Here is a 70,761-nt window from a genome sequence, read left to right on the forward strand (position 1 = left end):
CCTTGTACCATGTCCTCTAGTCAAAGTAAATCTATAAAAACACAGACAAAGCACATAAGCAAATTATTAGGGGATAAAAGTCTTGGCACGGGAGTTGTTTTTAAACTGCTGTTTGCTTTTACAGACAGGGACATGAATGCTCCTTGGGGGACAAAACTCTTGTGTAGAGGCCTTTGGGTGAGGGACACTACCATAGGGCCCTGTGCCTGACCTTGAGCCCAGAGCAGCTATAGGGCAGGCGAGGTCAGAGCTGGGCTGGACTGATGGCAGAGGGCCTCGAGGCAGAGGCAGCAGTCCCCCGGGACTTGAGCACGGGGCCGCTCTCCTTGTCCAGCCCTGTCTTCCTTGAGAAGACAAACATGTTGCAACTGTGATAAAAGTCTCTTCCATATTTAGTGAATGGCAGCTCTAGTCCATGTTTTATCTCTGCAGCGCCCTGAGTCATGGCTATGTCACAACACCGATGAATCAACTTTTAATGAGCAGATCCTGCTGTGGCTCACTTTACGTACCCTGAATGTAGGTCCCTTTGCACCTGTAGCCCCTCCCCCTGGCACTTTCTCTGTGTGTGATAACCTCTTGTCTCAGCAGCTCTCAAGGGCCCCTGCGGGTAAGTGGCAGGTGTATCCCAAAGGCACGGACTCCTGCAGGGTGAATGACCCACATATGACATCTTGGTACACATTATTGATGCCGGAGGCATATTTTATGGCCTCTATCCAAGGTGGCCTGAAATGAAAATTTTCATTCTACAGAACAGGGTGAGTTACATCTTAAAGGCACTGCCCATTAGATGCCCTCACAGGCCTGACGACTCCAGGTGTTCCAAGGGAAATGACATTTTTTTCTCCTTGAAAGTGGGTGGGAGCCACACAGACCTTTACATCCTTACTTAGCAAATCAACAGTGCAAAGCAACAAGGATGTAAAACAGCGAAGTATCATTCTCAGCATCTCTTGGCTGAAGCGGCTGACTTGCCTTCTCCTGTGATGAAGCGTGAGAAGAGACTCACGTCTGCCTCCCAGCAGAATCCCTGTGCTCGCTTTGGGCCATTAGGCCACAGGTCCCTCTGCCCACCGGAGGGATGGGAGTCCTGTTGGGACTGTCTTTGAATCTGGGAAGTCCTGGCCCACTGCACTTGGCTCTGACTGGAACACATTCTGCATGAAAGCTGGGTGAATTGTCCAGATGATGATGAGGAAGGGTGCTGGCTGGGGTCCAAGTCACTGTCCTCCCTCCCACCCAGAGCCTTCATCCTCATGGATTCTCACTGCAGGAGGAAGGTCTGTGGAGGGCAGTTGGGTACTGTCTGTCTCTTCCCTCACTCCTGTGGCTGCTGGGCCTCCATCCTCAGAGAGGACCCAGGCTCCAGTTTCTTTTCCCTGCAGAGTCCTGTGCATTAATCAGCATTCTCTCCTCCTTTTGGAAGGCAGGCCCAAATGAAGACAGCGAATGAGGCTGGGTGAATGTCAGCCCCAGTGGTACCCAAGCTGCAAGTATCACCTTAGTGGGCAAAAGACCCTAAGCAAACACTTTCTGGGAGAGGGTCCTGGGTGGTTGGCATAGACCGTGAGTACAGTCACCTGGCCTCCTTGAGAGGGGCAGAGGCACAGAGCAGAGGGCAGGCTGTGGCCATGACAGCAAGATGCCACCCCTGGGCCTGAAGTCAGAGGAAGGGATCCCAGCAACCAGGAAGCAGGGGAGTGGGAAGCTGTGTGGAAATAAATCTCTCACTTGACTGTGGAGCGGAGAGAGATTTTAGAGTTCTGACCTCCAGGACTGTGTCCGAATAAAGTGCATGTTCTCATTGCTGCTGAGTTTTTGTTCTAGCAGACACAGGAGTGTCGCATACAGTGAATCAGCAACTGCTCAGACTCAGGGTTAGAGGTGTACATGGCTGTCACCAGGGTCTAGCCAGCAAGCTGGAAGTGGAAACACAGGATGCATTCATGACTCTCCTCCTCTCGGCTCCTTCCTGATGGGTAGGATGCAGACGAGTTCCCTGGAGTGCTACCAGCTATCTTGGTCCATGAGATGAGATTGGAAATTGAGTCTCTCCATGCTGGGTCAGGACAGATACAAAGCATTTGCGAGTGGATACTGTATGGGGTCAGCAGTGTGCCTGAAATGCTGTAAAGAAAAGGAAGAAGCCAGTTTGGTCAAATGCTACGTGGTCTTTCCTGTCTCCCCCGCCTAAGCATTGTTAACAGAAAGTAATAGTAATCACGACAAGTATTTTTGCTTTACTGTCTCCTTGTGGGGGGCCCGGGGATTAATGTTTGCCTCTCTTTTCAGCTAAGATCGCTCACCCAATACTGGTCATAATCGATGAGAGAGAAAAGAAGCCTAAGTAGATGAACTATAGCGGGTATTGGAGCAGCTCACTGCAAACACTTTCATAGTTTATACTCTAAGATTAAGTTGTAAAGATGGTTTACATTCTAAGATATTGTAAGTTAAATGTGTCTCTGGGACATGTGATTTGGAGTTTAGGATAAAGGGAAAGGAGCAGTTGTGGGGATGGTCCAGTACATCACACGCTCTGCCTTCAGAGGTCAGAGTAGACCATGCAGAGCTGCACATGAAACTTGCCTCTCAGTTCTCCGTGCTTTTCAGTGCTCTTGCTTGCTCTTTGATTTTTATGTTCACCCTTACTTGTTTGTTGTTGACTAGTTAAGGCAGGTGTTTTCCATGAGGACACGTCTGAGCCTCTGCACGGTCTCCACACGCACTGCCCTAGGTTTCAGGACTGTGCAAGTCCATCCTCGCTGCTGGGACTCCCCAGATGTGTGCTGCACAGCTGCCCCTGATTTTTGTGAAATTCCTGGCTGGTATCTTGAAAATATAATAGTAGTGGGAGTCGGAAAGTTTAGGTATCTTTCAGTCTTGTATCCTGTTTTGTTTAAGGGACAAAGCTTTTGATTACTTTTGTAAGTCGGCTTCCAATTGCTTTTTCGTTGAAAGGCCTACAGGGGCGGAGCTGTGAGCACTGGAGCTTGGCCCGGTGTCCTCCTTGTTTATCATGAAAGAGGACAAGAGCTGGCCTTTCAATGCTGGTGCTATAGAGACTTTCTGAGGCACTCGCTGGGAATAGGGCGCCTTTGATTACGGACAGTGTGTCATCCTGTGTCTAACAGAGCCTTGGCTCTTGTGCAAACAGACCTTGCAGCCTGGTTGCTCGCCTCCTGTTGTTAATGAGGTCAGGAAAAGACATGTCTTTTCCCCTTTTCTCAACAGCTTGGCAACCTTGCTTCCAGGTCCAGCCAAACACTAGAAGTGCAGAGTGAAGTTATTGAGAATAGCTATTAAAAAATGAAAAGATAAAACAGAAAGGCCAGTGTGTTTAACACTACACAATGGGCTGGCTGGAACTCCCGGCAAATTTGACACCTGAGCTTTTTTTTTTTAAATCAGAGCAGTTTCAACAGGTCTGCTGGCTGCCTTGTAGAGAGCTGATTATATCTTCATCACACCCGGAAGATTGTATTTCCAAGTTAGTAGAGCCATCAGAGAGTGCTGAAGACACCGCCTCAGAAATGCATGCCAGAGGGACAATGCTTTAAATGAAATTTGACATTTGAATTTGCAATGAAATTACACCTCAAAAGAGGATTAAATGTGATTTTCTGAGGTATTTTGCGTTTTTGAAAGAAATTTTAAATGTATCTTGAAGCACTGGGTAAAGTCTTTTGGTGAGTTTGTCACATGAGTCATTTATAAAGACATTTACAAACTTACTCTATTTTCTGATGCTATAACAAAATACCTGAGTTTGTACAACTCACAAAAAAATAGGCACGGAGTTCTTAGTTTTAGAGATTGGAAAGTTTAGAAGCAAGATGTCATCTATGGGGAGTCCTCATTACTGCATCTTAGCATGGCAGGAGCTTGTCACCTGGTAAGACTTGTCTAGCATGCCATTCTGTCTTTCTTCCTCTTTTTATAATGGCACTGAGGCCACCACGTCCCCCTGACCCCAGCCCAAAGACATCACTTCTGAACAGCCCTAAGATATGCACTTGGGGGTTAGGTTTCAAACACATGGATTTTTAGGGATATGTTCAGATCAACCCACCTGGAAAACTACAGTTATAAAAGCAGGAATTGGAATTTCAAAAGCAGAGTATTAAACATGAGCTTTCAAATATCAAAAAGCTAAGTAACACATAATGTTGAGTACTTCACACAGGCTGATGCTGTGTGGGTGGGCGGTCCAAGGTAACTGTGATGTTTGTTTGGTCTGTTGAGGTTTCCTCAGCTGCAGGGTGGGAAAGGAGCTCTCAGTCCTCAGGTCTGCTCACCACCCTCAGTCCCCTCCTGGAGCCACACCCCACATACCTGTCCATGTGGACATTTTGCATTTTGGGGTGACACATTTGTGAGACTCTCCCGGACCTAGAGATTCCTGGGTGACAGAGATCTGCTGCTTGAGTGTAACCGCCAGGCAGTGGTGGTGGGTGTCTAAGTAAACCACCTTACCAGGGCAGAAAGAGACCGAGTCGTTCTCATGTGATGTGGTTTTTTTAAGGCAGCAAAATCTGTATCATTCTTCAGTGCTCTGGAGCTCACGAGAGTCACACAGAAACTTAAATAATTGTTAATGTTACCAAAGTATCTATTATTGTATACAAACATTAATATAAGTTTAGGCTTTTGATAATGGGCCTAAGAGCTAGATGGGAAATTTCCTGGTGTGGGACTTTTTCCCATGAGACTTCCACAGTGTGGCTTTATGTCATTGTAAAAAACATTTTTCTATATCTATAAATGTAATTTAGATATACTAAAAGCTTTTATTTTCTTTGTCAGGGTCCTGAGGGCTTCCTTTCCATTTTCAATAGAGAGTGAGCCAATTATATATTCAAAGCAAACAGGTGCCATCTTTGCTGAAAAACTGGAAAAGTTGATGCTTTATGCTGTCTGAGATGGCAACACAGAAAACAGACAACATTTAATTAATTATTTGGTTTGAATAAATGAACAAAGAAATAGACCGTCACACTTAAGTGGGTTTTGAAAGCAGAAGTGTGAGAAGTTAAGGACAAAGAATTGTTTCAGTCAGAATAGCCAAAAGTTACCTCTGAAATACCCATTTTGACTGGAGCTTGGGTGGGGCAGGCCTTCCCAGCATGGAGACCCCAGCCTGTGTCTCCATGAGCTCCTCTTCTGTCTCCCAGAGCAGAAGGGAGACGCCCCTTCTGCTTTGAAGTGAGAGACTGAGTCATAGACCCAAGGCAGTGACAGGGAAAGGACACAAATGTCTCCTTGCTGTCAGTCAAGAGGCTGTCATCTCACATAGGCTTTCTCTTTGACATGGTGCCAGCCTGTGCCCAGCCCCAAAGCCTCTCTCCTCCAACCCTGTGTCCCATATCCAGCACTGAGGATTCTGGCATCTCCCACTGACTCCATTTCACAGGAGACAAAGTGGAGTCTGCAGGGAGAGACACCAGGAATGAGTGACTGTCATGAAACAGCTCCATTGAATGAAGGGTCATGGGACAAATGAGACCACAGAGCAATCTGGACCTTTACCTGATAGATAGCCCTGTCTTTGCCGTCTAAGTGGGGACTAAGGAGTGAAGACAGACTTGGCTTTACCACTAGATGGACTGTGACTCCAGCTACCTGGACACTTTCTCCCCTTCCCATAGACACACTGCTTTGTCCTGGCCACAGAAGATGGAAAACAATGTGGACCATCTTGTCTCTCACATGATTTTATATGTCATCAATAGCTGGTTCTCCACCTTGCTGTCCAGCTCCTGGATGGAGGGCTGACACAGCAGCCTGGTGAACAGAAATCCTGGACCCAAAACCAAAGACTTATTACCTTTCCCTGCCTGGGTGGCATCAGTCACCCAACCTGACATTGCCCACTGGGACCTAGCCCCAACCTCCACCACTCCCTCCAGCCAGATAGTTGTTTCCCTTTAGACTCATTGGCCCAGACTCTGAGCCATTCCAGATACGACTTCCCTGGTTCTTGTCTCTCCCTAAATTTTTGGTCAGCTTCCTATCAGCCCATCCTTTTCCCTCCTGCAGCCTTCTGCAGACTGTGAGCAGAAACGTCTGGCTGCCCAGAACCCATGATAGAGTCATCACTTACAGATGCATATCAAAGCCTTATCTGTGAGTAGCAAGTGACAACTCAGCTGCATCTGGAGGCAGATTATAAGTGAAAATCTGACACTTGTTTTAATCTGAGTGTGACCATACATTATGTCATTTACCACCACATCCATCTGTACTCTGTAGCACACCAAGCATTTATCTCGGTCATAGTTTTATTTAACTCCAAGCTAAATCTAGCCAATATTAGTAAAAAAAAAAAATCATCGGAGAGCTTGAATACGGGGAGAGACCCAAAGATGGAAGAGCAGAAGATGCCAGGGGTGCCAACAAAAAGAAAGCTGCATTTAAAAGAGAATACTGAGTCCTACTTAAATTATGGGTTCATGTGACAGGTTACCCACATTCTCCAAGTCCTCTTGCTGTAACACATGGTGGTCTGTTACTGAAGACATGAAATGCTCAGGTTGCTTTGCCACATAGAAACCAGGTACCTTGCAATGAATAATAAGCTTTTGGAGTTTTTTCAAACGAAAAGAGATGAGAACACACAGAACAGGGGCAGTTAGAGAAGGCTACTGCCTCACCAACAGTGTCTGCATGGAACGCACCATTCTGAGTGGCCAACTGCATAGCTAAAGCTAAGAAGTTGGCTGTTAGTGAAGAGTCGAAACTCCCTGCTGCTGAGGACATTTGAAATGAACTTTTAAGAGAGGGTACAGTTCAAAAAGTGACACATGTTCCTCATTCGGCTCTCACTATAGCTACACAAATTGATGAAATAGCAGAAGATATTGAGGCAGAATTGTTAGAGGGGATTAATGTGGTCTGCAAGTTTATCCAATGCTGAAAATAAGGCCAAAATATTTATTTTTATGAGATTTTTTTTCAGGAGAATTCATACAGCTATGTCATGTACACTTTTCTTAACAGCACAACTACAGAAATACTTGTCTTTAAAGGATCATGTATCAAGAGAACTGAACTGGTCATTTTGTATCCATGGACAGAGAAATTGGCATGACTAGATGCTTTTTTAGCTTCTCTGCTCCCAAAGAAGTCTCTTCTGAATGTGAGACTACACCTTCTGTCATCCTTAGAGAAATGATGTCTGGTCAAAAGATGTCACCTGAACTTCACAGCATTTTTCACCCCATGGTTGAAAATACAGCGACATTAATGTGCAGAACCTTATCTCACATCTGCAGCTCTGTGCGGAGTTGTGTGCCGAGCACCCACATCTCCTTTCATGCACAGAAATGAGATGAGTTTCTAAAGGTCGATCATTGGTCAGGTTTTGGCCATGCTAGAGATTTCTTTTAGAAAAACTGTCACTACCAGAAACACATTTCAGTGACACAGAAAGGCTTACAAAGCTTGCTTACTAGTGTGACATATTCAACCTGTCAAAGAACACAATCTGTTACTTCAAGAAAAATGGGCAACTGTCTTCAATATACAGTGGATACATTCAGAGCCATACTGGCACTATGCAGGCTATGGGTGAACACAGATTTTTAACAGCTATCTAGGAGTATCTGAGAATTGGACCCTGCCATCCAGAAACAGGGAAAGGATTCAAGCCAGCAGGCATGGATCTCAGGAAGACACTGCAGGTCTAGAAAGATCCTAAGGCTCAGTGAGGACTGTGAGAGCTTTCTGTCCCTGTGACAAAAATCCATGGTAAATCAACTTAGATGAGAAGACATTTCTTTTGGCTCAGGGTTTCTGAGGGTTTGGTCCATCTTTAGCTGACTCCAAGCAGACATGTCATAGCAGAAGGGTGAGGGAGATTCAAGCTGCCCATTTCATAGTGGCCCACACCAAAGGAACCAGCCCCTACCTTTCAGAAGCGTATCGGCTGCCATCAAGCCTCCAGCACTTGGCCTTTCAAATCCAAAGTACAACAGATTCCAAGTTCAACACAGAAAATCCAAAGTGGGCTTGCCCATGGAATCATGGGTATGCAACCAGTTGGTCCCTGGACTTGTTTGAAACTGAGGACTCACCTCCTTCTTGGTGAGGAGAAACTCACATAGGAAGAGGTATAGGATATGCGCCACCCCCAAGTCCAGAACGTTCTCAAAGCTGAGAGGAAATGTGATGAACACAGAGAGGTAGGAAGCAGATAGTATCTAAGACAGACCTGGAGCATTTCCAGAACTGAGCTGGATGCCAGGCTTTGGCAGAGGCACGTTTTTTCTCAAGAAAGAGGACTCCATGTGCTGCAAGGCCCCATGAGTGTGACACAGGTGTGTGTCACCACATTATTCACAGGTGTCAGCTCATGCTCAAGAAGCTGGCCACAGGCACCAGCTCTGAGCAAAACAACTAACAGCAGCGACAACCAACAGGGGTTGTGGATCTGAGACACACAAAAGGGGCAAGCTTAGCAACAATGTGAACATCACATTCCCCCAGGGCTTCTTCATACACACCCACGCCATTTAACTCCTAAAGACAGCAGATGGAATCATCTTACCCTTTTCTAACCACGGAGCTGTCATTCTTTCCTACATTATAAAGAGGAAATGGGGTAGCCACAAAACCAGCGGTGAGTTTGGGATGGTCTCCTTGTATGTGGGGGAGGCGCTCTGATAACATCACAGGTGAGGAAGTGGTGGAGCAGGAGCATGAACTCCAAGGTGCCGCAGGGCTCTGCTTCAGTGCACAGCCTCAGGTGCAGCCTTCTTGCCCCAGTCCTTCAGTGCCTGGTCTTTGGGACAGTCCTGCCAGAGCCGTCCCTCTCTGGGGAAGCATCTTGGTACTGAGTCCCCCACTGTGTGGTGACCTGGGAGAATGTGCACATGGCCTTGAGCTTTACACAAACAGATGCATGTGACTGACATTTGCACAATGATTTTGTAATTAGGCAGGAATCTGCACATGGAAACCGAGCAGAGGACACTGGGCCTCTGATCACAGTGACCCGCTCTCAGCTGCATGCTCCGCATGTGTGCACCTTTTGATTGCCTGAGCCACTGTTTAGACAAAAAAAGGCAGAAGAATTCCACATTCCAGCCTGCATGATGGATGTAAATACGATTCCCCAAATTGAGCAAGCCTAACCTTTCCCAAAGTACAGCCGCAGAGAAGGGTTTAGGAGAATCTCCTTGCTTCTCAATGTCATTGCAAGCCAGTGATAAGGCTGAGTCCTGCCAGATGTCCTAACCGCATGACTCATAAAGAGGTCTCAGGCCCTGCACTCTCAATCTGGAGCCTTTTGGAAAGTGCTTGGCAAAGCGTGAGGATTAGTCAGAGCTCTCTAGAGAATAGAACCGATGGAGTGTGTGTGTGTGTGTGTGTGTGTGTGTGTGTGTGTGTGTGTGTGCATGTGTGTGTGCGTGCCCATTTGAGCACAAGAAGGGATTTATAAAGCACAGAATTGCATGATTAAAGAGGCTGAGGTCTCCTGACCTGTAGGCCTAGGAGAGTTGAGGGCTTTATTCTTTTCCAATGTTCAGCAGACTGCCTACTTGAGAAAAGCCACTATCTCAGTTCCTGTCTGAGCACACAGCAGATCTGACATTTAAAGGCAGCTAGGTGGAGGGGCTCCTGCTTCCTCAGGCGACACTTGCCCTTCTGCCTTGCTCAGGTCACTGTCTGACTCACACAAGACCCAACACACTAAGGAAAGCCATCCGCCCCCTCAGCTCACTGATTCAAATATCAGTCTCATTGAAAACCCCAGACTCAGCCAGAAAAATGTCCCAGGGAACATCTGGATGTCCAGTGGCTCCATCAAGCTGACACAAAACAAACCAGGACACTTTGCATGGGAAAAGAGGGGAGAGCGAAGGAATCCTCTGCTCAGAGGAGCCTCTCTGTGGTCAGTACAGGGCCGTGTAAGTCCCGCTCATGTCTGCAGTGAATGTATTCCCCACGCAGTCCCCAGGAACCTCCGTGTGCCATGGGATTGCAGACAGGTGAACACTGTAGAAAGGTTCTCAGGAGAAGGAGCCCCTTTGGCTTAAACCTTCTGTCCTGCAAGTGCATCTTAGGTTTATTTTGCTGTGACTTCTGAATCTATTGAAAAGCTATTTCTGATCATAATATTATGAATTATTTTATCTTACATATTTAGAAATTAAAAGAAAAATCTCTGGGCCTTCCTAATTTATAATTGGAACACTAGAATGTCTTAAACTTCTGATAATACATAAAACCTTAGACATCAAGGTGTGGATACCATCCTGGAGAGAAAGTGTTTGTATCAACACCCTCTGGATTATCAGAGAGGTTCATGGTTCTAATTAGATTAACTGCTAGTGCCCACAGTCACCCCGACTCTCAGAGTCCATGGAGAGTTTTTCCACTAGATTGAAACAGGAGGTTTTGCTGTTTTTTGTCTGTGACTGTGACCCCAGAGCCAGAAGAGGACTGGCAGAGAACCAGGGGCAGTGTGTCCACATGGAGTCCTCACTCTGACCCTCACATCTGTCCTTCCAGGAATAGACACCCCAGGAGCCCAAGCCCTCAGAGAACCTGCAAGGCCAGGGGCCTGCTGCCGCTCCTCCATGTCCAGTCAGTCCCCTGTGACTGTGGGCTGAAGTGGTGAGGAAAAGAGCCATGGGGATGGTGACCTGGGCTGGGTGAATGTTGAGCCAGCCCCTCAGCACTGTTGACAGCTGAGCTGCTCCTCTCAGCATTGCCGTGACAGCAAGATGGCATTTAGCAAAGTGATACACTCGTGATTCAGTCACTTGTGGACACGGTTCAGCTGTGTTTTCAACCGGATGATGAGCAAAGGCAGTGGGGCCCTGGCCCCCATCCACGCGGCCAGTGGGAAACAGGAGGATTTCAGCCGGATCGGAAACTGGAAAGAAGCACTCAGCTCCTGACTTGGGAGTTCACAGCCGCGGAGGAATCCCGGAATAAGTAGCTGAAGTTAGAGAAGAACTTAAAATTTGGAGACCACTGTAGATGTGAGAGCAATGAAGTTGGAAGCAAGAGCTATGAGTCAGATCCTTGTTCAGGGAAGAGGGATCTGCACCCGCCAGTGGGCGGTTTCGCATCTCCAGCCCTGATCTGCTGCTGGCCGTCCCAGAAGCTTCCTCACCACTGTGCGTCAAAAATCCCTGAACGCATACAACAGTGCAGGTTAATTTGAAGAGTAAACAATAAAGTGTCTGTCTACACCATCTTCACTGGGCTTGCAGTGTCTTTCTGCATGCTTTGACATCCTCAACCTCACAACACTGCACATGGGTGAGGGATTATTCTTTCCTTAGTAGGTCCCCTGCCCATGCATGTTGCAGCTGGGCTAAGCCAGGCAGCACTGGACACTTCCCAAAGGCAGAATGTGCAGTGAAACCCCAGGTTCTGCACCCAAATCCTCAGTGTACAATGGACTAGAGAGATGAGCAGAAAAGAGTTCATGCTTTGCTTTTATTGGATGAGGTTATTTCTTATTTTCCTACTTGGAGGAAGAAACAAAAAAGAAAGAAAGAAAGAAAGAAAGAAAGAAAGAAAGAAAGAAAGAAAGAAAGAAAAAGAGAAGCATCAATCTTCCATCATGGCCAATCACAAATGCAAAAAGCCAGAAGAGTCTCTTTCACACCAAGGGCATTAAATGGCAGCAACCACTTTTCTTTCCTGAAGCAACCAAGAAAATAGACCATAGGAAACACACAGAAAAACTCAGGTGTTCTGAAAGGCATATTGAATGTTTAATTTTTTAAAAGTTTATTCAGTGCAAAACACATTAACATGAATCCCCCTCAATATTTACTGCTTGCTTCAAAAACATTATTCCAATGTTCTTGTCAATTTCTGAAGCAGTTCTGGAAATCTTCTTTCATTACCAGCCTCAGTGACCAAAATAGATTCAAACCATTTCTTTATCATGGTCATTTTACCTTCGGGGAGGGGCAGAAGTGACAGGTTGCCAGATCTAGTGAATAAGGTAGATGAGGAACACCACGGTGGTCTTAGAAGTGCGCCTTTCCATTTTGGTCGCCCTTGTATGTGACACAAGTGTTTGGACCCTGGATATCAGCAACAAAGGGTGCAGAGGCCCACAGAAGAGAAAGGGTGAGTTGATCTCCACAGCCGTCAGCCTGGAGCCAGGACCCAGCCTCCAGAGGGGATAGGACACCTGGTGCAGTGGTGCAGGCCAGGTCCTAGGGATGAGGCAGGAAGCATTCATAGGACTGAGCTCCAGGAGCCAAATAGGGGAACCACAGGGACCTTGGACAGTCCCCTCAAGTGCTCAGCCCATCTTCCTCAGGAAGTCCACATGCAGAAGCTGGAGCTGTGTGCACAACACACACTGCCCTCAATGTGGGCTTCAGACTGCTGACCAGATGTGGAGTGTAGTCATGGGGGATATCAGCCCTAAACTAGATTCTGTTCTCAGCCCAACTCCTGAATCTTAGAATCATGAAGGTGGGAGCCCAGATTCGCACTCACGTGGATTCTGGGTAGAATTCCAATCTCTTGACGCTGGACCAGGAAGCCAAGATGTATGTCACAGCTACTCCCGTAGTGTTTTCTGATCAGGTGCTACAGCTACAGTCTACTTTGTTTCTTGAAGGCCTTGTTCACCAGTTCTTGGAATCTGTCAAGGAAATAAAATGCCATTGCTGGAGTGGCAATACAGTGAGCAGCGGGCCTGGGTTTCTAAAGCCGAGTTCTCACACACCATTTGCCACTTGATGCGTAGTCCAGCTCCTCGCGCCTAATCAAGTCTCCTAAAGAAACAAGGGTTTGTACCTGGAGGCGTGAATCTCATTCACCAGCCAGGTGAAGCTTTCCATCAGCATACTGTTCAGTCTTTTCCTGTGAGCTGAGCAAAGCCCTCACCATCCACTCTTGTAGTCAAAGGTGCCCTGTCTTTCCTCTGATCTAGGCTAAACACACAGACCAGGCATAAGGTTGCACCCTATGGGACCTAGGTGCTCAGTTTTCTTACTGGAATACAAGAAGCAGCAGAGATCGCCCCACTGCCCCCCTCCCTGGTCTAGTGCTGGGTGTCTGAGACATCCAGAGACACACAGAGCTTTTCACCAAGATGGGCCCTTACTGTGAAGTTTGCAGTAATGTAGAGCAGGAGGGAAAGAAGCCCTGTGCTTCCTCCAGCTGACCTGGCACTGTCACCACTCTGCTTGGAGCATCAGGGAAGGTGCACCCATCAGATGCAGCTGTGGAGTCACTCCTCTGTGCATCCGTGACATTGTAGACTTGGGAAGGACGCAAGCCTACAGCCATAGCATGCTTTTGCATGCCCTGATCTCGACACTGCACTGGAGACCAGCAACTTGCTGCTGTCATGTGTCCTGGCTCGATGCACAGCCAGCTGTGCCTGGTGTGCTGCCCAGCCTGTGTCTGCATCCTGAGCTCCTTGATAGTCTGGCCACATCGTGGGGGTGAGGGGGGACACTATGCTGAGCTGCTGGAGGGATCAGAAACGCAGAAGACCAACACTGTGAGGAAACCCAATGGGGTTCTGTACTCTGAGGTGGCCTATCCAAGGCAGGATGCAGAAGGCTGGGGACAGTGCATCCAGAGCAAGTTCTGCGCCAGTCCTCTCGCGAGAGGTTCTGTCAGGTCTACTGCCTGGGGAAAATGAAGGCCTCACACTCTGGCTTGGTCTGTCCAGGGCTCCTGGCTCACCCTCCATAGTGCAGCACCATTTCTCTCAGCCCAGCAGGAGTGTGGTCACACTGGTGGTTCCTGCAGTCCCGGAGAGCAGCAAGCCCTGACCTCACTGTTCCTGGTCTTCATCCTCACCTGCTTCCTCAGGGGCCTTTTTCATGTTACCAGCCCCCGATACCCACCAGAACTGCCAGATGTCTGGGCCTGCTCTCCTCTGCCCCTGGTCAGGACAAAGCCAGTTCCTGTAACTCTCACCCAGAGGCACAGAGGCTCAAGGCTTACTCACTTGCCCAGCACAGACTAAGAGGAATCAGATGTCTGCAAGTGTGACTCACCTCTCGGCAGCTTCTGGGTGCACCGTGCCTGTTCTCTGACTGCCAGGACCCTCAGACTGTCCCCAAGTTGGCTATGGGCACAGGAAGGTTCCTTGTCACTTGCCTCTCTCTCGTGGCAAGCGAGAGAGGGCAAGATCATCCCATCTCTTGGAGCATTGCTAGAGCTGCACACCTTCCTGTGCTTCCCCAGAATCACCATGAAGTTCTGTATCTTTTTTTATCCTTTTTTTGTTTGTTTTAAAAAAACTCGCCTTGCGTGGGTCATGCAGAAATGTAGGCGGTCATTCGGATTATTCCTCTATGAATCTGCTTGTTCGTTCTTTTATTAAAATAAGGATGCTGTGACCTTCTGGCCAGGTGACTATTTATTAGGATATGCATATAATTCAGACCAGACACCACACTGTTGACCACAGTGACATGTGCAATCTGAGTGCATCCTTGCCACCTTGGCACTCACATCTGCTTCACATCCCAAACCCCAGTGGCTTCTGACATAGTCAGTGGTGGGTGGCAGGTGTGTCGCAGGTCACCTTGAAGGCACTGCTTCCTCCAAGCCCCAGACTCCTGTTCCCAGCTGGCCTGCATCATTTAGACGGCAGTGGTTGGATTTTCCAAGGCATCTTTAGGCCCACAGAGTGTACATCTGTGCCTGTCTCTCCCTGGCCCTGGCCTTCCCCCTGGTGCACCAATGGCCAAGTCTTTCTTAATCCTGCATCTAGAACTGAGCATCTCCCTGCTATGGGGGTGCTGTTGATGAAGCCTTTGCTGGCCTGGCTCTGAGTGAGGCTGTGGGTGCCATCTCCCGGACTTAGTGTCTGAACCCACATGAAGATCGCTCCTCACTCTGTGTGACAGTCTCCTGGTGGCTCTGCTTGTCCTCCTTCCCCACAGCAGGAGCCCTCATTTTCACTCTTTGAATTCAGAAGTCTGCAGTTCACTGATGCTGGCCTAGCACTGGGGAAGCCTGCTGGTTGCTGCTTGTGCTGATGGATGCTGAGCCTGGGTCCTGATGCGGAGGATGGCACGATGTACAGGACTGCTCTCCGCTTCCTCCCCTCCTCTTGTGGTTCCCATACCCCTCCCCGCCTCCCCGAGCTCAGTCAACCAGAGATGGTGCCATGTAGCAGTGCAGAAGCCCCCGCAAGCCACAACATTGAGTGGAGGCAGAGCCGTTCCCTCCCTGCAAAAGGCAGACACCCTTGAACCAGGGGCCCAGCCTCTCACAGGCTGCTCACCACTCATCTGCCACCCTGCTCCTTCCCCCAGGCCTGTGCTTAAGCAACACCAGTCAGGGATGGGACCTCTGCTGCAGGATCCTTATGTTGGGGTGCACAGGGGCACCTGGCCAGTTTTAAGCAACACCTGGAATGTCGTGTCCAGCAAGGTGTCTGTTTCTTGGCACTAGCACAGTGAGTACCACAAAGCAGCAGGCATAAAACAGCAAACACATATTGTCCCAGAGTTCTGGAGCCTGAAGTCGAGGCTGTGCTGTCTGGCTGTCCTGGGAAGAGATCTTCTTGCATCCTGAATAACCCAGCACTGCTGTCGATACTTGGTGTCCTGGTACACACAGCCCCATCCATCTACTGCATCACAGGGGCTCTCCCTGGTATGCTCCCAATTCCCTCTTTGGATTAGGACATGGCAGGAGAAGGGCTGCCTCTTCCAGGAAGGCCCTGTCTGGCCAATGCATCAGCAGAGGCCCTGTCCAGCAGGCTCACATTCACTGGCCCTGCTGGATGTGAATTCCAAGGGGTTGAAACCTGGTCAGAGATCCTATGGCTTCCCCTTTTCCTCTCTTCCTGCAGAAGCATCCACTTCCCTGGCCTTCCTGGTGATTCTACTCACTTCTGCACAGGCCTCCAAACCTGGAAGCCCCCACTCTGCTGGCTTTGTGGTTTTGCTGTCATAGACCCTGTCCTTCCTTTGATGACACTGAAGGAGTGTCTACAGTGGCGACATGGAGTGACCTCTAGCTTGGGAAGTGCACAGAGACCAGGGCCTCTGTGCTGGCTCCCCCAGTGCCTTCCGCCCTAGGAGCTTCTGCTCCTCTGCACACCACACATCTGCACCCGCATCTCTGCCACCAAGGGTGCTCCCTGCATACACCATGTGGCATCAGTGCAGGTGACCTCCAGGAACTGTCCTTGACTCTCCCTATGGACTCTGCAGAGCTACAGGAGTCCATCCAGGTGTGCTTGGGGGCACAGAGGATAGTTAGCATGAGTGGATCCCTGGAGAAGTCACACAGGACCCTGCATGGGGCCCCCGGCCTGGGTGACGGCAGGAGGAGCAGAGAGCTTCCTCCACAAAACTTCTCATTCACCCACCATCACACATTCTCCAGGGACAAGTTCCATGGCGCTCCATGCCCGTGAAGCCAGTGAAGCGACCGGGGAGGTGCTGCGCCTCCTTGTCCACCATTTACCCTGGGAAATGTCCTTCCCCCTCCACATGCAGTTCACTCAGGGTGCTGTCCATTTTCCCCCCTCTGCCCACACTGACCTGGGTGATGGTCCTGCTCTTCCTCTGTCCACCATCTACCTACTCAGTGGCCTTCTTTCTCCTGTGCCCATGCTGACCTGGGTGATAGGAGTTGGACCACGGCGGGAAGCTGGCTGGTCTCCTTATGCTCAGGTCTCTCCAGCTCCTGTCCTCCCACACAGGAGCCTCCTCTTCCTGAGCCCCTTCCTCTAATCGTGGGCCCTTCCAGCCACCGGAAAGTAAGTCCACGTGGGCTGGACTTGCAGGCGGACATCTGTGGGGTGATTTGTATAAGGTCTTGGCTGGGCAGATGGGGCAGCTGTAGATTAAAAACAGTTCTTTTATAGGCAATACTATCTGTCAGCTTCCAACTGCCTGGAATAAAAGCTTGTTGACCTTTTCAGATTTTTTGCACATGATAAAATTTATCTTTCCTTACAGCAACTTCACCAATGCATCCCTACTGGTCTTTTGTGCCCTGCCCATTGTCGCTTGCTTATTTTAGAAAAACTAGTTTCACGTTGGGTAATTTGAAACACATTTAAACTGTAGAACTTTCATTTATTTTTCTCTTAAGCAAAGTGGAAGTTTCAGCTGAGCCAAACACACTCGTTTTATTTATAGCATTTTATTTCCTGAGAAAAGACAGGAAAAGTGAGTCCCTGTGTTTCCCTGCATCTGGTTCCTCCCAGGCCCGGGTCTGGAGGCCTTGGGTGGACGAGGGGAGGGCGGAGTTCAGCACAGAGGGGCTGGACTTGGACTCTGACCACAGGTACTCAGAGCAAATGGTTCGATCAGAAGGAGGAGTTATGTCATTCCTTCAAAGGAATGAATTAAACGTGCGTCCTCAAGTTTCTGATTGACAGGGCTACTCCAGGGAAAGAGCGTATAAAGGCGTGGGCAGCTGCCTGCAGCAGGGAGCTGTGTCTACTGGACACTGTGCTGGGACCTCGGGCTGTCTGTATCCTCTGGACCTGACTTGGAACACTGAATTCAGACCTCACTCCAGCTTTTTATATACAGGTAACACATCTTTTTCAATTTACTAAGCCATTTCTTTGGGTTGTAATTTTCAGGAAAGGCTCTTGATTTAAAAATGGACATGAAAAAAAGTGCAATGTAGATTCCTACTTTAAAAAGGAGGTGCATCTTTGCACACCTAGACAGCAGAGGCTTCTTCATCCTGAGTTTTCACTACTGAGCTAAACTCCCAGGTACTCAACTTGCAGTAGCCCAACTGTGCCTCCTGTGCCAACTCTGTCCCTGGACCGTGCTGCTGTAGGTACCTGCTGCAGGGAGCCTGGGTAACACTGACATTTTTGGCTTTACAATAAAAAGTTTCCATACTGAAGTTTGTTACTGAGGGGGGACTATGAGAAAGGAATTGGAAACAGTTCCCTGAACGTGTGAGAACCCTTAGAAATTGCAGAGATTCCGACTGTAAACATTATAAACAGCTGGAAAAGTGCAGTAATTTACAGTCAGCCTGTGGGAAGTGCTATGCTTGGGGGAACAGGCTTGCTTTTAAGTTCGGGGCGTCATTTGCATATGAAAAGGGAGCTGGCAGCATCTGGGCTGGGAACAGAAGTCTGGTCCCCAGTCCAGAAGGCTGAGCTCAATCCTGGAACCTCATGATTAATCACGCTGCTCTTCACGGGGCTACACAAATACTTCTCAGCGAAGTTGTTTTCCCTTTTGCTCACATAAACAGAAGTATAAAATTCTTCATAAACATCAGCTATATTCTGTTGCAGAAAGGCTTCAGAAATCCCCAGAAAAATAGAACCACAGACACCCGGAAGGAATGTGGGAGGGAGAAGGGTTTGGAACAGTGAGGACCAGGGCGCCCACTCCGCGGGGCGCCCCTGCCTGTCCTGCACCCTGGGGGTCATCAGGTCTCTGCCTCACCTGCTGGATCCAGCCTTCCTGTCCCTGTCCCCAAGATGATGTAGGATTGTCCTGTGACAGACCGCAGACCTCTGAGTCTTTGCGATGAGGCAGCCGCACTCAGAGACAGGCAGAGTCTGCGCTGGTCAAAACAGAGCTCAGTCAGCGCCTCTGCCTGGACTTCTGCAGCCAGGGCGTCCTTGCCGCGCCGTGGGGGTCTCCAGAGGAGCCCTCTGTGCAGAGCGGGCTGAGGAGCCCCGTGCTGTGGGGTGGGGCATGTGGCTCCCAGGACGGTGGGCGATGCACCCTGTGCGAGGTCAGGGGCCCGGAAGGTGGCCCATGTGCCCTGGGCTGAGCGCGTGCCGGCGCCGTTCCGTTGTTTAATCCCTCAAGAGCCCTTTATGGAGAGGCCATCCGTGACCTCTGTGGTTCCCCGGCTCCCTTGGGAGGTGAGGGCGGGAAGCCCGCGTGCCAGTGCCCAGCACCCTGTGCTGAGCAGCACGTGGTGAACGCGCACTCCCCTGCGCGTTCCTCAAAGCGACCCAGCTGGGCAGATATTTTAAACAACTCCAGGTCTTTTTTCTGATCCGCAGAGGAGGAAACTGAGACGGAGAGGTTCAGTAGGCTGCCCGGGGAGCACAGCTCTGCCTGAGGCTGCCAACCTAGGCAGCGTGGGTTAAACCTGGCCGCCTCCTGCACGGTGATGACTGGCGACACTGCCAGCGGTGGCCTGTGGGTGGCGCTGTGAGGGCCGGACCCCAGATTCCAGGACCCAGGGCCTCTGCCAGGCATCAATCTCCTTGCTCAAGGAGTGGGGTCCAGGTCTGGGTCTCCATTTCTGCTGGGTGTTTCTGGGGAGGGAGACCCCTGGGATTTTTTTGCACGGTGAGAATTGAAGGCGCGCTGATATTCCGGAGGGGGAGGAATTCCCACAAGCGCCTTGCAGAAAGCCTCCTGTGCGGCGTGGCCATGCGCTGGCCCCAGGGCTCCCTAGACCCACAAGGGGTTAACAGCGAGCCGGGCTTGGGTCCAGGCCTCCTGACTTCTGGTCTAGTGTCTGCTGAACCATGCCAATTTAGAATCCCCAAGAACGGAAAAACAGGCCTGCGGGAAAGTAGGAAAGTAGGGTAAGAATTGTTGCTAAGTAAAATCTTCTGTTTCTCATAAAAATGATGTACCAAGCTGTTTATTTCTAACTTTTATATCTAGTTATTATTGATTCTGCTTAATTAAGTTATGCATCACTGTTTTCCCCCCTTGGATATTTACACAAAGTGCCTTCACAGATTACTGCACCGGCCTGGATGTTTTCCTGAATTCCAGCTTCTTGGATCCAAGCCCTGGCTACATATCTTATTAGCAGTTACTCAGGCAAGCAACACCCTTCCTGCCCTCCACTTGCTCACCAGCAGAATGGGTACAGCAATGGTGTCAGTTACCCACAGGTCACCAGGAGGACTAAATACCAGGAATACCTAGGTGTCCAGGCACACTAATCCATGAATATTAGCTGTGTTAGGAAACATTCTCCTTTGGAAAGAACTCTTCTCCAGTCTCTCTAGTTCCCAGGTGTCGTTTTGTGTGTGATTTGTGTAGGCAGACTGTGAGTGACCACAGTGACACCCAGTCCGCACTGGGGTATGGGGTGTGCTCCCCACTAACATGGCTGCTTTCTTCCTAGGTGGCGCAGCGGGAGGCAGGATGCTCTGGGGGCTGTCTCTGTGGGCTCTCTGTGCATGGGCCGGGGCTTTCGGTGAGTGTGCTGAGCCGCAGTGGGAGATCAGGAAGCAGCCGCATGAGTGAGGTATTAATGGGTGGAGCCTTTTGACTCCCCGCCATAGCAGGGCATTTATTTACTTTTGAGTCACACAGCGTGGAATGAAATATTTTTGGAAAGTTTTGGTATTAATGAATAATACCCTCTCAGCAAGATGGGATTCTTGACCTGTGAAACTCAGCATTCCCTGCACCCTCTGTTTATAGCATCACACATATTGTTTTTTATTCTGTTTTCTGCTTAAATTATTCATCTTGAATATTTCCCATATATTTATTTTCTTTCGGTGTGAGTTTTACTGACTGTGTAGTACTCCATTGACGATAAACCCGTGTTTTCAGGTTAGTATTCTGAGGACTGTTATTTTATTTTTGTTAGTATAAATTAAGAGATGAGGAATGTTGTTGTGAATCAGTTATCATTAGCACTTGCCACTATAGCCTTTGGATACATTGTAAAAATAGAATTGCCATTTTAATAGCAGTAGTCCAAAGTTTTAATTATTTCCAGTAACTACCAAAAGTGGTAAAAGTCACACTTCTACCAGAAATAGTGCGTAATATGTTTTAATGTGCCAAGTATTAGTTGAAAAACAGTTACTCCTTTGTAAAATTTGCGCTCAGTGTATTATTTTGACTTCTTCAAACTGTTATGACTTTGGCAAGATCTGATCACTTTTCTCACTAGTGGCTGGATGGTGGCTTAAAACCATTCGCTTATAAATGTGAGATCCACCATTTTACAAAAGCAAACTGATGCTCGCTGTTAGTCAAGGGTGGAAGACGCCAAAAAGGCACAGCTTCTAAAGTTCTGCCCTGGAAGGCTCCAGCAAGAGTGCAGTCTGGGCTCTTAGTACCCAGATCCCAGGCTGTGTGGCGGGGAAGTCCTGCCTTCCAGCCTCTGGCCGGCAGGACAAGGGGTGAAATTCAGCTCTGCTTCCGGAGGGTGGGCTGCTGGGTGGGTGGGCTGCCGACCTGGGGGTGCTGGCTTTCTGCACTCCGGTACCTGCGGCTTACCTGAGGAGAAGGCCAGCCCTTTTCCTAGGACCCTCAGACGCTCCCCCACCAAGGGAACAGAGACTCGCCCAGGTGTGGCCTCAGTGCCACTGGGGAAAGAGAGAGAATCCTGGGAGACCCAGAGAGTTTCCATGCCAGGAAAGCTGTGGTTGGTCACTTGAGTCCTGGCAGCTGGTGACCCTCCCGCTGTGGTTCCTTTGGCAGCTGGTGAGCAGGACGAGGACACTGTCTTTGACCTTTTCAGCATCAGCAACATAAACCGGAAGACCATCGGTGCCAAGCAGTTCCGAGGGCCCGACCCCGGGGGGCCTGCCTACCGCTTCGTGCGGTTCGACTATATCCCCCCAGTGAACGCAGCCGAGCTGGACAGGATCATCGGGGCCATGCGGCGGAAGGACGGCTTCTTCCTTACTGCCCAGCTGAAGCAGGACCGAAGGTCCCGGGGCACACTGCTGGCCCTGGAGGGTCCGGGTGCTTCCCAGAGGCAGTTTGAGATTGTCTCCAATGGCCCAGCTGACACCCTGGACCTCACCTACTGGGTGGAGGACACCGAGCACGTGGTTTCCCTGGAGGATGTGGGCCTGGCTGACTCCCAATGGAAGAATATCACTGTGCAGGTGGCCAGTGAGACCTACAGTCTGTATGTAGGCTGTGACCTCATGGACAGCTTCTCCCTGGACGAGCCCTTCTATGAACAGCTGGAGGCAGAGCGGAGCAGGATGTATGTGGCCAAAGGCGCTTCCCGGGAGAGTCACTTCAGGGTGCGTAGTCTGGGTGGTGGCAGTGGAGCGGTGGTTGGGCCATGAGGGAGCCAGCAGGACCATGCAACCATACTGCAGTTCTGAGTTACACCAGGTAGAGTCCCACCTTGAAAAAGTACCCAGCACACGCATAGCACATATACACCTGTGTGCACACACATAGCACCTGTGGGCACACACACTTACACAAGCTGCACGAGCACCTTTTTCATCACACATGGACACACATTTGTACCAGCCACCTAATTGCACACTTACAAGCACTCACGCACCACTCACAGATAACAAAAGTCATGTACTTGCATGTGTTTGCACAAGTGTTAGTGCACACCACACATCACACATTTGTGTGCACAAAAGCCACGTGGTACCACGTATCCATTTGCCATCATACATATGCACACACAGTACTGTCCATCAGGCATCCAGAGGCACAGATGTATACATGTGGCCACACTTGCACACCCGTACCTCCCACACTATAGGGTACGTGGGTTGCATCTCCCTGCACTGAGGATCAGTGGCAAGGGCTGGCCAGTCTGTTTATGGACTTCTGGCAGACCAATTGTTTTACTGGAACTGAGCGCAGTTCTAGGTTCTTGCTTTGGAAATAAAGTGAGAGAAAAGAGAATTAAAGACTCCTAAACTAGGAGCCGCTGATTGAGGAGAGAGCAGTTGTGTGTTCATTGCAGTGAAGTCTGCAAGATTGGAACAGGGTCTTCCCATACCAGTGAGCATTTAGGACCTGCAGCTGGTCCCTTCAACTTATGGCCTCCCTCTTTGTGATGCTGTGGAAGTGACACACCTCCAGGAGACACCATGCTTCAGAATTTGAATTTTGATCTCTCCAGGTCTAATGCTGTGTGGTCTGAGCATCTCAGAAAGCTGGCAGGCAGTGGCCACAGGGGACCAGGACAAGTTCCAGGGGTCCTAGTCCTCAGCATGCACTCAGTAGGTTAGGAGTGCGAAATCCAGCTTGTGATGTTTTTAGTCACAGTGGGGGTATTCCGATGAAACTCTATTGTAAATCCAGGGGCATCTGTACAGAGGTTTCCTCCAGACAGAGAGGATATGAAGGGAAGGCCTTCAGCCTCGTGGCTTGGCAGTGGACACCTCTCTGGTGGTGCTGGTGTGCCCCCGCAGCTGTGTGATGCTGCTTCAGACCCAGAGTCCCATCTCCAGTGCGCACCCCACCCCCATTTCTGAGGTCTCAGCCACAGTCCTGAGTCCCCTGCAGTCAATGGCCTGGAAAGTCTGTCTGTGCATGGTCAGATGATCTAATTCATGGTGTCCCCTGGGCCTCTTCTGTTCTACTCTGTGGAGTGTTTTCTTATGGTTAGCAGACTTTTCAGGTTAAACTTATATTTTTTGTGACATGTCTAAAAGCCAAGTTTCCAGAGTAACAGATATAGAAAAATTGATTGCAAGATTTCAAAACTGCCAGTTTTAAATTACAGGAGACAATATAGTGTCGGAAACCCTTTCTCATACGTTCGCAAATGTCACTTAGCTTTACATCAGAAGCTTCCATTTGTGTGTTTTCCCAGGGTTTGCTGCAGAACGTGCACTTGGTGTTTGAGAATTCTGTAGAAGATGTTCTCAGGAGGAAAGGCTGTCAGCAAGGCCAGGGAGGTATGTGCACTGGTGCAGTGTGTCTGTCTCCCAGCTCAGCGGGGGCCTGCTCTGTGTGTGTGGACTCTCCAGTAGTGACATTTGCATTCTGTACAGTCAGTGTGGTAAATGGGTGACATCTGAAAATGACCAGTTATCAACAGATAGGGTTTGAAGAGATTTCAATAACTGGAAAAGAAATTTTTCAATCTGAAATGTAAATCACTGGCATTGCAGTATCATGACAAGCACAGGTGATCTCTCCAGGGTTGAAGTGCGAAGGTCACTCACATACTGTGACATCGTAGGTATTTGTCGACTTTCTGTCACCATCCAGCCACAGTGTGCGACTCAGCCATGGTGAAAGTCAGCGCTGAGTGGATCCACATGACACCTAATCCTCACTGCCTTTTGTGTTGCATTTCCTGTCTCCTTGAGCATTTAACTGGTGAGGTTGGTGCCCCGGTTCTCTAATGCACAGTCTATGAATGGCCTTCCAAGTGACGTTAGGAAATAAGCACTTTCATTGCTCTTGTTTTACAAACAAGAAAGTGGAACCCCAAGTGGGTCACGTCGGTTTCCCAGTTCACTTGGGGTGCTCACCCAGAGCTGATGGTCTCCTGAGAATCCATGTGATTCAGTGATGCTTTCGAATAGACCACTTCTTCCCTTCAGTTCTAAGGTAGGAAAACTATAAATTGCTCTTTAATTGGTCACACACCAAGGATGAATGTGTAGGACTCTGTGTCTATGATCCAGTGATCTCCTTGTGGTCTCCTTGGAATGGGGCTCATGTGACCTGATCCTTAGGGGATCAGGGGGTGCTGGGCAACTGCACAGCTCAGCCCAAGGCGACACACTGTCACCCTCCAGCCAAGTGGGGCTCCAGGCAGAGTGCACATATGCCAAAATATTCCTGGGATGCTTTTGTGAAGAGAGTGTATCCTTAGAAGTGCTATGAATTATGGAAACTTCTGCACTGGACCTCAGCATGAATTAGTCAGGATGAGACTGCTGAGCCAGCTGCAGTGGCCATTAGTGGGGTGGAATTAACCTCCTCGGCCAACCACTACCACAGCTTTGTGTCAATAAATGCCATTTCATTTGTTTTTAGCAAGGGTAGATTCCTATAATCCCTGACATTTATAGATCAAACGTTTACCAGTTGAGCTCTTCATTAGAAATTGGACTTGCACAGAAATCTAAATCTATTCTTTAAAATAAAGAGTAGGTAAGGACCTGAGGATTTATAATACTGATGTATATATAAGAGCAGACTGTTAGATCATTCAGAGCTGGCAAATCTTCACAAAAAGGTTTCCCACTCCTGCACTGCTTTGTCAGACTAGAAAAACCCTGTTCTAACTAAAACACTAGTGCTAGGGTTGGTGATGGGCAATACTATGACTCCATTGGCTGTCTGTTAAAAAGTGAGAATACCTCCACTCCACCCAGGGCCAAGTCATTCATATTTCACAATGGAAAATCTTGCTATAGACAAGAGGAATGCAGAATGGAGGGAAAATTTTATTACTAAGTAAACCAATTCCTGTCAGAGACAGTGGTAAATATGATAATGCTGTTTTGGCTCAAATATTAAAAGAATGAAAAGAAGATATGCCGAGTAAGTTAAATATATTGAACACGAAAGTCAATTTGCTGGGTAAAACTCACCTAGAATTAGTGTGGTGTCTCTATTATGCACCTGTATGTTTATGTATCACCTATGTACATAGTTAGACTATAGTTGTGCTTAGCATAAGGATTTCAGAGTAGCTTCCAATCTTAGTTTGAGAATTGGGATGAGTGTCTATAGCAAATCCTAAAAGCCCAACAATGGGTTGAGTGGCAGAATTATAATATATACCTGCAATAATTCAACAACAGAAAGCCTGAGGGTGGTGCATTGGTGACCATCATCCCAGAAAGAGAGCTGAGGCCTCCATGTCTGAACCCTTTGGCTTAGGCTTGAGCGAGATGAGAGTCTAACTTGCCCTGTGTGAATTTGTAAATTATGTATTTACCCTAGTATCCTCATGGGCCATGGCTCCACGCAGTTTGTACAGTTTCTGAAGCAGTGGAGGTAGATGCCCACAGTCGGGCCCACCCCCCTCTGTCTCTTTCTGGAAAAACAGCTGGGGGAGTGAAGGTTGGACAGGAGTTGGAGCCTGAGAGGATAGGTGTGTGGCCTTGGGTAAAGCAAGTTTGTTTAGGAGGAAAAGAGAATGCAGGGAGTGTGGAGAGGGGCTGCCTGGATGCAGGGGTACCTCCAGGGTAGAGGGGATACCTCCAGAATGTAGGAGGAGCCTCCAGGATATGTGGAGGAGCTTGAGGGTATAGTGTGAGCCTTTAGATTATGTGGGGAGCCTTCAGGGTGCAGGGGGGAGCTTCTGGGGTGCATGAGGCATGTGTTTGAAGAACAGATGTGTTTGGGGGTGAAAGTAAGTATTGGGGAGATTAAAAGCTAGGATGAGCCCTGAGCTCGTTTGAGCTACAGGAGTGAGCCAGGACACACACTTACAGATCTGTGTGTGTCAGATCTGCTCTGCGTTTTCGATTGATAAGCCACACTCTGCTCATCTGTGAACTCTTTCTATGCCATGTTCAGTGTTACCGTGTGGGCCAGAATCCTTTCTGTAACGCACAGGTCCTAACTGCCAGGTCCTAGCAGCTGCCAGGTCCCCTTGTGCCCTCGGTACAGTACAGCAGTAGCCACTCAGGACCACACACAGTGGCTCACACTGGGTATCACTTTCGGCTGGGGGACAGGCCCCAGGACAGTGCCCTGACCTTGCTGTGTTTTCCCTTAGCCGAAGTCAATGCCATCAGCGAGCACACGGAGACCTTGCATCTGAGTCCTCACATCACCACGGAGCTGGTGGGTCACGGAGTGGATCAGAGGCCGGAGGTGTGTGAGCACTCCTGCGAGGAGCTGGCCAACATGATGCGCGAGCTGTCTGGGTTGCACGTCTTGGTGCGCCAACTTGATGACAACCTGAGGAAAGTGGTATGTGTGAAAGGGACCCTTGGGGGTGGCTCCTCTTCTGCTGGCTGGTCCTCAGGGCAGCTCCTTACTCACTAGTCCTGAAAGATGTTGACATCATTTAAATATCTTCTGTTAGCCATGCATGGTGGTGTGCACCTGTAATCCTGCTAGGGAGGCTGAGGGAAGAGGATTTCAACTTTCAAGCCCAACCTGGGTGACTTAGTGAGCTAATGAGACCCTGTCTAAAAATTAACAACAACAACAAAATGTTGGGGGATGTACCTCAGTGTGAAGCCTGGGATGTACTTTCTGCAAAATAAATTCCTGATTTGGAGAGAAATTCATCTCTCCTGCAAGTCGAAGGGTGCCTATGAGAGGGAAATGTCTTCTAAGGGTTGCCTGGGACAGATAAGGGGGAATTATTATCCCTATGGATAGAAGGTCTCTGTGCAGTGTACAGGAGCCAGCTATATGCCTCTCCAGAGCAAAGGGAGGACCACAGGCTGTGGATGGGGTCTTACGCTGTGGAGTAATGGGGTTCCCTTGGATGCCATGTCTTGTAGGGAAGATCACATCTGGCACTGAGAACCAGGAGTGGAGCTGCTGAAGAGGCAGGGAGGGAGCAGGCAAGAGTGTGAGGGACCATGCTCCCTGTCCTGGAGGCTGCTGCAGGGTCAGCAGATGTCAGTATGTGGGTTGCCAGAAATTGTGCCCACCCTACTCTGTCCCTACATGGAGGACATCCTAATGTCTGTCCTGATACAGTCCAGATGCAAGGGGGCCAGTGCAACTCCCACTCCTGTGAGAGTAGATGCAGTGGGCTCCAGAAGCCCACTTATGGTGAAGGCCAAGGTGCCAGAGGCGCCTCAAGTTTGGCATAAATGTTCTGGAAACTTCCTCCAGGAATGTGACATGAGGCATGATGGGAGGCAGATGTGGGGTGGATCCCACATGTCCACCCACTCTCAGACTTGATTCCTGGCAGAGAAATTCCCAGCACTGAGGCCTATGGCAGTCTTCAGCACTGTGTCCCTTCCTGCAGCGAGGTTACCTGTGTTGTCACTGCAGGCTCCTTGGGCATCCCCATTCAACCTCAGCATGTCCAGGGAGAGGGTGACCTAGCCGGGTAGAACCCCTGTGATGCGAATTAGTCCAGATCTGGCCTGGGAGGTGGGATCTGAGGAGCCTTCAGCCTCTCCCTTTCTAGGGAAGCCAGTTCTAGGACAGGTCCTAGACTGGGAGTTGAGGACCAGTGGTGTGGGTAGACAAAGCAATGAGGACATGTGTGTTCCTGTGCACCTGTACTGTAGAAGGAAGGGTTCACATCATTCTTTAGCAATCGCAGATTCTGTTACCCCCAGATTATGAATGACCATTTGGAGAAAGAGCTAGATACAAAGAGCACAGGGCAAAACACACGTTTAGTGTTTTTCTCCATGTCTACAACCTCTGAGACTGCAAGAGTCACGGTCCTCCATACCATATGGGGTGAATAAAAAGAATGAGTAAAGTCAGAAACAGCATGTTGGGTGCTGGCTGCAGTGGACAGGGGGGTTCTCCTCCCCTTCCCAATATCTTCCCACTGTCCAGAAAAGTGCCCTTGCCTTTGTTCATAAAGTGTGTGCCGTGCAGGGGTGAGAGAAGGCAGTGAGAATCCATGTCAGATCTTAAGATTGGATAAGAGGTGGGACACCTCCCCGAGGGTGGGAACATCTGCTTGGTTCTATGTTCTGTGTGACTCTGCCTGACAGAAGGCCCCATGAGCCTGGGTGTCCATCTTTCTCCAGCAGGGTCTCAGGCCTTCACACCGTCACCTGCTGGTTCTGCTTCTTGAGCTCAGAGCTCCTCAGCTGAGAAGGAATCACCTCCTTCACCTACAAGAATTGCTACCAACTATGCTCAGTTCTTGCCTGTACCTAACATTACCTCTATTTCCAGTCCAGTGATAACCAGTTTCTCTGGGAGCTCATTGGTGGCCCACCCAAGACAAAGAACATGTCAGCCTGCTGGCAGGATGGTCGATTCTTTGCAGAAAATGAAACCTGGGTGGTGGACAGTTGCACCACATGCACCTGCAAGGTGAGACCCCAGAACCCTACCTTTGAGGAGACAGGAAGCCCAGGTTCAGAGAATCGCTCTCACTACCACCAAACATGGTGTGTCTTACCTGCCTGGGGCTGGTGCTATTTGGGGATACATGTAGAATGTGTCAGATATACAAGGCAGGCTGAACAGAATGGACAAGAAGTAGGGAAAGCAGTGAATATGATTTGAATCAACATCTTTGTTTTGCACACAAAGAAACCAAAACCCATATGGTGGCATGACTTGGCCAATTCCACCAGGTGGCTAGAAGCAGCTGGAATTGGCTTTGCAGACTTGTCTTGGGTTTGTTTGCTTCTGTTCATTTTCCATAGGGCATCGATATTTGACGTAAACTCCTGAGGTGATGGGAGTCATTGTGGAACAGGCTGGAGGTGGTATAGTTTCTTTTGCTACCTCAGCCTTGGCCTAAGGATTCAGATATTAGGTTGCATGTGTCTTTTCTCCTCTCCTGCCAGAACATGAGAAGGTTGCACTGTAGTCTTGTTGCTGGATGGTGGAAGAACAGGACTACCTAGTGGGGTGGGGGTGGGGATTGTGTTCATCTAGAATTTTATCATCTATGCCGCAGCTTCTGTGGATCTGTGGGTTGGAATCATCCAGTACATTTCTGCCATTTTCCTGTTGCCAATGTCTGCTGCTTTCAGATGAGTCTTCTATGAGTACCTTTTTTACTTTCAGAAATTCAAAACTATTTGCCACCAAATCTCTTGCCCACCAGTAACGTGTGCCCACCCATCCTTTGCGGAAGGCCAGTGCTGCCCTACCTGCTCTCACGGTAAGCCTGCCACCCTGTGTCCCGGGTCCACCTGCCATGGGAGACAGCTGATGAGGGAGCAGAGGGACGTCTCAGGACCAGGGGTCTGAGGCAGCTTGAGTCTCAGCGTTCAGGGACCAGGGCCAATTCTGCCTGTCCCTGCTCAGATGAGGAAGGAGGAAGCAAATCTCAGGGGACCTGTAGGAATCAAAGCACCCTGCAGCTTTTGAGCCAGCTGTGGCCCAAGTAGGAACCAATTGTGAGTCACCCTCAGCCAGGTGGGCTGTGTGAGAACAGTGAGTCATCACTCCAGGGCACTGTGGACAAAGCCTCCCTGGAACACAGAAACATGGAAACAGAGGCCTTCATCCAAGTGATACAGTCATAGCACTCTGTTCCAAGTGGCAGAGGCTGAGGTTCAAAGATTGCCCTTGAGCAATCTGGGTCTGGGCAGATGGAGAGACACCCAGCTGGCTCCAAAGCCCTGCTCCCTCCTTTCGGGATGTGCCTGTTCATCTTCCTCCAGAGCCTCCACCTCCATGTTCCTTGACTCTCAGCGGAACTATACATGGTCCCACTCTGTGTCTCTGACTTGCCCCTATGCTGTCTCTGTCCTCCCGTGGTGGTGCACACCATGAGGTCGAGGACTCCAGGCTTGGACTTGCTGTCCTGTTTATCTTGGAGTTGCATCCCGTGCCTCCTTTCATGGGGTGCAGTTCTTCCTGCTTAGGAATGCAGACTGGGGGACCCAGAAGAGGAGCCTGTGAAGGGATCCACTCAATTTGGGGCCTGGAAGGGGCACACTATGGTTAGGGGATCCCTGCCTGGTGATCTCAGGACTGAGCGTGGACCTCAGCAGGCTGACCTCAGGATTTGCAGAAAACAGGTTTGGGAGAAGCCAGGCTCTGCCACTGTGATCTCAAACAAGATGTGACCTTTCTGAGGCTCAGAGTCCTTATCTGCAAACCACAGAGAAACTGTTCTCAGTGCCCCAATAAGTCTCAGGCTCGAAATAAGCCACACAGTGTGCGTCATGGTGCCTGGGATTGATCTGGAGTCAGACTCCTGGATGTGCAGCCTAGATACACATGAACTTAATTCTCTTCTCCATTCTGGTTGCAAACCAAATTGGATGAGAAGCAAATCAAATTCAGTGGTTAGAGTCAGTATTAACCTAGTACTACTGTTCAACAATGATAATCTGGGGGTCCAGAAAGGTAAGGAGGTGCCTGGCTGTTGAGACCACAGTGGCGCAGGAGTTCAGGGCTCCTCCCGAGGGGCTTCTGTCACTCTCCTCGCACACCCGCCTGTTCCAAGTACTCTTTCCTGGAACCTTTGATCTGCAAACACCCAGGCTTGGCGCTTATGCTCCTCGGAAAGCTCTCCTGGCCTAAGTGACTGCCTCTGCCCTCATTCAGGGACTGCAATTTTTCTGTAAGAAGTTGCCTTGTTAGTCTTGATTCGAGTTATCTGGAAATAAATTATGTGATGCCTAATTTCAACCAATTGTTGCAGTGCAATATTAGCATATGTAAAATAGCAAGCAGAGGGTGAAGGCCTCCTGCAGATGCGATCCAGTACAATCTTTGCAAATGTTTTAAAAAAGTCTTTTGAGCATCTTCCGTGGACACGTGGAGCAAGCTCATCACCCAGTGGCTCTGTGGTGACTTCCGACTTCCAGCTGAGCCCTGGCCCAGGTCGTGGGCCTCTGATGGCTAGGTCTATTTTCTACTCCCAGACTGCCAGCTCCTCTGTGACCTCTGCAGGGGATTCACCTGCTCCGGCTCCTGAGCCCTGAGAGAGAACCCAGGTCTTGGTGTTGTTCTGGTTCTGACCCAGTTTGTCTCGAGGGGCCTTGACTCCACATGCTTTCCTCCCTTTCTAGAGGTGGACAGCGAGGAAGGCTGGTCTCCGTGGTCAGAGTGGACTGAGTGCTCCGTGACATGTGGCTCTGGAACCCAGCAGAGAGGCCGGTCATGTGATGTCACCAGCAACACCTGCCTCGGGCCCTCCATCCAGACTCGGACTTGTAGCCTAGGCAAATGCGACCCACGCAGTGAGTGTCACCCATCTGCCTGACCCTGGCTATAACACTGATCCTTGGCCATTCAGGTTGGAGAGACAGAGTTGCCTTTGGGTTCTGGAAACCTCAACTCTGAGACCCTCATGCCTGTGAAGGTGTGCTCTCCCCCCCCTGCTGCCAGCTAACCCTGCATAGCTCAGAGGCAGCCTGAGACCCGACCTCTTTCTGTTAGTACGGCAGAACGGTGGCTGGAGCCATTGGTCACCCTGGTCTTCGTGCTCAGTGACCTGTGGAATCGGCAACATCACACGCATTCGCCTCTGCAACTCCCCAGTGCCCCAGATGGGGGGCAAGAACTGCAAAGGCAGTGGCCGGGAGACCAAGACCTGCGAGGGTCCACCCTGCCCAAGTAAGCATCGCCCTGGGCCCTTGGAGGGTGGGGGCAGAGTCAGACCCCGGTGAGCAGAAGCCAGGGCTCCTGGTCCCCAGCACCAGTCATAGCCCAGGCTGGCCAGGGCAGCTCCAGGCAGCAAGGGTCTGTGGCCCCAGGCTTCATGGGGTCCCACCTAGAGGCCCGGTCTATCTGAGTTCAGCAGACTTCAGTCACATCCCCAGCCACCTGTTTCTGAAGAACCACAAGCCACAGCTGTGGACTAGGACTGGGGGAGCGACAGATTCTAGACACTGTCTTGTGAAAGAACTTTGCCTGAGTCTGTGACGAGGCAGGGCCATGGCTTAGGGGACACACACACAGGGCATCTCTAGGAAGTTGGTCCCCCTGGAACGCACTGACATGGCTTGATGGCTTTTGTGTGGGTTGATGCATTTGTATGCTTGTGTGTGGCTTCCATGGACAGTAAGCTTTGGTTTCACAGGGTAGCAACTCAGACCTTACCTTGGAAAAGAGTCCTGGGCTTCTAGCTACAAAAGGTCATGAAAGTTTTTAGCTGGACAAAGAAACAAACCACCATGACTGTGTCCTGTGTGTCACTCACCACCTTGACTAAGGAAGGACTGCCACTCCAGTCTGTCCCTCCTACTTGTCACTACCTAGAGGAGAGGAGAGGGAGAGCGATCCCTTCTGCCCACATGGCTCAGCTTGTCCTCTGGCCTCATGGGGCTGACCTTGCTGTGTGCCCTCCCACACCCCCTGAGCCCCTTTCCTGACTCTCCCTGCAGTCGATGGCCGCTGGAGCCCCTGGTCCCCATGGTCGACCTGCACAGTCACCTGCGGTGGAGGAATCCGTGAGCGCACGCGGGCCTGCAACAATCCCGAGCCACAGCATGGGGGAAAGGACTGCGTGGGGGATGTGAAGGAGTACCACATGTGCAACAGGAGGAGCTGCCCCATAGGTGGGTGCGCAGGGTACCAGGGCACACCCGAAGGCACAGTGTGTCTGGGGAGCTGCCCACACCGAGTGGCTGTGGGCAGAGATGCGTCTGAGGAAACCACTAGCTTTAATTTTCATGCAGTGCATTAGTTAGCTTTTCCCTTACTGAGACCTGACACCTGCCACCTGTGATAGAAAGAAGGGAAGGGAACTTGGCTCAGGGTTTCAGGAGATTTAGTCTATGGTCAGGTGCCACCAAGGCAGTACTGTTAGAGCAGAAGGGTAGGGAAGAGGAAGGCTTCTTAGTTCGTGGTGGTGCAAAAGCAGAGCCTGGGAACAGTGCCAGAGAGGAAGAGGAGGCAGAGAGACTATGTGGAGTCCCCAAGTCCCTGCATCCATGACCCACAAAGTCACACATAGGCGCGTGCTCTGCTAATCTGCTCAGTGTTTCCCAATCTAATGGAGTTGTCATGTCAGGATTAATGGTCACGCACAGTGTGAGCATTTGTGGAAAACACATGCAAACAGAGAAGAAAAATGTGTTTGCACCAGATAAAGACAACCGCTTTTGGCCTTCGTGTTCTGTTCCTTCCAAATTTTTATTTGAAAGCAGAAAACACGCAATACAGTGTGGACACTGAACAGGCAAGGATCCAGTGTGCATGTGGCCCCCGCTTTTGATTTTTATTTTTTGGTTCTGGGAATTGAACCAAGCCCTTTGCACTGAGCTACATCCTCAGCCTGCTTTTATCCTTTTACTTTTGAAACAGTGTCTCACTAAGTTGCTAAATTGTTTCAGTTACTTTCTCATCTCTGATGCACAATATCCAGCACCACATCTGTAAAGAAGAAAGGTTTATTTGGCGTACAGTTTGTTGAGTCTGTAGTCAGCAGGCTGCAAGGCATTGTAGTGTGGCAGCCAGGCATCACGGAGGAGAAACAGCTCCTGGCATGGGGGTAGCAGGCAGAGAGAGAGTAGGGAAGGGCAGGGGGAAAGATGTGCCTTCCAGGCCACACCCCCTTTGGCCCACTTCTTTTGACCAGCTCCCTCTTAACAACAAATCAGCTACAAATTCTTCAGTAGACTAATTCTTGGATGATTAGTAGGTTTCCATGACCCAGGCACCTCACAAGGCGGCGCAGGTGACAGACACAGGGATGAGCTTCCTTTTGCAATGCTTTGAGCTGAGCTGGTCAGGTGCTGCTTGCACCTTGACCTCAGCTCTGCCGGCCTCTCCCACAGATGGGTGCTTGTCCAACCCCTGCTTCCCTGGGGCCGCGTGTAACAGCTTCCCGGATGGATCCTGGTCCTGCGGCTCCTGCCCAGTGGGGTTCGTGGGCAATGGGACTCACTGTGAAGACCTGGACGAGGTGGGTTCCCCGTCTGTGGGCAGTGGAGCCTTGTGGGGATCAGAGGGCTGGGCTCACGTCTCTTGTCCCCGTAGTGTGCTGTGGTGGCAGACATCTGCTTCTCTACCAACAAAGCTTCCCGCTGCATCAACACCCAGCCTGGCTTCCACTGCCTGCCCTGCCCACCACGCTACAAGGGCACCCAGCCCTTTGCAGTAGGCCTGGAGGCTGCCAAGACAGAAAAGCAGGTGAGCTAGATGAGCCTTCCTTGAATGTTGGCACAGGCAAGGAAAAAAAGGTGAATTGAGCCCAGAGAAGTGGAGGTGGGACAGGGAAGAGGGAGGTTAGTAGCACTGTTGGTGAGATCTTGGGAGCCACCTACCTTTCCCCAAACTAGGCTGCCTGAACCCCATCCATCCCCCTCCCACGACGGCCTCGGAGGAATTCAGATCTGAGTTTTCATGCAGCAGTATGTGAGCATTGGTGTCATGATTTTCTCCTTTGTCGATAAGGTTTTAGTTAATTTTGTGTGGCTATAGCAATCTATAGGTAGCTTATAAAGAAGAGAGACTTATTTGTACCGTTCTGGAGCCTGGAAGTCCTAGCTGGGGTGGGGTGATCTGGTGAGGCCCCCTCCCCCGTATTGTGTCACTCAGGTGGGAGACAGAGGGCAGAGAGTGCACGAAAGGCCCAGACTGAGCTCGCAGTCACGGGACTTGCAGTCAGCACGATTGGGACCCTGGGACCCTTGGGCCCTGAATCACCTTAGTATACATTTCTGCACATGCTCTGCGAAGACATGTTCAAGCCATAGCAATGAACAGCACACCCTAACTCACAAGCTGCTCAGAAATGTTTCCCACAGCTCGGGGACTACAGTAGACTGCTCAGGACCACTTCCCAAAGGAATAGAGCTCTCAGTTGTTGGACTTGCACCTGAACATACTCTCCCCTTCCCCTCTGGGGTTACTCCTGTGCTTCATCTCAGCCCATCCTGTGTGTTCCAGCCCATGACCCATGTGTCTTTGGGCCCCCAGGTGTGCGAGCCTGAAAACCCTTGTAAGGACAAGACACACAACTGCCACCGGCATGCGGAGTGCATCTACCTGGGCCACTTCAGCGACCCCATGTACAAGTGCGAGTGCCAGATAGGCTATGCAGGCGATGGGCTTATCTGCGGGGAGGACTCGGACCTGGACGGCTGGCCCAACAGCAACCTGGTCTGTGCCACCAATGCTACCTACCACTGCATCAAGGTGAGGCCTGAGACCCAGAGGATTCAGATCTGCACCAACACAGCCCCTACTCAGCTTCCTCCCACAGTGGAGAGTCCTCTCAGTCAGGACGAGTTGGTCAGCTTTTGTCACTGTACTAAAATACCCAAGCTAACCAACTTAGCAAGCCAGAGATCAACTTTGCTTTGTAGTCAGAGGGTTCAGTCTGTGGTCCCTTGGCTCCATTAGGCCATTGGTGAGTGTGGTGGGTTGAAACTGATGGTCAACTCAAACACTAGCTGAACCGAATCAGCATGGTGCTGAGTGTAGGTGACCCCCCCTGAGGACTGCTGCCAGCATAGGAAGGACACCTGGAGAGGAAGAGTGCTGTTGTGTGGTGCTATGGGTTCTCCTGTGACCATGGGATCTCCTGGAGGAGCTTGCTTAGCTGCTTTCCTGATACGAACTTTTCTACACAACATGGAGGACCATGGGGCAGAGGAGATTGCTCATCTCATGGCAACCAGGAAGCAGAGACAGAGAGAAAGGAAGGGCTGGGTCCCAGTGTCCTCTCCAAGAGCACCCCTAGGAACCTCACTTCCTCCCTATAGACTCACCTCCTTAAGGCTGTACCTCTCTCTCCCTGTGGTGCCAGAGGCTGGGACCAAGCCTTGAATATCTGGGTCTTTAGGGGACACTCTGGGTCTACATCTTGGCAAGGGACTAGGACCAACGTGGGAAGAGTGCATTTGGTCTAAACAACAGGCAACTCTAGTTGTCTAGTTTCCTCCTGTGCCCCATGTGTGCTCCCTCATTTGGTGACAGCATGTTGGAGTCACAGATTTCCTCCAATCATGGCTCAGGACACAGTGGTTTTATCTCAGTTCACTGACACTGATGACAAGAATCCTAGGATAGGACCAGTGGCATGGGCCTGTTTCTCTGCTTCCTGCTGAGGACTGATGTCCCACTTCATGCTTGTGACACCATACTTGCTGTTTGGGTTGACCCTTATGTGGGAAGAAGGACATTTTCTGAATGTTTTAATATGATTGTGTCTTTTGTCATTATAGGACAACTGCCCGCAGCTCCCCAATTCTGGCCAGGAAGATTTTGACAAGGATGGAGTTGGAGATGCCTGTGACGAGGATGATGACAATGATGGAGTGAGGGATGAGAAGGTAAGGCAAGGTGGCTGTGACAGCTGCTCTGGGCTCAGGGGCAGAGGCCACAGGGAGACAGCTCTGCTCTTCCCTCCCCTCCCCTTCCTTCCTCTCGCAGTACTAGAGATCGAACCCAAGGCCTTCCCACCAAGCTACATCCCAGGCCTTTTTCTGTTTTCTATTTTCTTAGTAACACACAGTCTTGCTAAGCCCGTAAGTTTTCCAGAATGGGTTAGAACTCATCCACAGCCCCTCAAAGTGCTGGTGTTAGCAGATGTGAACCACCATGCCCACTTGAGATTAGCATTTTGCACCGAGCAGCCCTTGTAGTGCTATTATCTCAGTGTGTTTCTGTGTGTGAGTGATTCCCAAGCAGGAACAGACACAGCATGGCATTTGCAGTAGTATATCCACTGGAGCATGGGCCCCTACGGGGCTTTACAAGCCAGTGTGCTCAGTATGATTTACTTCTAATTGTGTAGAAAGGGCACATTTATTTATGTCCCTTCCTTAAATTGAGGCATCAGGGATTGGCATTCCCCTTAGCCTTGATGGGTACCTACTGACAATTTTGCATGTTGGCACCAATGTGAGCCCGGCAAAAGTGGATCATTGTGATTTTGTTCAGGGCATTCACACACCCAACTTCCATCCATCCATCCATCCATTCATCCATCCATCCATCCATCCATACAGTCACCCATTCTGACTTCACTGTGAAGCAGAAGGAATGTCATCTTCATCATGGGACACCTTGGAATCATAGGCAGAGAGCGGGTACATAAATAATTAGAAAATTGAGAATTCAGCAGATGTTGGTGAGGGCTGATGATCCTTGCTTTCTTTGCCTTTGCGCTGATATGTTGGTCTATTATGAGTGTTGAACTTGTAAATTCTAATCCTTTTTATGTGACTCCACAGACATCACATGCCCTTTCTTAAGTCGTCTCTTGTGGCTTTAGGACAATTGCCAGCTGCTGTTCAACCCCCGGCAGTCTGATTATGACAAGGATGAGGTTGGGGACCGCTGTGACAACTGCCCCTATGTGCACAACCCTGCTCAGATTGATACAGACAGCAACGGCGAGGGAGATGCCTGCTCCGTGGACATTGATGGCGATGGTCAGTGGCCCTCCAGGGCTGCATCTGAGGCCCCAACTCACTGTGGATGGAAGTCCAGGGGGCCTATTATTTGGGGGTTGGCACCTGAGGGGTTCTGAGCCCAACTTCATGGGTGTATTCTTGAGGGCTTCTATTCTGAGTTTTTTTGGGAAGGTTCTTCCTCTAACTGCCAACCGGGGATGAAACAGTTCCTTGAGTAGCTCGGTTTGCACTGAGGCCCCTGGCTGTGTCTCCTCTCCATATGCAGCCTAGAGATCTCTGGTTCCATACAGTTCATAGTATCTTTTGCAAGGCATCTTCTGTCCAGAACCCCAAGAACCCTGAACCCTTGCTAGGTCAAAGTGCCTCTGAGAAAGATCTCAGAGGACCTTTTGGGGACCTGGGACATTTCTAGCTCCATTCCTTTTCTGCATCGTCACTGACAAGCTTCTCCCTTTGGTGGAAGGTGTAGATGTGCCCTGTGACCTCTGCCACCACTGCAGTTGACACTACCCAAGACCTGCTGGCTTTTAGGATGGAGCCCTAAGGTCTAAAGGAGTTCAGGGACCAGGAAAGCCCTGCCTAGGCAGCAGCTGCTCTTCCCTCCCCTGTCTCCTCTTCCACAAATTGGACCACCTTCACAATCTGACATAGTTTCTTTAGCTATTATTACACAAAAGTTTGGCCCTATATTGTTTGCACCACAGGAAAAGCAATAACCCTTTCCTAAACCCAGCCTGTTGCTGCTTTCCCTGAATGCCACAGACGTCTTCAATGAAAGAGACAACTGTCCCTACGTCTACAATACTGACCAGAGAGACACGGATGGCGATGGTGTGGGTGACCACTGTGACAACTGCCCCCTGATGCACAATCCTGATCAGGTAACAGGGAGCTTGTGAGTGAACAGGGTGGGTGTGGGTCCTCAGCAACTACATAGAGATGCGCTCTGGGATTCCCATTGGTTTGGCCAAGACTTAATGTTTTATTTATCCTAATTCTCAGCACCATTCTGGCATCTCAGTGGCCTTAGGCCAGCCTGCTCTGGATAAGGAGGCTGCATCTCCATGTCACACTCAGTGTTTCCTTGATGTGAGCACAGGCGTTCGCCTCACCCCCAAGTGCTGTGGAAGAGACAGGGAGAGCAAACCTGCCACAGGGTTCCCAGGAGCACCCTGGAAGCTATGTACAGAGACTGCCCTGTATCCTGCTCACTCTTTCCTGTGAGGGGACCATACTGTCCCCTGAGTAAGGCACCTCCTGCTGGGAGGTAGCAAACTGGGAAGATCTGAGCTGGAGTCTGGCTTGGTGCTGGTGAGGGCAGTGGAGCAAGCTTTGCCCAGTGCTTCTTCTCTGAGAATTTTGGGGGTGCTGGGCCAGCTCGGCTGGGCACATCCTTAGAGAGGGGCTTACCCGACTTTCCCTTGGCTCTGTTTCTCAGACGGACCTGGACAATGACCTTGTGGGAGACCAGTGTGATAACAATGAAGACATAGATGATGATGGCCACCAGAACAACCAAGACAACTGCCCCTACATTTCCAACGCCAACCAAGCGGACCATGACAATGACGGCAAGGGTGATGCCTGTGACCCTGATGATGACAATGACGGGATTCCAGATGACAGGGACAACTGCCGGCTGGTATCCAACCCTGACCAGGAGGACTCAGATGGTGGGTGCCCTCCCTCAACTCTATCCATGTGAGCGCCCTGGGCACAGGGACTCCTACCTGCCCAGCCCCTCAGTCTGTGCATTATTCACCTGGCCATAGGTATCTTGTGATGTCTGTCTACACATATCGGGATAAAGAAAAATCCAGCATCTATGTAATTTTTAGAGCTTTAACAATCCCTTAGAAAATGCGGGTGAATTAGGCTAGAGAGGACACAGGAAGGATTTGGGGGCAGAGAACACAGACTAGGGGGAGTGTGAGCATAAGGAGAAGGACCGCATGAATAAGTGGGGTCAACATGCCTCCCTGCAGATCCATATCTTTGAGGAGCGCTCTGTGACCTCTGGGGCTGTGCATAGATAGCTGTCAGAGCAGATTTTCTGTCCAGGTCCCTTAGTGGATGAGGATCAGGAATCTTTGGGGCTGAGCCAACCAGACTCAGGAGCATGGGAAGGTCTCGCTGAGGTCCGATGGGAAAATGCCAAGCTGGGCTGAGCAGATCAGGGGAACAGAGCTTCTACAGAGGCTCGATGGGTAAGGGGGCTCCCAAAGGAAAGGGTCTCAGAGTTTTCGAAAAGTCTTTTTAGGTGGTCCTGTGCCTTCACACAATAAGGGATGTGATATTGAAGAGAAGGAAATCAGTGTGAAAAGTACTTGGGTATCAGGATGTCAAACTTGGAGTGAGATTTGGTATCTTTTCTTTCCTATGAAACAAGTAAACAGGCGGGGGCAGGTTGACCACACCAGTCCATGGTCCACCCTCTGCAAACTAGTGACATGTGGCCCATCCAGCCACAGCCCAGCTGAGGATCCAGCCAGAAGGGCTCCTACCAGAGGGAGTCCAAGTTCCTCCAGCTCAGTGTAAGAGTTTTAAATGCCAAGAGTTCAGTGGGACCCTGTGGAACAGGTCTCTTCCCTCAGGGCAAGGGGGCAGTGGTTCTTGAGGGTTTCAGCTTGTGGTCCTGGCTGAGTGCTGGTCATGAGCAGCCGCAGGATGGCACGGCAGACAGAGACTGCTCAGAGCACTTGTGATGGATGCTCAGAGACTAGAGCATCCGCTTGTATGTCACTGCCAGGACTCAGCTGCTGGCTTCAGACCAAGCGCTCTTGGGGCTCACACTATGGAGGCAAATGGTAAGCCACACACTTTGTCTCCTGGCTTTTGTTTGTTCTTTTAAAATAGGTGATGGGCGGGGTGATATTTGTAAAGAAGACTTTGATAATGACAATGTACCAGACATCGATGATGTGTGCCCTGAAAACAATGCCATCAGTGAGACTGACTTCAGGAACTTCCAGATGGTTCCCTTGGACCCCAAAGGGACCACCCAGATCGATCCCAATTGGGTCATCCGTCACCAAGGCAAGGAGCTGGTTCAGACAGCAAACTCAGATCCTGGCATCGCTGTAGGTAAGCCTGTGATATCCCAGGAGATGCCCCCCAGTGACCACCGAGGTGTGCGGGTCCTTGCAAATGCAATCAGTGGGAATTTGTAGCACTCCAGCCTTTCTTGTGTGGGAGACTGTCAGCCTACATGAACTCTGTAGTAGAATTCGGAGAAGCCTGTGTCTGCCTCTGAAGAGTCACCCTTGGCTGGCTGTTTCATTGCGTGGACTGTGGCTACTCCATGGTACATCAGACAATGTGACTGTCTATGTTGGGTTTAAATACACTGTTCTCTCCGTAAAGAATGTGGGTTGGATGAGAAAAGAAACCACTTTCCCATGGTCAGGTGCCAGTCTGGGCCCCCTAGAGTCCCGCTGATGTTGTGACCACACATCCCTTACATCCAGGTTTTGACGAGTTTGGGTCGGTGGACTTCAGTGGCACATTCTACGTGAACACAGACCGGGATGATGACTATGCAGGCTTCGTCTTTGGATACCAGTCCAGCAGCCGATTCTATGTGGTGATGTGGAAGCAGGTGACCCAGACCTACTGGGAGGACCAGCCCAGCCGGGCCTATGGCTACTCAGGGGTGTCGCTCAAGGTGGTCAACTCCACGACGGGCACTGGAGAGCACCTGCGGAACGCACTGTGGCACACGGGGAACACGGAGGGGCAGGTGAGGCTGGCAGCTGCCATGCCCCTGGGCACTGCTGTGTGCCCTCAGCTCAGCCCATAGAGGGCATCTGTCTGTTGCCAGGGGCTCTAACTCAGGCGGTGGTCATTTACATTATTGCTATGGAGCACCTGTTTTATTAAAGGCATGCCTTGTGATTCTATCAACACTATTGGAAAATATATCTTGCAGATTACACATATTTCTATATTGCTCTAATGACAAGGAGAGCTTTGCCCACAAAGTTCAAGCTTTGGCCACAGTCATGGGTCAAAGGAGCTTGTGGTCCTGATCCCAAACCCTGTGTCTGGCCAAAGGCTGCTCTCAGAGCTGAACCACAGCCAAGTGATGCATTCATGGTGATATTACACAGTGCTTGGCAAGTTCAGAGCAGAGTGGGAGCGATTAAGAGCCTTTGAGTGCTGTGTCCAGTGGAGGGCATGTCAGAGGGCCAGGCAGCTGGACGCAGGGTGACCTCGCAGAGTCACGGTCCGTTTCCACCCTGTGTGTGAGGCCATGGTGGACATTTGGGCTACAATGACTCCAGGTGATGCCTTTTCCCCAGGTGAGGACGTTGTGGCATGATCCCAAAAACATTGGCTGGAAGGATTACACTGCCTACCGGTGGCATCTGATTCACAGACCTAAGACGGGGTACATGAGGTAAGCACAGCTCAAAGCAGCTACCTTTGTGCTGGCGATGGCTCCCATGGAGAGTTTGGGGTTTAACAGAGCAATTTTGACTTTGGTGTCCTCTTCTGGATTCTTAATGCCTTTCTTTTTCTATGTTGCGTCTTTGCTATTCACAATGTTTAAAATTAAAAACTTCTGGGAAGGAGAGAGCACAGTTTGTCTCATTAAGGGAGCATGGAGGTGGCAGGCTTCTTCCTGAGGAGCGCTGTGGGGTTGTCATGGAAGCCACAGTGGAGTCACTGCGTTTTTGCCAAACCCACCTGCGCTCAGATCCTGGCTGTTTCTGATGTCTGGGTCACTGGGTTTGAAGTCACATAGGTGAATAAAACTCTCATGGATATCAGGCCAAAGAATTTTGTGGCCTTGGCCTAATAGCATTTGTAATAGATTTTGGTTAAAACAAAATCAGAACAATTTAAAGTCTCTTCTTTTCCCTCTCTCCCCTCCCCTGCCCTCTCTTTCCATCCTTCAAAAAGTTGGTAAGATTCTATTGTACCAGTTGGATGCTCTGCCTCTGTCTCTCTCTCTCCGTGTGTGTGTGTGTGTGTGTGTGTGTGTGTGTGTGTGTGTGTGTACTTCTTGGGGGATTGAACCCAAGGTTTTACATGTGACCACTTCACCTGGCTTCTTTAGAGATGCCAGGGGTGTGGGGTTCTTGCAGATAGAATGTGTGAGTGAGTTGTGTGTAATGTCCCTTGGATGGGTTCCATCTGTTGACTTATGAGATCCATTTGCTCTCCATCTTCCCTCTCTCCTTCTTCCCTCTGCTCCCCCTCCATCCTCTTATGGAGTGCTCCTGCTTCATGCTGAGCAGGCCGGGAGAGTGGACTCCTGTCCGCACAAAGCTTTGCTTGTGGGAAGGGCTTGTGCCCAGAAAGAGGAAGGGAGCCTGTCTCAGAGGCCGCTAAGAAATGCCTCTCACCATCCATCCTCTTCCTTGGCTCCTAAAGACAGACACTGCTGCAAGTGGCATCAGCAGTTGTCTGTACTCCTTAGTATGGAGTGGTAGGGATTAGAGGAAGGAAAGGAAGCCCTTAAAGAGCACCGTGCAAGGCTTGTGAGGGAGGTCAGGCCCAGCTAGGCCTCAGAAGCCTGAGCAGGGTGTGTGGTTCATACTCCTCTGTGTCTGGCCGGAAGTGTGGCTTGGTAAGAGTGCTTGCTTAATGTGTGTGAAGCCCTGGGTTCCATCCCTAGCACCAGGAATTCTAGATCCCTTTTGGTCCGCTTGGAATCCTGCATGACCTGTAAAGCCTGCAGCCCTGGTTAACGTGCTTCCCAGATTTGAGTTCTCTTCCTCCCCCATGCCCATGTTTTCAGAGTCTTGGTGTATGAAGGGAAGCAGGTCATGGCTGACTCGGGACCAATCTATGACCAAACCTACTCTGGCGGGAGACTGGGTCTGTTTGTCTTCTCTCAAGAAATGGTCTACTTCTCGGACCTCAAGTACGAGTGCAGAGGTGAGTGGTGGGGGGAGATTGCCCTCTGGGTTGCCCTCCTGTGAGCTGGACTGGGACCCCAGGTGTAAGCCCGTGTGTCTTCCTAGAGGTTGTGTTTGGACATCTCAGAGTTCATTTGGTTTGTTTCTTTATTGTTTCAAATTGAAATAATGATTTTGGGAGAACACTTTCTTTTTCACTTTTTTGAAAGCTTTATTTCTATGAGACATTTTAATACTAGTCTGAAAAGATTACAGAAGTCTCTCATTTCTAAATCACACTGCGACTTGAGCCTCGAATTGCATGAACTCGGGAGTGGTGAATTTTATGCTGCCTTTGGATATTAAACTGTGGCTTTAAGTAATTTCCAAATACTGATGTTGTGACAGACTGAAGGGAAAATAAGAAAAGAAAATAAATTGGATTGGTCTATCAGGATTCTCTAGAGTTTAGAAATCTTAGCTTAAATTGAGTTTGAAATTGAGGACAGATAGGAGGAAAGGAGCTAAGAAGCAGATGAATCGGAAGCAATAACTAAGTTGCTTACGGTGGTTCTCATCAGAACTCAAAGGCTCTCATTTCTATGTGCTGTGTTTGTGTACTTCAGGCTTTACTCTCCCTGGGAGTTTTATTTCCCCATTTTTGTTATTAGCACGTGTTTGCAGCATGTGAAGTTTACATTTATCTTGGGGAGTGGGTACCAGTACATAAAATAGTTTGTTTCTTCTTCTTCTTCTCCTTCTTACCTACAGTATCTTCCTCCCTCGGCCTCTAAATCCTCTTCCTCCATTTTCCTCCTCCTTGCTATTATTAATCTTACTTCATTTTTGTAATATATAATGTTTACAGAACCATTAGCTTCCTATACACAGCATAGCTTAATTCTGGTTCCTTCCCTTCCCCACACCCTCTGTCTCCTAAACCTCTTTGCATTTGTAAGAGATCTGTTTTTTTGTTTTCTTTCATTCACTGTTTATTCTTTCTAGCCAAGCAGTATTCCATTATATGCAAGTTCCACGTTTGCTTTATCTTTTCATCTGTTGTTAGACAGGCTGCTTTCAGGACTCAGGTTTTATGAATTGTGCTGCATGAATGTTAGTATGCACATATTGCTGTAGAATGATATGCTAAGCTTTTTGGGGAAGATTCCTTAGAAGAAGAACAGCTCAGTCATATGGAGCTTCTAATTTTAGCTTCTTGAGGAGCCTCCACACCTGATTCCCATAGTGGTTGTTCTAGCGTACATTCTCACCAGCAGCATAGTAGTGTTTTATTTTTACCATAGCCTCTCCAGGATTTCTTATTCTCTGACTTTATGGTAGCCATCATTTCTGGGATGTGATGGGATCCTTGTGTTGACCAGAGGTGTTGAACATCTTCTTGTATGTTTACTGGCCATGTGCACTTCTTTTCTGAGAAGTGTCTGTCCATTTGACTTCTCCATCTCTTGATTGGGTATTTTTATTTCTTGATTGCTGATTTATTTTAGATGGTCTAATTTTTAAAGTTCTTTTTATATTCTAGATATTAGCTCTCTGTCTGAGAAATAGCTGGCAAAATTTTTTCCCATTTTGTAAGTTGTCTACCAATTGATTCCTTTTCTGTGAAGTTTTAAAATTTGGTGTAAAACCATTTGTTGACTCTTGCTGTCACTTCTTGAGTAGTTTGGATTTGCTTAAAAATCATTTTCTATGCCTATAGCTTCAAGTATTTTGCCCGTTTTACCTTCCAGTAGGTTTATTGTTTCTGTTTTAATGTTTAGATCTTTGATCTATTTTGATTTCAGTTTATTGCATTATGCAAGATAGGGGTCAAACTTTTGGAATCAGGTGCCAATTTTCCAGTCCATTTGTTGCATAGGACGTCTTTCCTCCAGTGTATGCTTTTGGCTCCTTTTCAAAGATTAGATAGATGGATGTGTCTGGGAAGGTTTCTGTGTTCTCGGTTCCGTTCCATTCCACTGACCCACACATCTGTGACAGTGGTGTGCCGAATGAACGCTTTCTGATTATCTACAGAGTACTTCTTACTCTACTAAATTCTATAGATTACTGTATATTTATCCCTTCTTAGAGGGATAGGGATAGAAGAGTTTCATTTTAGTTATATTTCTAGGTGTGTATTTGAATTAAACTATTATAATCCAGTTGTACTCTCACCTTCTCTAATGCCATGTTTTCTACAGGTGAGTTTCAGATCTGATTTTCAAAAATCACACATTGCAAATCATAAAGCTTCATTCTACCTTTTGTGAGAATGCATTTCAATACAATCATATTTCCATCTACCCACAATCCAAAGCATTCATCCATCTTCCATCTTCCTGCCTTTCCATCATTTCATTTGTCCTTCCATCCATCCTTCCGTCTATCCAACCATCAGCCCTTCTGTATTTCCACTCACTAGTCCACTCATTCATTCACCATCCCATCTATTCTTCTATCTTTCCTTCCATCATCCCTCCCTCCCTCTTTCCCTCCTTCTCTTTCTCCCTTCTTTTTCCCCCTTCCTCCCTCCCATCTGTCTTCCCACCTTTCTATTATTCTATTCTTTCATTTATCACCCATCAGTCCATCTGTATATTTCCACTCATCATTCTGTCCATCCATCCTTCCTTCCATTTGTTCATCTGCCCTTCCATCTATCCATCTTTCCACCCATTTTTCCTTGAGTTCATCATTCCATTCATTTCCCATCCATCGTTCCCTGAATCATTCCATTCTTCCATTTCCATTTCCATTCATTCATCCACCCATCCATCCGTGCAACCATCCATTCATCCATCCACCCATCCATCCGTGCAGCCATCCATTCATCCATCTACCCATCCATCCGTGCAACCATCCATTCATCCATCCACCCATCCATCCGTGCAACCATCCATTCATCCATCCACCCATCCATCCGTGCAATCATCCATTCATCCATCCACCCATCTATCCTTTCAACTAACTTTTCATCCACTCATCTATCCTTCTATCATCTCATCCTCTCTCCCTCCCTTCCTCTCTCCCTCTCTCCTCCCTCCCTTCCTTCCTTCTTTCCTTCCTTTCTTCCATTCTGCCTTCCTTCCTTCTACCCTTCCATACTTTCATCAGCCAGTGAGCTTGCCAATTGTTGTCAGTTTTAGTTAAACGATACTCAGGTTATAGGTGAAACAGTACAACAAGCCCCATGGTTCAGCCCCCCTAATTCTGTTTACTGCTTTTCTTTTAGATGTCTAGATAAGCCGTGCTGGATTTCCAGAAATGTGCTACAAAGGCTGTTACTTAGACATCTCAGTGCACCCCGGTACTTGTAGATTTTCTCTCTTTTGTGGCACTCAGTGCTCCTTGACCTTGATTTTGAGTGGTTCTTCAGCTCCTTCATCAGTCCCAAGTCCAAGTGCCTTCAGATGACAACCATGATTGGAACCCAGAGATGCACATCTAACCTTCTACTGGAAAAGTTTGATGACAGAGGAGATTTTGTGTGGAGTGAAAATTGGGCATGACATTGCATTCCTTTTGCTTGTTTGTTTAAAAAGAATGATGTTTACATGTGAAATGTAATTACTTATTGTATTTATATGTATATGAAGTTGAAGGGAATATTGTGCATAAGCCATTATTATAAATTAAGCATGGAAACTATTGCTCAGCTATTTTCAGTGCTTAATGTTTTCACTATTCTTGGATTAGTGCTGTTTCACATAACACACACGTCCTTCAGGTCAACCATAAGGAAGGGTCAAGCAGAGCTTGAAGCAATGCCACAGCAAGGACAGGATTAGGAAATAACTGTCACGTGATTCTGTGGCCCAATACGGGATGCTGGGAAATACAGATCGACTCAATGGAGCAGAGAAAGTAGTTAGAGAATTAAGCCAATTTCTTCCCCTTTCTCCTCCTGTCCCACAATAGGAGCCTCATGTTTGACAGAGATGGAGCTCTATCAAAGAGAAGGTCCCTGCACAGAGGAGCTCTCGTGACCCCACTGCAGGCTTGGCACAGCCATGGAGGGAAAGGCAAGCAGAGTGACAAGGGTCATGTCAGCCAGCTGCTCCTGCTGAGTGGGCTGTGAGCTTTCTCTCCCGGCCAGTGGTCCTCTGGCTCTGCAGCCTGACCACAGGGATGTTTGCTTGGGGCTTCTTTCTTGATCTCAGTTCCTGCAGAGCAGCTGACCTGATAAACAAGACAGCTGTGCATGCTGGCATCTTGTTCCTGTTCTAGGCTTTGGAAGCTATGGAAAAGTTTGCTTTTACTTAATGTAGGAACACATTTCTCTGAGGTTCGAGTTATGTGTTTTGTTAATATTTATTAAAAAGACCAGAGAATGCAGCTCCACTCACCAATAACTTATTTTAAACATGCTAAGTAACACATATGTAGTGTAATTTCTAGAAATAAACATGTAACAAGGATATAATAATATGAAGATACAGTTACCACAAAGCATCTGCCTGTTGAAACGCAAGGCTTTATAATACTATGTTGTCACGATAAAGCCTGCTGTAAGATGTAATAGGCCAAATAAATAATATTGACGACTTCATAATGAAACCTTAATATATTCTGTTGCTAGTGATTTTAGTACAGTTTTTTCCCACTATTATCTATCTGATGTACATAGTTTTTAAAATTTGAATGCTGAAGAATAATCTTGTCAGCACACCCAATAACCAATCACAGGAACAGACACAAGTCTGATTCAAGTCTGATTTTGAGCTTCTCTGTCTGCAGTTTTTATTTTGTCCTACTGCACGTGAGGGGTTAGTGGAAGCTTGTCTTGTCTGTCTGACATGGGACCAATCTCTCTTCTCTCTCATAATTGTGCTACATTTCTAGGTCAAATAGAACCCATAACTTTTGTCTTAACTTCCAGAGTATTTCATTTTGATAAAATTATTTTTTGCTTCCTTTGAGGTTGGTACTCTTGGTTTGCTTCACTTCTCATTTTTGTGGAACTGTATTCCCATAGCCAGCAAAGGGTTGGGAGACTTCATTAAATGTGACAATTGTGAAGAGTGCGTAGGCCTCTGTCTTGGGGGCGTTTGGTCCAACAGTACCATGGGGGTGATGATGTGAATACTTAGAATGTACCATAGTTTTTTTTTTTGTAAATTATTTGTTTTTTTTTAAACAAGTTTCTCATTTAGCGTAATGAAGCTTTGTTTTGCCAAAGATTGTAAATATTTATTTATTTGTTCACATGGTCAAAATTTCACCACTGAGACCCTGAATTTAGCTAGAACCTCATTTTTATACTTTGAAGATTAATACAGGAAATAAATTATAAAAAGGTTTTCTATAAATGAATCGCTTTCCCTTTTTTAAAAGGAATTAGCAGGGTTTCTGCTGGGGGGAAGGGAGAAAATTCCAAACAGAAAGATGTTTTGCCTCCGGAAAGGTCTCAAGCACACCACTTAGTTACTGGTTGCTGTCCCACCAGAGACTGAGAACAGATCCAAGGTCCTGGGAGAGAGCAACGCTATCATCTTGGTCTCTACCGCCAAAGGCCTTGCTGTGCGCTGCACAGCCTCCTTTGGCAAGTCCCACTCGCTTGGCTTCTCACTTTCAGCCAGGGGAGAGGATCCTGCCGTGACCCTGGCAGACACCCCTGGTGCAATCTTTCACACAGGCAGAGAGAGCAGGGTCTCTCCTTAGCCTGCTGCATGAAGGCCTGGCAGACGGGGAGCAGGTCAGCTCTTCGCACACAACCAGACTGCCCAGGTGGGGGCGGAGGGCTGCTGGGGAGGGCAGCAGCAGCCCCAGCTGACCAGGGAACTCTGAGTATTGCGGTGAGTCAGTCAAACACAGGGGAAAAAAAGAGCACGAGGCAAAGAGAGACAAGGAGAATGGAGAGAAGGAGGTGGAAGAGGAGGAGGAAGGGAGGGAGGGAGGGAGGGAGGGAAACAAGTATCTCACTGCAGTCAGATGGGATGGGCAGGCTGGGCAGTGATGGATGGAGGAGGGCTTTCTGAGGTGACAGGGTGTCCATGTGGTGGAACAGGACTCTGGCCCCTGACCAGGAGGGCGGCAGAGAGTCCCACACTTTGCATAAATGAGGGAGTCTCTGAGAAGCTTAGAAATAAAACACCAAAGGACAGAGTTCTGGCTGGACTGAGAGCAGGGGCAGTTATTTCGGAAAGCTTAATTTGTCTTTTCTTGAAGAAAGAAAACCACTTACAACATGGTAATAGTACTCAGCGGCTGGACATTAACAGAAACCCGTGTCTCATACATGCAGAGTTTTTCCATCATTTGATGCTTTGTAGGCACACAGACGCATTCTGGCATATGGTTGTCTCTTGCTGATCGCCCTGGGCACATCAGCTGCATGTCCAAGACAAAATCCAGTATCTCAGTGACCTGCTTGGGCATGAGGAACCCTAGAAGCTACCAGTTATGGGAAAGAAAGGCTCCATGTGACTCTTCCTGCTGCCCACGCTCACCATGCAATCTATCACTCACGCACCTTAGATCGTGGTCTGGGACTGAGCCTACACAAGACAGTCAGGAGCCAGTGTACCAACACATCCCTGGCACAGACCCTAGCCATGGGGAAGAAATGGGCCAGCGTAATAATGGATGCCTTCCTTCTCCAGTAACCAGAGAATATCATTGACAGCTGGGGTAGAGCTTCCAGAACAGGGCCATAACCTTGATCCTTCCTCCTGGCTCCTGGTGTCTCCCGGCCATGTCCACATAGAGATCTTATTTGGTTTCTGCAGGTTTTGGGAGCTCAGACAGGCTTTGCTTGGATAGTCTGAGTTTCAGAGGAATGCTTTGGCTGTGAGGGTAGAGTGATCCTGTATTTACAGGGAGTTGGTGTTGGGGAACTGGGCCATTTCTATCAGTTCCAAGCCAGGGTCAGTGAGCCAGGGAGAGTAGGAAACGGTGACAGTTAGATGAGATGGGGATGCTTGAGGGAGACACCATTTATGGATCTTGGCAGGCCAGCATCCTGGGGAACCACTGAGGGTGTCTGTGGGGACAGACGCTATCTTCTAGGTCACCTGAAAGGTGCCGGCAGCCATGGCAACACGTCATCCACAGGCTTGCCTCAGGAATTCAACTTTCAGCCATCACAAAACCTCATGCCTTTTGCCACTGCTGAGATCATCACTTTCCAACTTAATGATTTTTTCACCCCAAATAGATCACGAAAAGAGTTACTTGGATATTTTGGCTTTCCGCAAAGGTGGCTTCCCACAGGTCTTAGCCACAAAGGTCTGGTCAGGAATTCCAGGGATTAGAGCTAAGTTAAATGGCATGTTGGTAGGTTTAGGATGTCACTCTGGGGCACCCATTCCCTGCAACTGCCATACAGCCCCTGCTCCAGGCACTCTGGAGGTGGTGACAGGTGGTACCTCTGTATATGTCAGGGTTTAGATCTAGTGTCTCCCCAGAAGCTCAAATATTCAGAGGCAGGGCCTTTGGAAGGTAATGGATCGAGGTACTATACTCGGTGGTGTATTAATCCACCTATGGGCTCAGGACTAGATTTGCTATTTGGGAGTTGGAGCTGTACAGAAGAGGCAGGGCATGACCTGGAAGGGTGTGTCTCCTCCTCAGCTCCAACCTTCTCTCTTCGCTGCCTGGCTCCCATGACAGGAATATTATGACCAGAAATGGCAGAGTGAATCAGATATTGTATTTGTTCAACTTTCTGGCTGGTAACTTTATTGCTTTCATGGTTCCATGACCTGAAAATGTAAAAACAATTACCGTACATAGGTTGCTCCTTGAGATAATATATCATACAACAAATGTGCATATGCATGTGCTTATGTGTATGTTTGTGTATATGTGTGCTGTCTATACGCACACGAGTATGTGCAAGAGTATGCATACACACATATGTCTGTGAATTTATACTTAAGCATGTAAAAGTGTGTGTTGATGGTCTGCACCTGCAAACCCGCATGTGTGTATTTGATGAGTAAAGGATCTTGTGTTTTCACCCTGGGTAGGTACCCCATACAGGATATCAGAACTGGCCTATCAAAGGGTCATCTGGAACTTTTTCATGAGTAATCTCATCTTTTTGCCAGTTTGGATTTTGGAAGCTACTTTTTTCTGCCAGAATAATCATGCTTTTCTTGGTAGGAAATGAGGGGTGTCAGTGTCCAAACTGGCTTTGGAAGTGTAGTGTGGCTGCCTAGGGCCTGTAGAGTATTTGGCAGGATTAGTGGTGGTGTAGCCCTCTGCCCCCTGCCTGGCTCCTCCTCTAATCTTGGAGGAGGGTGGGAGCTTCTGGCCTTGTGGAAGGGCAAAATCAGCTTTGCATGGAGAATGCAATTCTTCATCTGGAACTCTGATGTGTCTGAGCATGGGTGGCCTCATATTGCCCCAGATACAACACCATGCTTCAGTCACCAAAATGGATGGAGTGGGGGGCAGGTGATGTAGGTCATGTGAACCCCTGGCACTCAACTTCCTCCCTGTGAGGTAAGGCCAGTAGTTGCCTGGTGTGTCCCTGTTCAAATGGCATGATATGCTTGGCACTCAGTCATTGCTGGCTGCCCATCCCTGGAATATTTCTCACCCATTCTGGACTTCATCTTCCTCATCCATCACATGCACAGCAGGAAAGACATGTCTCTCAGCGGGATTATTGTGAGAATTGTCTGCAATCCATAATAAATAAATGAAACTGCTAATTTTGGATATTTTGGAGTAGACAGAAGACAAAACAAAATGGGATCCTGAAAGAGGAGGAAGGCAAAGAGAAGACACTTTGTGGCAGGGGAGACCTTGCAGGCAACACCCAGAGAAGGTGGAAAGTTTGAAAGACAGAGATGGAAAAACAGGATGGCCTGATTGGGAACAAGAGTTGACATGATTTGCAACACAGGAAAAATACCTCTCCATTGCAATCAGAAGGACGGGGAAACAGAGAAACTGAGGTCGGTGATGAGGGAGTGCCCACACTTCTCACTCTTGCTCATAAACTGAGGCAGATGCAGCAGCAAAATACCCGAGAACAGCGCCTTGAGGAGGGGAGTTTTATTTTGGGTCATGGTTTCAGAGATTTCAAGCAAAGGGTATCTGTCCTGAATCAAAAGATGTCAGCATGGATCTTGAGGCACTTCTGTTATGATCAGAACAATATGTTATGGGTGTGTGTGTGTGTGTGTGCATGTGTGCAAGAGCACATCAGCATGTGAAGGCACATGTGAGCTCACTTTTCAGGAAAATTATAAACTTAAAAATATCTTTGAATAAAATTTTTAAAAAATCAAAAACAAGTGAGAGTCTGTATAGAAACTCTCAAGTTACTGTGTTTCTTATGAAATTTAATTTTGTGCATATGTGTGTCTATTGTGGTGTGTTCAGTATTAACAAATACCCAGAATTCTCAAATAGTTGTTTTTAATGTGACCTCCTTAAAACACAAAATTCTGTCACATTTTCCACAGCAATAAAACTGGCCTGTCCTTGGCCATTTGGAAAGGATGATAAAGTACTTGTTTGCCCAGAGCAGTGCTCGGAGCTGTTTGTGTTACCCTAGTGCCCAGGCATCATCCAGCTCCTGCTCCTGGCCAGGCTGAGGGTCACTGACAAATGCTGAGCAGCTGTGGGTTCCCTGAACTTCAACAGAGATGGGGCTGCACAGAGTCAGGTCGGGATGGGTGATGCATGAGTTCAGCCATCACAGAGGGCAGCCTCCTGGGGCACGATGTCTGAATGAGATGATGACCAGTTTAGGAAACATCCAAAGCTTAATCAGAATGTCCTGCATGTGACTCTCTTCAAAAATGCACTTTTTAAAGCTTAAATGAACTCTGCTATGGGTTAATTGGCTGAGAGCAAGACTGTGTTGATGCAAAAACACAGAAAACCATGGGAAAGGTATGAGTCAGCCTGAGTCAGAGAAGGCACCCTGGAGCATGCTCCCCTCCCCCAACCCTGGCCATTCTCAGACTACTGGATGTCAAGGTCTCGACTTCACCTGCGATGACTGCAAAGTCAGCCTCCTTGTGTCAGTTCTCTAATGACAGGGAGGACTGTGTAACTGGGCTCTGTCTCAATTGTTTCCCAGCAAGTAGAGTAGGGACAGGCTAAGGTCACACCATTCACTTTGGAGGTGGCTTCAAGAGATGGGATAGAGATAACTGGGAAAGTGGGAGAGGGGACTGAGGTGCGCATCCCTGTGTTGGTTACCACTGGGAAAGGGAAGCTTAGTTTCCCCAAAGTGTCACAAGACCTGGGAATGAATGTTCCTCTGATGATAGAATTCTGGCAGGGGGGTGTTTATTCATGAACTCCACTCCTACCCCATGATTTTAACTGTCTCATAACTGGGCACATTCACCTGAGAGCGAGCAAAAGGAAAAAACAGATGAGGCAGAAGATGCCTGCTCTTCTAGACTTGAAACTGATCAGAAAACAGGGAAGAGCCATCTCTCTGCAGCTCTGCTGGGAATTAGGGCACAGGCAGCCCCCGACCACCTGCAGGATGAGAACGCTCCGCTAGGTGTCCTGGGCAGTGCGTGTGAATCTACACAATCCCCTCCTGGCTCGGCTGACAGTTCTAAGAGACCACTCAAAAGTAGGACATGAGTGTGAAGCCTTTGGTGTGAAGAACTGGCCCTGGCAATGTTCTCTGTCTTTTGACCATGTTCACCCAAAAGTGCTGGACTCTACCTTGCCTGATGGAAGAATCTTCTGAGAGCCTCACTGCATTACCTCAAAAGCCATATTTTATATTATGTATCAGAACTTCCTGGGCAGCAGGCAATGAGCATTGAAAAGGGCCTCTGGGTTCTTGTCAGAGGCTCTGCAATGTTTGTTTAGAAGGGTCAAGGATCAGAGTAAGGGCCAGGAACTGGCTCAGGCTGCAAGATGTGTCATGCCACAAATGCACATTTGTTCTACCAAAAACTGTATGTTTTACCCTTCTTCCCAAATGGCAAATTCCACACTAAACCACCATGGTTCATGGGTTTGACTAATTTAAAGAAATAAGCTCACAACCTTCTTTAAAATGCAGTGACACTTGGCATGATATTTGATACTGTGGCATCCATAGCTCCTGCCTCACATCCAGCTGTGTGCAGTTCCGAGAGTCTCTTCTTCCCTGCTCCTCTTTTAGTGGTGCCCTTCCTCCAGCTCCTTAGCATCTCCTTGTCCATTAAGGCTTGCTGGTCCGTTCTCTTGGAATGAGTGAGAAAGGTCTCTTTGCCTGGTGATTTGGCTTGAGTCAGCCTGCTGTGGCTCAAATGTATCCCCAAGTTCACATGCTGGAAATGTAACTTGCAAAGTCATATGTTGTTGGTATTTGAAGAAGGACCTTTGGCAGAGGATTAGACTTAGATGAGGCTGTGAGGCTGGGGTCCATGGTGCCATTTGTGGCTTTATATGTAGGCTGGCTAGTTCTGTCTTGTCCTGTGACTATGGCGCTGACACATTAAAATGTAGTGAAGATGCCTTGCCAGATGCAAAACTGAGCTTTTAGACTTCCCTCTCCAGAACTGTAAGAAATCAATCTCTGGTTCTTATAAACAACCCAGGCTTAGGGTGGAATTATCGTACCAGGATGCAGACTAAGAGACTCGGAAACCTGAGAACAGAGAAGGAGCTGTCCTGTCTGGAGATGAGATGCTCATGGTATCAGAAAAGAACATACCCAGAGGATGCCAAGAGCTGATCTGGCACCTGAGGTCCACAGGAATGCACTGGATGGGGAGGTGGTCAGTGTGAATGTGCAGCCAGAAAGATAACAGGGTCCTTGGGGAGCAGTCGGTCAGGCCAAGGACTTGTGACAATGAGTGCCCATGGCAGCTGGAGGCAAGAGCAGTATGGCCCAGAAGGCATAGCCCAGGTGCATTAGGGGTGGGTGGGGAAAGTGTAGGCACTCCTTCCCACCTGAGTGAAAAGGAGGGGTTCCTGGGAGACAGATCTAGCAGAGACCATGCAGACATGGTGGAGGGTGCTTTCCAGGTCAGCTACTCCTAAGCAAGATTAAGGTGGCGTGGCTGTATCCCCATGGAACAGGGCTGGTGGGCCAGGTGCCTCTCACCTGAGCTTACACACAGGCAGGGGAGGTAGATCAGTCAGTTTTCCAGACACGTTACCCAATATTCCTAACAGAAGAGGTTTGTTTGGAGACTCAGGCCATGTTGGAGCTGTACCACAGAAACATCCTCAGAAGGATGCAGTGGATCAAGCTGCTTAGTTCCCAGTGGTAGGGAAGAAGAGCAAGATGCAAAATCAGGGAGGAAGAGACCTTCGGGACTAAGTGTAGTACCCAAGATCAGGTCACTGTGAGCCACTCGGGAATACCTAGCAGTGTGTTCTACCAGCTCTGTGGGCAGATCGCAAAGCCAAGCAAGTTGATGCAAGGAAGCTTCGTTATTGCAGGGTTTTCAGGAGGGTAGGAGCTGTGACTGGAGAAATGGGTGGGTTGGAATCTGTGGTAGGTTGGAATCTGCAAAATTTCTCTATCATTGTGATCTTCCCCTTCTGAAATCCTGCATTGCGGTGAGCAGGAAAATGATTCAAAGGGAAATTGCTATCAAGATACATTCCAGTGGGATAAAATTATGTTTGAAACATGGTCAGTGATAAAAACGATCTTGCTGCCTTATTTTTCAGATAATTCTAGTCTAAGGCAGCTGGTCCACATAAGGGGCATTGCCAGAGCTCTTCTCCGGATGGACACCCGGGAGGGGGTAAAGAGCTGAGTGTGGGCATCTCAGGACAAATAAGTGAGAGGCTGGATCCTCATCGTGATGCTCAAGTTCCCAGGCAGCTATTTTATCCCTTCTTTCTTCAAATGATTGTTTGTTCGTGAACTCAACTTTCATCAGAAGCCGCCACTATCTTCCAGGAAGAGGCACAGGTTTAGACACCCATCCAGCCATTCACCATCAGGGCGACCCTGACTAAGTCACCTAGCTCTGTGGGAGTTCAGACCCCCTGTGGCTATGGTGGAGCAGTCCTTCCAGCACAGAGCTGGCCTGAGAAGCTCCAGAGACCCACAGAGGGCCCAGATCCACCTCCCCCCCCCCCGGGTTTTTGTCTGTAAAACATCTTCAGATGTCACCTATGCTGACCAGTTTCAGGGCCACAATGGGTTTCAGGAGCCCTCTCCTATTTCTGTGATCAAACTTCCAACATTTTTCAACATTTTATTTTAAAATGAAAAAAGATGGAAAAGAAAACTATGATACAGAATTTCAAGACAAAATAATAGAAAATTAGCAGTGTTTAATACATTGCACATTGTTCTCTTCTAAGTAGTTGCTCAGAATATAAGATATAGGCATGAAAAAATCAAGCAATGAAAGCAAACATTGTTTTTCTTGATGAACTAATAGAGATTAGTAGCATAATTACCTATCACATATATACATATACACGATAGTTCTATAGTGTATATATTGTATATATACATATAGTATATATATTCATATATATACATATATAGGATAGATATATATAACTATCATAGATATCTATATCTCTATCAATCATCTATTTATAATTTTTTCATTTCTCCTTTCTCCCATCCCAGTTGCTCTTTCCTTTTGAGCACAGTATCTGTTGTACATTTTGGATCTTCTTGAACATTTTGACCTTTTTGTTTTTGTCTTTCTGGACTCCTTTCATCTGTGGCCACTGTTGGTTGGTTGAGTTTCAGTCTCCTTTGTAGTTTAATAAACTGAGAGTTTTGCACATTTCACTAACACTGAGTTATTACAGTGTTAATCTTTTCACAGTTCTTTGTGTTTTTTCTAGTTTTTAAACTGAAGTAGTCTTCAACATTTTAAATCCAGAATTCTTATTAAGGGAACACTCCAAACCCATAAGGAGATACTACATTGCTTTCCAAGACATGACAAAAATATTTTTTTTTGAAAAAATTTGAGCAAATCACTTGTGGTTTCTTAATGGCGAGTGAGAACATATTTAGCTATTGCTTGACTCTGAAATGGAAAGTTTCAATACTTACCTTAAATAAGTAGTATAAATTTTGTCAGACACAGAGATTCCGAGTTTCCCAAAAGTGCTCAGAATAATGACCCCAGATGGGAAGAATCCAGGCTCCTCGACTGGGTTGACTTTGGCCATACACGGGTGCCTCACAAACCTCCAGATGCCCTGGAAAGTGGCCACACCAGGGAAGGGCTGGAGCTGTTTCTGATGAAGAATCTTTGGGCAGGACCAAGGGTGCCTGACCTCTCCCTCAGTGCATGCTCTGGTGCCTGAGACTTTAGCACAGAGGAAGTGACCCCAGGTTTGACACTCAGCTGTCCTGTGGAAGCCCTGCTCTTTGCATGTGAGGGAGGGCAAGTGTCATGCAGGTAGGTGAGCTCTACAGGGCCAGCTTCACACGATCTCAGAACATTTCTAACCTCAGTGATGACCGAGCGGTGTTGACTCCCTCACTTGGTAGCATTTTGTTGAGTACCTACTGTGTTCCGGATGCTCTCTGGGACTCACTGTCGTTTTGGCCTGTTGTATGCTCAAGTTTCCTCAAGGAGAGGATGCATAAACAGATCAGAAACAACTTTGGATTCCTGCTTTTGCACTTGCTCCAGAAAACCTTTGACATAAAAGCATTGCAACATTTAACAGCTACAAGAAAAAGTCACAAGATGGTCAGAAGGATTAGGTCAGTGCTGTGCGCTGCTTTAGCCTTTTTGAATACATGCTTTTTATGCTCTTAAATAATGTTCTTAATACAGAAAGTAAAAGAAATAAACTGATTTTACCTGATCAAAAAAGTATCATTTTGCTGTTGGCAAAGTATCTCACACCAAGGTATGCGGCTATTAAAACTCTCCTGCACCCTCCACCCTGCACCCTGCACCCTGCACCCTGCACCCTGCACCCTGCCTGCCTCCTTGGGGCTTCCAACTCGGGGCATCTGTAGCTAGCATGCTCACACACAGCCTTGGCTTGTCAGAACAGGTGCTGAGGGGACCCCACACCGAGGCTGGGGAAGGCAGTGTCCATCCAAGCCAGGGCCTCCCCAGACACAATGAACAGCTGGGCTTCCCCATGAGTTCACAGCAGTAGCTGGAATTCCTGGTTTCCTGCTAAGCATGCAGCCTATGCTCAGTTTGGTCTCCATTCTCTGGAGGCTTGTCCAGCATTTACAAGGGCCTCATCCTTGGTGCTGGCCCCATCACCTTGTGCCATGGATCCTGGCATGGCTCCAGTGTACTGGCTGTGTGGGGTGCCGTGCCTAGACCCTGCCTAACATAGCCTGGGCCTGCGCTTCTGGAAATACTAGTCCTGGTGACCAGGAGGCAGGACTTGAAATTCTTTCTTTGCCGTCTGAGGAGGTTGCAGTTCAGAGGACTGGGCGCATCTCCCCAGAGTTTCCCAGCCCCCAAAATACTCTTGATAGGAAACTAGACAGCATGAACATCAGGACATAGAACAAGTTTAGAATAGAACAAGAATAGAAAAATCCAATTCTTCCATCCTCATGTCTTGTGTCAACAAGCGACTATTCCTCTTATTCCTTGTTTTTCTCTTATATTTTTCCCTGTGAATTCTTTGTCTCAGTGTGTACCCATTCTCTTCCTTCCATTGTGTTAAATTGTCTTCATCACCATATTCCTGGAAACAAGCTAAATCTGAGGCAGCAAAATATTTTTGATCCTAAATATGCTGGTTTTTTTTTCTCAGATGACTACAAATTTAATATCATATACAGACTTTGGTACAATTTTTCTGAGATGAATATTTTATTCAAAATATTCTGTGCTTTGGAATAACAGTGTCCTCATGAAAGATTTGTGAGCTAACATTTTCTGGACTCAGAGCAGTTGCCGATATCAATTGCTTCCACAACCACTCTGAACCCAAGAGCACACACATCAATGCATACATTAGAGAATACATGTACACGGGATTCAGGACAATATCTATGCAACTGTGCTTCTGAGGAATGAGTGTCTTGGAACAGATACAGTGTCTTCTTATTTGAAAGCTGAATCACACAAGTGGATGGGAAGGGAGAGAGGAGTCTTGTAATTCTCAGGGCTGTAAGTTAATATACACAATGGGGAAGTTTATATATTCTAGCATTAGGGACCAATAAATCCAGTAGCTTCTTTGGTCCCTAGAAGTTTTTCCAAACTTCAGGAAGGATAGAGCATAGTCTCAAAGACCAGTTCTCCTGGGGACTGATTTGCTCATATCTGCACTTTAATTTGATTTTATAAAGCAAGTGTGACTGCTAATGTTCAGATTTTGTTTTGCCCTTTAATTTTTTATTTTTACTGAGACACGGTTGTAGTGTATAATGGATGTACTCATCATGGCAGTGGGTACCCGCACATGACATTGTAATTTCTTTGGCTTTCTCTTCCTCTGCTTTCCCTGTCCCCTCCCTGCATCCACTGGTCCCCTTTCCTTTTATACCACTCTCCTTTTGCTCTGCAATTTCTTGTGAAATTGTATAAATGTTACTCATAGATCAAAGGATGTAGAAAACATATCACCAGCACAACATTAATAATATATGTTACTTTTGTTCAGACAAAAGTAATATGAATATCACATATGTTTTCATTTCTTTCTTATTTTTATGCAGATAAAGCACTATTAGCTCCAGATACCACTGGTGGGAGAATTATATGTATAATTTATTCATAACAGTTATTTTATATTCATAAAGGAATAGAAGTCTTGAGAGGGTCTGAAGTGTTTCAGCTTAGTTTTCTACAAGCAAACTTCATTTTATGATAGCAGGGTCATGTTGCTTCACAGATGCAGTCAAATATCTGCACACTGCAATGACAGTCTCTGTGAGACTCTAGGTAGAAAATCACCAAAGAGAAGGACACATGTCACCCACAGCTGTGTCAAAGAGATGTTACACAGGTACCTGGGGACAAAGGTGCCACTGTCAAGGTAGAGCCACTAGTTTCAAGACACATGGGCCAGGAGAGGTCCTGCAAGGGGACACAGGGTACTCCCAGCTTCCAGACCCAGGAGGATGAGCTGGCTACTGGGACCAACTGCATGGCTGTCCATACCTGAGCCATATTTCTTAGAAGAGGCTCTAAAAAGATGTCACTAATTCAAAAGTGGACGATGACAACCAGTTTGCTAATGTATATTGTGGATATGCGTGGCACTGTGGCAGTGTACCACGGGGCTGGTGTAGCAGGGAGCCACAGCACCAATGGAGTGAGGTCCTGTGGGTACAAATGTGACACTGTGCCATGGAGCCTACGTAATGATGTGCCATGGGCACAGTGAAGCCCTGCCAAGGGGTGTAACTCTGTGGAATGGGGTGCCAGGTATGGATATAATGGCATGCCACAGCTGCCAATGTCACGGTGCACTTGGAACCAGTTTAATTGCTTGCGATGATGTCAGTATTTTCCTTGAAGCAGTGGAAAAGCAGAAAGGATAAAACTCTTGTGGTGAGAGATTCAGATTAAGTGATGTGTGGCAGATTTTATTGATATATAAAATACAAACTCCTTGTGTGATAAAGGTGTTTTTGAAAAATATGAAGCCTGCAGTTTCCCTGAGACACAAGCAGGTGGAGGAGAAGGCTTGGGATCCCGTGAATCCAGGCTCTGCTGTTGGCATGCAGGGCACAGGCCTTTCTGGGAGTCTCCTCACAGGTTTTCTGGAGACCTCTGGAGGAGGGAGGACCACATAGCAACTGGTATTTCTCCAAGTCTTGCAACTATGCTCTTCCAATCTTTACTCTCTTGGGCTCCTGAAGACAGCAAAGCTATGCAGACTTCACTCAGCAACAGCCCAATCAACGCTGGTTACCCAGAGCAGGTACTGTGACGCCACCTGTGGTAGCTTTCAGGTAAAGTGAAAGCAATGTTAGAAAGCAACTTGCCGTTGATGAGAGATGTCTGAGTTTAAGGCAGTCCTCTCTAGGGTCCGAAGAGACTGTCTCCTCCTTGGCACCGTCCCTGTGGAAGACATACAGCTGGTGGAATGCAGAGGAGCCCTAGGCGGGGAGACCTGGGCAACCTCTAATGAGTGTGGTATAGCTCAGACACCAACGGTGACTTAGCTTCTGGCACAGCAGCCAGCCGAGCCTGTGGCAGAGGGTCATGTAACACACACTCTGCTGACTAGAAAAACTACAAAAACCAGAGCAATAAAACAAGGCGTGCTCTCTGAAAGGAGTTGACAGGCCACAGAAATGATATTTTCAGCTACTGCTATGGGCCTGCTGTGCTAAAACTCAGCCAATACCTGGTGAGTACTCAGGAACTTTATGGTGTCAGCAATTCCTAGTCAGCTGGTTCCCATATCACCATCAAGGGATCCTTGTCCTCACTGATTATATGCTGTCAGTTCCCAATATTGGTGCCCCGAGTCATAGACATGAGAATTTCCTAAGCAAGCACATGTATGAATACATGGAAGTTTTGATTTTTAATCACAACATGGAAAAGGGCTCACTGTACCTGGAGACTACAGGACTCTCCTGTCATTGTAACTGTGGCCACATATACTGGTGTAGTATTTCCATGGGCCAAAAGAACTGGAAAACAGTGACAGTCCTTTGGTCTAGCCATGTCCTACCTACCATGAGGCAGAGCTTCTGAGAAGCTTCCCGGGCAGGGCCAGGGCTCAAGGATGATGAGGTTACTCTTTTCCAAGTCAGTGGCCAGATGTGCATGAGGGTCAAAGACCTCATTGGCTCATCTTTGGGTCTAAAAGCCAAGGCTTATCTTATAATATAATGAACAGACTCCCTGTGATACTGATTCTACATTCAGAAGTCTGACTTCATAATCTGTGGTCATGAAGTGGCCATTGTCAGTGGCATTGGGGGACATCCTGAAAACCTCCTCTTCCTCCCATATTTCTAGCCCCAGACTGCACCACTCAAACCTCAGCTGGAAAGTGGCAGGATTTCCACGGTAATCGTCTCTTCCATCCCACTCTAAGGGCCATCCCCAAGTTCTGACAACTTTACCTTGAGTCCTGACATCTGTCTCCTCTCTGCAGCCCACCGTCATGGCACAAGAAGAGACCAGCATTTTCTCTACCAGTGCTTGCTGATCTCAGAAGACTTCTTCCTTCCGAGCTCCAGTGGATAGGCAAGATGATCTGAAAACAAGATTCTGATTGTGTTTCTCTATTCTTCACCTTTAGCACCTTCACATGACTCTGAGAGCTCAAGGGTGCCCTGGAAAACTTCCTTTGCACTAGCTCTAGCTTACAGCTGTCTGGCCACAGTGTCCTTTCTGCTCCTGAAGTGTCCAGAGCTTCCAGGCCCAGGCCTCCCGTGGCATCTGCCACCCCTGCTTTTCCTTTGTGTGGGAGGAGCTGTGGGAATTGTTGTCTACTTTTGGCTGCTGCTTGACATGCTTCACAGACAAGCAGGAGCAGCCTGATGCAGTGAGATTGAGGCTGAGTTCCGAACCCTGTGTGTGTCTGGAAAGGGGAAATGCAGAGGAGGTGGTTAGGCCACTTCCAGGCCCTGCCCATGTGTCCTCCAATGGAAGAGGTCTCATTCTCCTCTACGCATCCAATCAGAGGAGGACAAGACTATTACTTATGTTGGATTCTCCTATAGTGAGACCTTTAAGTTTAATTTTCAACCCAGTTGGCTTTGGCATCTGCCTGGGGACTGGTGGAACACATTGTCATACTTCTGGGCATGTCTGGTACGCTAAGGGAACATCACTTTGGGTACTGTGTAAGGTCCTTGGCCTCTTCCTCTCTGGCATTGTCTCTTAGTTACTTTTCTCTCCTTGCTAAGACAAAATACCTGACACACAAGGTTAAAAGGAGGAAAGGTTTATTTAGTTCACAGTTTGTAGAGGTGTTAGTCTGTAATTGGCTGGCTCCAAGGTAGGATAGCTTGGCAGAGAACAGTCACGGTGGCTAGAAAGTAGCAAAACAAGTTGGGGGGGAGATGAGACTCTTTCTGTATCTTATAATCTGTATCTAGACTGCTGGGATTGGAGCAATGCCAAGCCAATCAGTGGACTGATTTAGCAATCACACACTCTTAATCCAACCTCACACACTTTAGGTTCAGCCTCCCCTGAAAAAGCCTTAGGCTGCATGAGGCTTGGAGGGGACATCTAGACACAAACTATAACACACTCTTATGGCTATGTTCTGCTTTCCAGCCATCATGAATTAAGCAGCATTACTTTGCCATGATGTTCCTACCTTGGAGTCAGCTGATCATGGATCTATAGGAGATCATGCATCTCCTATAAATCTCCAGTAAATTTCTCCTTTTTAAAGGAGATTGAGTACTGTGTCTAGCCACAGGAAAGTTGATCAATGCATATGTGAAAGAATGCTGGCTTCCTCAGGTCACATATGAGCTGAAACTCTTTATTTGCTCCACCTTAGTCTGTGGGAAGACTAAGTGGACTGAAAGAGTTTGGGATCACTCAGGTTCAGGGCTCTGCATGATGCATGGCCCATGCCAGCCCCACCCACAGTGACCTGGGGTCACCTGTTCTCCAAGGCATTTAGCTAATATTTCATGGTACTTAGCTAGTATTTTAGTTCAATGATTACTTAAAGATTATTTATTTGTCTGTGCTGTACACCTGTTGTCCAGCATAGTGCCTTATATAAAATAAGTACTTTATATGTACCTGTTGTATCATGGACCAAATGGCTGTTGAGACCTCTTCCAGCACTTAACCTGCTTGGCTGGGACAAAAGCACAAGGAAGAGACACCTGGTGAGTCGCTTCACCATTCTCTTTATGTCTAAAGACTTGGAGGGTCTGGGATTTTTATTTGTTTGTTTTATTTTTATTTCTTCATTTTTATGAGATGAGGTCTTGCTATGTAGTATAGGCTGGTCTTAAATTCATTATGTAGCCTAGGCTGGCCTGGAATTCACTGCAATCCTTCTGCCTCAGCCTACCACAGCATGTGCCATCACACTCAGTATAAGTTATCTGTATTTTAAATGTTTCTTTTTATACTTTTAGAAGGTGTTGACATATGCTGTAGTTGACTGATAGATTCTAGATAGAAAAACAGATGACAGATACATGATAGTAGATGATTCATAGACAGATGACAGGTGATAGCTATTAGATAGCTTACAGATATGTGATAGATGACATGATTGATAAACAATAGATTATGTGTAGATAGATAATAGAAAGACAATACATGAGAATAGATAGGTGACAGAGTGGATGGACAGATACATAGATATCAGATGATGATATATAGACAGATGGATGGGTAGATAGATATCAGATGATGATGACGGTAATTAGACAAGTGGATGGAGAATGGTAAATAGATAGATGGCTGATAGATTGTTTGCTTCTCTCTTTGAGGCAGAGTTTGTAAATTCTATCCCATGCACAGTGGAAGTGGTATATTTACTTGTGTAAGACCTCTCCTATATTTTCTTTAACTGAACAAATTCGAGAATTTGGTGAAGAGCTTTTGCCCACAGTATCTTGTTCTGCATAATGCCAGCCCCAGGCGCACAGTACCTGGTGTAGAGGACAGCTAGGAAGCCAGGAACTCGATTCCTTGTGGGTCACTGAGCCTTACTGCTGAGGTCAGTTTGAGAACGTCCCTTCCACACAAACAGGAGCTCCTGATACTGACTGAGAAGCAGTGGTAGTTTCCAGCCTGTTGATGTGGCTGACCTTTCCATGTTCCCTCTCTAAATGTCCCCTTCTCAGCCTCCCAGCACACTGAGACTGGAACTGGCATCCTGGCTATGGAGCAGGGCCTGCTGCATGGGGTGACTTGCCCCCCATGTCTGTACTCCTCCCTGCAGGTGAGGGATACTGTGCATGGCCACCAGCAGCCAGAAAGAGGCTGGAAAGCAAGCCACTGTGAGGGGCGATGGGGCAGCATTGGTCCGAGGTGAGAGGACTCGGCAAAAAGAGCTAAGCAGTGCCCGAGAGGCAGAGGATATTGTGCCAGTACTGGATCCTGCAGCACTGTGTCGGAAAAGAGGTGACAATGAGACAGCAGACTGGAATGTGAGCAGGCTGGGCTCACAGAGAGCTCTAGCCTTTCCCAGTGAAACATTTAACCTGCTGTTTGACAAAGAGAGCAGAGGAAAAGTAGAGCCATCCAACTGGCCAGGACTGCCTAGATTTTCCATCCCCAACATCCTTGAGGGAGCTGGAGGAATCATGCTCACCGTGCAGAGCCTGGCGGGAGCCAGAGTCCTGGTCCTCCTTTAGAGGTTGTTTCTGTTGAACGACATCCCAGAAATTGATTCTGAGAGCTTGGAAATTTTTTAAGCAACTTCTTCAGAACCACATTAGAGGCTTTTATCCACAGAAGAACCCGGGCCATGTCTACACAGGGTTCCACCCTGTTATCCAGAGGGATTTGCTAAGAAATAAGATTTTGTATATAGGAAGTGGAAAGAGTGGAACTGTTGGAATATTTCAATCTTTCCCTCTGAAGCTTTCCCTGCAAGCTTTCCTATGAGACCCTGGTAACTTTCCCCTAGAAACTGCAATCAGCACATAAGATAGAGGCACAAAATGATATCCAAATTAATAGAGAGAGGCTTGTTACCCCAGATTCTGCTGCAGAGACACTGAAGTGGAGGAGACTCAGGCACAGTGGTGGGCAGGATGCTGCTCTTGGCTTTGGTTGAGGAATGCTTGCAGGACTGAAGAGTCTTTGGATAATTTTGTTGGGAGGGTGAGATAATGTATACTAAAACAGGTCATCACTTAACATCACTCACTGCAAGGTGACAGTAATGCCATGTAAAGCGTTTGGCACTGGAAGAAATTTAAAGATTGGTTTAAATTAAAGAAAAGGTCATCGTTACCATTTTCCAAGACATTATTAAATGCAACCAAATGATTATTGGTTATCAACCTATATTACATTTACCATTTGCAAAGTTCACTTTTTGTAGAATAACAGATCAAATAAATTCTGGTGTTTTCAGATGTCTTGGTAACTAGGACCTTCGGAAGAGGGCTGTTTGCTTGTGATTGATACACATCCTCAATAGCTGCTTTCGATGAATCCAGAAGCCATGAGAAAAGCTGGCTCTAGTTGCAACAATCACTCCCCACATGGTGTGTATATGATCTCTGCCCTGAGCTGCACTGTTCAGAGGGAGCAGCCCTTCTGTTGAAATAGATTTTACTGTGTATATGAAAGCTATGCAGGATCACATTCTAATGTAGGTCCAGGTGTGACTGAAATAGTGTGATAGTGATTGATTAAATTTAAAAATTATCACCGTAAAAGACACACTGCTGCTCATTCTCCTCAAAATCCTCCCCCGGTAGTGAGCATACATCCCATTGCTCTTGCCACTTTCCAAAGCACTTCTGGAAGTTCTTTCTCACATCTTTAGGAGGTGTGAGCAGAAATGTGGTGCCTACGGCTGCAGGGTATCATCCAATGGGAAAGCGGGCTGGGGAAAATGTGGCATTGTGACCTCAAGCGCCTTATTCACTGGCTTTGGTGCTTCCCCAAAGTCAAACTGACTGTGACAGGTAGATGTCGTGAAACTATTCAGGCATCTAGACAGCTACGGTAATGCAAGTAAAGATAGTCATGAAAGAGGGCTTCCAGAACAGCTTTAGAAAGTGGCGAACAGGATAGGAAAGGTGTGAGATGAGGGAAGATATTTTGAGGGAGACTCCTGTCTGTGTGTCTTTTACTATAATAAATATTTTAAATTTAAACATTCATCAGAGCTTTTGGTCACACCACATCTGTGGCAAAACAGTCACTGTCACAGGACAAATTAATATCTACACCTTCACCCACTGTTGGCAATGGTTTCCCTCATGGGAGAGCAGCTCTGAAAGACTCCCTGACCTGTGTCCTCCACTCAGATATCACAGACAGGACATTGTGCCTTGGGCACAGTGTCAGGAATATCCACATTAAGAACCTTAATAATTAACCTTTCAGAGTCAATATTAATAACTTGAACTTTTTAAATTTTGTCAAAACTTTTTACGTAATTCTGCCCATTTTTAAGTGGCATCTGCTTTATGGTCGTCCACTGGGTATTCTGAGATGGCTCAGGCCCCACTGGCAGAGGCAGGACAAGCAGACCCCACCTCCAAATTTTGCTGTCACTCACAATCCCACTGAGGTCACTCAGCATAAGAATTCATCCTGTGGCCCTAACAAAATATTTACTACCTGCTTATGGTATATTCATCCTGGGAAGTTGGTACATGGAATTGATTTTTGTTTTTCATCCTCTTTCTCTCCTCTCTTTCCTCCCTCCTCTTCTTTTAAATAGACCCATTGCACTGTTTTCTACTATCTATCTTTCAGTTTGCTCTTTATTTCTGCTTTGGCTTTTTCATGTAAGGGAAACTGGGCAATAATGAAACTCGTGTGTCTGATTTATTTCACTTAATGTTAGGTCTCAAGGGGTATCTGCTTTCCTGCAAATGACTCAGACAGTGAAACAAATAAGGCGCTTTGGCTGTCACTGTCATTGGCTAATCATAAATGAAGAACCTTCTTCTGAAGATGAGACTTGTGTGGACTGAGAGATGCCATAGAGCCCGCCCATGTGGGCAACCTGTCAGTCTCAGCTGGGCACACTGGGTGAGACGAATGACTCCCAAGTGCCCACACACCAAAGTTCAGGGCAGGGGACCATAACATCTGAGATACTGCTCTCACTTTTAATTAGAACTTGTGGGCAAGGACTTTCCTGTTTTGTAAGTGCACACTGAAAATCACTGCCAATCACTGGCAATCTCTTTGAATTAAATTCAACTTGTGATTTTCATCATCCCCACAAAGCATAAATAAATAAACAAACAAACAAACAAATAAATAAATAAAAGAAGCCACTTACTACAGCTGGCAGGAAATGTACTGTGCCAAGTAGCTGAGGGTTTCCCAAGGGTTCCCTGTGGCTGGCAGGATGAGTCCTGGGTTGTGGCCAGCTGGTCCTCACTGTCCTGTCTGAGACCAGCACTGGGAGAGGACCACCTTCCTTCACCCCACTGCTGCCTAGGATTCTCCTCCCTGGGGCTGGTGACAGGGACATAGCTGGCACCCAGGCTCCTGGCCCCCACCCAGCAGGTGTGGACAGCACCTACATCTGAGACAGTGTCGGGGTTTAAATCAGTACTGATTGAAATCTGATTAGTTTAAACGTAACAAGGTACTTCTAATTCTGGTAGGAAACCAAAGCCGAAACAAAACAGAAAAAGAAAGAAACTCACATCACTATTCATTTAGTATTCCACACACACTTTCTGTCCAGCCATACATCCAATTCAGGGGCATCGAACTCTTTGATCAAGCAGTGTCAGACCATGGCCCCTTCTCTTATGACTGTCAGTGGTTGCAAAGCAATTGATCAGTTCTCTCCAAAATAAGCCAATGGTTTATCGTTTCTGCCTATTTGTGAAGCAAACCCTCAATATAATATTTTCTACCAGAAACATAAAGACTTATTCCCAGATTCACCTGAATTTCTGTAGCAGTGTAAAAAAAAAAGGGTCATCTAGATTTATGCTTCTTTTAGAGCCAAAAAACTGACCACAATTAAGAATGTCTAAGCTATATTGGTGCTGTCCATCTTGCTTTAGGAAAAGAATTCTAAATGCCACTCCTGCAGAGATGGCCCTGTTGGGTGCTATGTGCACTCACTTTCTGGCCAGTCTAGCAAAGAACCCAACACAGAGTGGGTGCGTAATGAATGTTTGTTGAATGAATTAATGTGCAAATTATTATTGGAAACCTTATATTGTGTCAGTAATGGTGATGCTCACGACAGAAGAATAATTTTACCTTCACATTTATAAACATATTTGGTTTTCCACATATTTCTGCCACTTTATTAAGCTCCTTTCCCTCCATATTAAAAGCAGTCTTTGAATTTCTGAGAAATAACAAACATGTGCAAAGGGAAATCTCCATCGGAAGATGGAATTGCCTTGAAAGCCAAGTCATCCTCTTCTCGTTTAGCAACCACTTTCTGTCCTCCCACGTGTCACCTTGCTGTCACTCTGGACCCAAATCCATGTGGAGCAGACATAGGCACACATTCAGCAAGAGTCATGCAAGCCACAACATGCTGGTAGCACATCTCCACACTCCGCATTCTAGGACTAGAACTTATTTGTTGCTTTTGGCTTGGCTGGAATTTATCTTTCATGAGACAAATCTTTTGGCTTAAATACAATTTTTAAAGATTCTCAAATGTCCCAGACTCCTTTTCAGCATTAATCAAATTAAAACAGAACCAGTGTCCTGAAAAGCTCACATAACCCTAACTCAGGAGTGGCTTCTCCTTGTGTCATCCGGCCGCTGCTCCCTTGTCCCATGGGAAGGAAGAGTGAAGCACTAAGTTCTAGACAACCAGAAAATTCGCCACAGTTGGCATGGAGTCTAAGCCTCCAGTTCCTGTGGGGGCCATTGGTCCTCAGGGTGAGGATATAGGGAGCACTTCAGGCCCTAAAGAGGGGAGGTCTGGTGGGAGGTTCTTAGGTCACTGGCAACATGGCCTGGGTTCATTGAGCCAGCTCTTGAGGGACTCCTGAGCCCTGTGAGTGAGAGTCGTGAGGCTAAGCCCAATCCCCGGAGCTCTGCTTCCTGTTTTGAGAGGCATTCACTTCCCTTTGCACACACTTCCACAGTGATGCTGTCCACCATGTTGTTACGTGGCCACAAGGCCCTCATCAAAGGTCAATCTGTGGCACTGTCCATTCTTGACGTTTCAGCCTCTAAAACTGCAAGGTGGATAAACACCTTTCTGTACAAAGTTAGCCAGCTTCTGGTATTTTGTTTTGGACATGGAAAACCGATGAACCTAACACGTTTTCTAGCCACTGGTTTCACTTCATTGAGGCCAGTCTCCTCACTAAAGTATGGGGCTGACATGGCCATCCTGGAAGGTTTGCATGCTGTCTGAGGCAGGGCATGGGGAACGTCTTTGCTGGTCTCAAAGTGCCACACGGCAGCTACATTCTCTCACTAATAGAAACTGTTTTTCAAAGAGATGCATAAAAGTAACTCACTAGTTGGACTAAGCTGAATAATGTTTATTTATCCAAAAAGGGGAATATTTTTAGATATTCTGAAAGTTTATAGATACAGTATTGGAAATTAAAGACCAGATGATGTATTTTTAAGTGATGATAAAATAATTTATATAATATAATATAATATAATATAATATAATATAATATAAAGTATAGGCAGAGGCCAAAGGTGTAATTTGACCAGATGAAATAGCTGGGAATTTGCCTATTATGAATGCACTCTGCACTGTAAAACAGCTTCTTTTTCTGTGTCCCTGGCTGTGTCTTCCCTTCCCCATGTGGGAGTGGATCGGGATGTCTGTGAGCAGAGTTGTCTTTGTCCTGCCGTAACCTCGCAGCGTGGGTGGTACGCTTTTGGAGTGTTTGGGACTCCAAGT

At 47.8% G+C, this 70,761-nt stretch overlaps 1 protein-coding gene and 1 long non-coding RNA gene across 6 annotated transcripts; one reads left to right on the top strand and one right to left on the bottom strand.

Annotated features, from left to right (window-relative positions):
• Positions 1–11,546: 11,546 nt before the first annotated feature.
• On the bottom strand, positions 11,547–19,050 carry LOC106026921 (uncharacterized). 3 transcript variants are annotated; one of them, XR_001200520.3, is made up of 4 exons: positions 18,396–19,050; positions 16,509–16,806; positions 12,481–12,628; positions 11,548–12,191 (listed from the first exon to the last, which is right to left on the bottom strand). It is a non-coding gene; the product is annotated as an uncharacterized LOC106026921 (long non-coding RNA). The 3 variants fall into 3 exon arrangements; XR_010048925.1 differs by having other exon boundaries at positions 11,547–12,628; positions 16,586–16,806; XR_002790370.2 differs by having other exon boundaries at positions 11,548–12,628.
• Positions 17,290–48,732, top strand: Thbs2 (thrombospondin 2). 3 transcript variants are annotated; one of them, XM_013148976.3, is made up of 23 exons: positions 17,290–17,510; positions 19,661–19,745; positions 20,056–20,127; positions 21,372–21,928; positions 23,476–23,560; positions 26,350–26,546; positions 28,464–28,604; positions 29,310–29,406; positions 31,271–31,441; positions 31,641–31,817; positions 32,588–32,761; positions 33,983–34,110; positions 34,185–34,337; positions 35,127–35,345; positions 36,377–36,484; positions 37,429–37,588; positions 38,333–38,451; positions 39,009–39,243; positions 40,427–40,654; positions 41,038–41,309; positions 41,872–41,969; positions 43,317–43,456; positions 46,652–48,732. In XM_013148976.3, exons 3-23 carry the CDS (start codon positions 20,076–20,078, stop codon positions 46,657–46,659), a joined length of 3,519 nt encoding a protein of 1,172 aa, XP_013004430.1. In that variant the 5' UTR covers positions 17,290–17,510; positions 19,661–19,745; positions 20,056–20,075; the 3' UTR covers positions 46,660–48,732. The 3 variants fall into 3 exon arrangements, with proteins under 3 accessions (XP_013004430.1, XP_003466509.2, XP_023419410.1); XM_023563642.2 differs by lacking the exon at positions 17,290–17,510 and adding an exon at positions 19,157–19,501; XM_003466461.5 differs by lacking the exon at positions 19,661–19,745.
• Positions 48,733–70,761: the final 22,029 nt, after the last annotated feature.

The sequence above is a fragment of the Cavia porcellus genome, unplaced genomic scaffold (assembly GCF_034190915.1).
Source record: "Cavia porcellus strain 051 isolate PalLab524CR breed Dunkin Hartley unplaced genomic scaffold, mCavPor4.1 scaffold_7, whole genome shotgun sequence".
Taxonomy (NCBI): domain Eukaryota; kingdom Metazoa; phylum Chordata; class Mammalia; order Rodentia; family Caviidae; genus Cavia; species Cavia porcellus.

Bases quoted from the DNA above. Each gene is read 5' to 3' on its own strand.
- Thbs2 (XM_013148976.3), top strand. From the start codon at position 20,076: ATGCTCTGGGGGCTGTCTCTGTGGGCTCTCTGTGCATGGGCCGGGGCT. The intron at 21,929-23,475 runs GTGCGTAGTCTG...GTGTTTTCCCAG, and splicing joins CCCGGGAGAGTCACTTCAGG to GGTTTGCTGCAGAACGTGCA. The intron at 41,970-43,316 runs GTAAGCACAGCT...CCATGTTTTCAG, and splicing joins CCTAAGACGGGGTACATGAG to AGTCTTGGTGTATGAAGGGA.